The sequence below is a fragment of the Rana temporaria genome, chromosome 3 (genome assembly GCF_905171775.1).
Source record: "Rana temporaria chromosome 3, aRanTem1.1, whole genome shotgun sequence".
Classification (NCBI taxonomy): Eukaryota; Metazoa; Chordata; class Amphibia; order Anura; family Ranidae; genus Rana; species Rana temporaria.
Window position 1 is genome coordinate 314134444 of NC_053491.1, and position 72089 is coordinate 314206532.

Below are 72089 nucleotides of genomic sequence, written 5' to 3' on the forward strand. Positions count from 1 at the left end.
AGTTTTTAGCTGCATGAAATAAACCTATTTTATTTCAAGAGGTATTCTGCTGTATTTTTAAAGAACTCCCACTGACTTGAAGGAAAACATAGCTATAACTATAGTTATAGCATAAAACTACACTATATAACAGTAAATATAATGCAGCATGATACAGAAAAGGAAGTGGGTGGAAAATAATATTGGTTTATAAAAATGTATTTAAACATGTAGCTCATTCCATGGAAACTTTAAAGAATTGTACATTTTAGAGGGACATTTATTCGCCTGTTTATGGGTTGCTAACTTAATTCAAATTTTACTGCCTAGTTTAGGGAATGTAATTATTCCTCTCACCATGATGGAACTGGGCAAGGACGTATTATATGAAAAAGTATATGTACTTACAGTATTTATTATAGCAGTTCTGTTCCAGAGAAGACAAAAGTAACAATGGGCCAGATTCACAGAAGAAATACGCCGGAGTATCTACTGATACTCCGGCATATTTTCAAATTTGCCGCGTCATATCTTAATTTGTGATTCACAAACAAGATACGACGGCATTTGGCTAAGATCCGACAGGCTTACGGCTTCGTACGCCGTCGGATCTTAGGCTGCAATACTTTGGCCGCCGCTTGGTGGAGTTTGCGTCGTTTTCCAGCGTTGGGTATGCAAATTAGCTTTTACGGCGATCCACGAAGGTACTCGCGTGCGTCACTTCGTCGCAAGTAGTTTTTTCCCGTCGCAAAGTTAAGCCTGCTTTTTCAAGGCTTAACTTTACACCAGCCATGTTAAAGTATGGCCGTCGTTCCCGCGTCGAATTTAACATTTTTTTCCGGCGTAAGTACGTTACGCACGTCGCCATTCACAAACACGTCGGGCGCCGTAATTTCGCGCAAAGCACGGCGGGAAATTTCCAAACAGAGCATGCGCAGAACGTTCGGCGCGGGAACGCGCCTAATTTAAATGGTACACGCCCCATTTGAATTAGGCGGGCTTGCGCCGGACGGCTTTACGCTACGCCGCCGAAAGTTTACACGCAAGTGCTTGGTGAATCAGGCACTTGCGCTGAAAACTTGCGGCGGCGTAACGTATCGTCTTTACCTTACACCGCCGCAGTTTTTGCTAAATCTGGCCCAATATTTCTTTCACGCTGAGAACCAGCAAAGGTCTTGTGCTTAGGTACTGAAAGAATATGTAGCCTGCTGGATATTCCCTTTAATCTGTCCTTACTTATGGAACTCTGTATCTTAGGGCTATGGTCATAAATGTTCTCTCTTGGGCACATGCATAACAATGACTTTATTAGCTGAAATCACTCATCCAGGAATTAATTTCATTTTCAATTTGCATATTACATTTTCTTTAGGTAGTAATCTACCAGCTAATAAATCAAGCTTACATGTACATTAATTAACAACTCACGTTATATATGTTTCAGCTTCTCTTTAATTTTATTTATGTTAACACTATCTACATTGTGAAATTAAATAGTTTTCACTACATTTTTTACAATAACAACAGCCCTATGATTTTAATTGCTTCAATTTAAAAAAAGTTAATTGTCTCTTTTATGTACCGGTAGTTGTATTATTATAGTAGTAGTTCTCTATTATTACATTCTTACTTTTTACTTTATAAAAATGTACCTTATTGTGTACACCTTATACTATCATTTTGACTTTTGTTTTGATATTTCTTAATGTGTTTTCGTCTAAATATTGTATGTCAAGTCATGTGACGTCATGTGATTGTTAACAAATCATAAGTCAAGAAATTCACCTCCAAAAAATGAAATGTATATAATTTTTATGCAATAGGGATGAGCTTCGTATTCGAGTCGAACTCATGTTCGATCCAAACATCGTATGTTCGATCGTTCGTCGAAATACGAACAAAACGGGTCTTTCGCGCCAAATTCGAGTTATGTTTCACAGACCATAATTCACTGCGGCATCGCTGGCTGATGATTGGCCAAGCATGCACTATGACCCGCATGCTTGGCCAATCACAGCGCGCAAAAAACGGAGAGCCATAATTGGCCAAAGCCAGGGTTTAGTACACGCCCCACACTATAAAAGGCTGCCTGCAGGGCGGCCTTGTGTAGTGTGTTGCGGCAGTTAACAGAGAACAGAGAGAGTGTCATTTTTTGCAGGTAGATAGAGCAGGCAGGCAGGCAGGCTAGTCGGTTAATGTTACAGTGTGTAGAGGATATATATACATCCCAGGTGTTGTACATATATTTATACACTGTATAGTTTAGCTAGATCAGTTCTTCCTAATTTACTGGCAGGCAGGTGATTGTGCTATTTAAAGACGTTATCACAGGCATACTATAGACACCCAGCCAATTTTTTTTTTTTTTTTAAGCATCATTAAAATCACTGCACTGTGATTTTAATGATGCTTAAAACAAATATATGAAAAATTCCTTTAAATATTGTACCTGCTGGGTGTCTATAGTTTGCCTGTGAAAAGGTCTTTGAGAACCCGGGTCTTGCCCGAGGGATCCAATACACCAGCCAAAAGGGCCCGGGCCGGACGGGGGGAGGGAGACCCAGCAGAGCGACTGCCAAAGAAACACTTAATAGAGAATGTAGATATGTATTTGATGAATAGTCAAAATATATATTGAATGTTAAATTTAATCATTTGAATCACTTGTGGCACTGGGCATACACATGGTCCCTACTCTGTCACTGATAAGCAGGGGGGGGGGGATTTATCAAACGGGCAAAAAGGATATCATATATAGGGATTTGGCAGTCGTTCTGCTGGGTCTCCCTCCCTTACCCCCGCCCGGCCCGGGCCATTTTGGCTGGTGTATTGGATCCTTCCCAATTGTGTTTGTGGGTCTCTGTAGGCCGTTTTGCCTGGCACCTTGGGAGACCGTTTGGGGGTTGCCATCCTTGCGAAAAAATGTTCAACCAGGGGTCCTCCTGTGGATTTAAGTCAACTCTGGTCTAGACACAACTAAGCTTACACGCTGTGAGTGGGTAACTATATATACAAAGCCTATCATGTTCCACAGCACTCAGTGGTATTTGTTAAGATTGTCTTACTTTTATACATTCATTCTTTGTTACAGTTTGCACCTCAACTTCCTCGGAAGAAGACCCCAACACGGGTTGAAACGCGTCAGAAATTACTTGACTTGCATGTTAACCATTCATGTTAATTGATGTCATGTATTTTGGTGCATACTCCTTGTGTAAACATTTTAGTGTACACTATACCAGAGCTTATTTTATATTTTTCTACTAATTAAACTTTTTTACTTTTATACAATTTTGTATTCCGTTGAATCCTTTTACCATTTTGCTGCCTAAAAACCCCATTGGGGAGCCCTTCCATTTACAATACTTTTTAGGGGTGAGTAGCACTTTCCCTACCCCCTTTGTGTCCTTTTCCATTTAATAATTGCTCCCTAGCAATATTTTGAAACATTTACTCATTGTGGTTAAATTACTAAAGGAAAATATATGTGCACTGGAAGTCCACGAAACATGTAGGGTCTATGCGATTTCCTTTTCCAGTTGCATCCATATTTACAACTGACTGATGCTGTGTTATCCACTGAATCAAATCAACTGTCCACTTTTCTTTTAAACTATTGTATTGTATGTTTTGTATTCATAAATAAAGCATTTTTGTAATTTTCTAACAAGAATTGTGCTTTCTCATCACTATCAATTTGCTAAAGTACGCACCGCAAATTATCCCCTTCCCTTTCCCATTGGAAAAAACTTTATCTATCTAATTGGGATTAGGTGCCTTATTTTTGGGTGAATCTACACATCTTGGACCATTTTTCCAATATGTGCACTGGCTTGAGAGATTAGTAAATTAGGTAAAGTTTCACTTTGCAAAGAATGCTCAATCACATGCAGTTTTGCCTTTAGTAAATCAACCTCTATGTCTTTGCTAGACATTCAGGTCATGTATGGTGCACCAAAACACAGGAGAAGAAATCACGCTAAAAGACCCATACAGCACTCCAGGCCCCTCTTCTCTATCGGGTGCCCCCACATAAAGCCCCTTTCCCAGCTCCCATATCACAGCTTTTGATTGGCTGAAGCCACTGCACTCATGCACATTACTGGATCAGATCGGGCTCAGGTAAGAAAAAGGGGGGTTCTGGGGGCAGCACAGAAGGTTTTTCACCTTAACGCATTAAGGTGAAAAACCTTGAGACTTTACAACAACTTTAAGTATCCCAGCACCGTGAGTTTAAAAGGACACTTACTGAAGCTAGGTGACTGTAAATAAAAACAGTCACATAGGCTTGGGTATCTATGCAAACTTTGCTGGGAAGCATAAACCGTCTCCAGGTCTCCACTTATGGTCTCAAGAACACCTCATCTATGTAAGAAGGATATTCCACAATAACATGAAAAGAGAGCCAACATAGCATAAAACCTTACAAAAAATTTACAGTATTTAAAAAATACTAACAACTTACATGCTTAAAATACATAGGGGCAGATCCACGTACATCGGCGCATATATAGGCCGGCGTAGCGCATCTCATTTCCGCTACGCCGGCTCAACTTAGAGAGGCAAGTACCGTATCCTCCGAGTATTTGCGCCCGACGTTGCGCCGGCGCAATGTAAATTCCTAGGCGTAAGCCGGCGTTATTCAAAGTAGGAAGGAAGTGGGCATGTTCCATTGAAATGAGCCGTGACCCCATGCAAATGAAGGGCCGAACGAACGGCGCATGCGCCATGATGCTGACTATGTTCAGCGCCTCTCTGCGCATGCTCAGAAATAGGCCTGGCATAATCAGTGAGATACACCCAGGGCATAAATACGCCCAGACATGCGCCCGTCCAGTGCAAAAGTACATCCGCTTGTTTCCCCCCCTGAAGCAAGGTACTTTTGCTGGTTTCTTTGCAGCTGTTTGTTTTTGAGCCATGTCTGCTCCAGCAGCTCAGAAGAGGAGGAAGTTAAATTATTCCCCACAGGAGAAGGCAATGAATTATGAGGGCCATGGCCCAGTATGATATTTTTCTCCATGGGGCAGAGAGTGCCAACACCACCCAGGCCAGGAGGATGGAGATGGAGATCCTGGCGCAGATTGCCACAGATGTGAATGCTTTGGGAAGTGAGGTCAGGACCCCAAATGACATTCTTAAAAAAATCAATGACCTGCGTCGCCTGGTGAAAGGTAAGCTGGCCAGGATGAGCGCTCATGACAGGGGCACTGGAGGGGGACCAGCAACTACCCTGACCTTGACTCCTGAGGAGCAGGTGGTTGCCCAGTGCCTCCACAGGCATCAAGTGGAGGGAGTTGAGGGCTTTGACTCCGTTGAGGATGCCTTGAGGACAGGTAAGTGTGTTTTTTCTCCTATCTGGTGTGTAGCATGTGTGGGGGTGGAAGGGAACATGTGACAAGTGTGTGGATCCTCCAACATGTGAATGTTTTGTGTCATCCACAGATGTGCAGGAGAGTGCGGGGCCATCTGGCCAGTCCACACCATCCCCCGGACATCAGTCTGAGTCAGACCACCTGGCAAGCCAGGACTCATCCATGGAAGGGAGTGACCACACCTCTCCTCAGGAGGTGGTTGAGGAGGAGGAGGTGACCAGTGGGAATGAGGTCAGGCTCCATTTGGAGGAGTCCTCCCCTTTGGCTGGGACCAGTCAGCCCACCATCCGGGGTAGCCCCTCCCGCTCCTACCCCAACAGGGCTTCCCCCCCAAGGGTCTCCCCTTCTCCAAGGCCCCAAGCCACTTCTGGACCCATGAACGTGTCTAGGAAGACTAGGGGGGTGTCTGAGGTTGCTATCTATTATATAACATGTTTTTTTGTTATTACATACAGTAAATGGGAGTGTTATACCATACTCTTTAAAATATTTAAACCTCACCCGTTGGTTGGTGAGAATAACTACCGGTAATTTAATTTGGGAATTCACTGTTTATATTGGCATTTGTGGTGCCCTGATGTCTACTAATCTGGACACTGGTCTTCCTTGAGAGCCTCACCTATAACAACTTATATGATATATACTATTTGTTTCAACTTTTTATATACATACTTTTCTATTTTTTATTATTTCAATTGTTTTTCAACGAGTGGGACCCTTGCAATGGACGTTCTTTGTACTGATTGGGTAGGGTTCATGACCAGCATTAAGACTTCATGTCTGACAGGTCAAAAGATGGATGTCAAACCATTTTTTAATAAAATGTTTGGCTTGCTTAAATGTAAATCCCATCTGCACTGGCACATTGAGTAGGTCCTTTAAATTATAAATCACTGAAAACACTTGCCCTCTAGGCCTAAGAATTCAGGTATTTTCCACTATTAAAGATCCTTCCCCAGATTTAAAAAAAAAAAAAAATCCTGGGAAAGAACACTTACAGTACCACGTGAAGTGTGGATTTGTTGAGATCACTTATCACACAATATGCTAATGATATGATTATGCAGGATTGTGAAATTGATCACCTTAACACACCTTAATAGCACCCCAATTTTCTCTGCTAAATGGAAAGAAGTGAAGGACCAACTAGAACTAATGAACAAAAAAATAATTGTTAAAAAACAGGGCAAATTTATTAAAAACAAAATAGAATTTTCAGAGGGGACCCCCACAAAGGAACCATGCAAATAACCCTACTCCAGAGTATGTTGAATCTGATTCTTCTTTGTCCTCCTCTCTTTCCCAACAAACAGGTTCACGCTCCACTGGTGCACCAACCACAAATTCTTCACATAAAAGATTATGCTATGGTGGAAGCACTCCACCTATGGATTTCAATAAAAGTAAAACATCTACTAAGGAACCTAAGGTAACACGAGTAAAACATGTGCCTACCCTGGCAGGTAATAACGATTCAGGTGGTGCAATCTTCCCTCTTCCTCCACCTTACACTGTACTATTCCCAAAATTTTGGGATCTCCACTTTTAGCCAAAAAGGCCACTAAAACTAATGATGAGAAAAGAAAAAGGGGGTTCCCCTGGGTGGACTTTTAAGGCACTAATAGTATTCCAAAATATACAGGATATTGAGAGTAAAAAAATGGTTTTATTTACAATTGTACATGTTTATCAAAAAAATTAAACATTGAATTAAAATACACAATTCCAATGGTTATCACCATATAGGTAAATACAAGAAGAACCTTCTATACACCCAAACCGTTTCGGAATAACCTTCTTCAGGGGTGTGTAGAGAAGGCCAATTAGTTCATGTATTATAAGGATGATGAATATTTCATTGGATACGTTTTAAAAGAATTGAAAATATACACAACACGCTGGGTTCAAGCAATGAGGTTGCCAGTCAAAGAAGGGTATCAGGGTGTACAATTAATGCAAGTTTGATATGTTCATCCCGTTAGGGAGAAATTATTCCAAAGATCAAGATGCCGGTGGATCAGCCAGAAGGGATATACTGGGACTGGAATGGAGGTCCCTAATAATGTCCGCTGTCAAACAGTACACTGAATTATTGACATGAACAACCTCACAGCTTGCCAACCCAGCAAAGAATGCTTACATTTGCCATTCACCCTCCTCTCCTAAAACTAATGATGACACTTTTTTAGTGTTTCCCACATTAGACCTAAAAAAGCAACAAGGCAACCTAGACACGTTTGTCCTTAAGCCTCCCCTTCCCTCCCCCAATACTCCCACACTGACACCAAGTTAAACATCATTAACTTTACTCCTTCTAAATCTTCTGATGACAAGCTTTTTGCCCTGCAACCTTGCTTAGGATTTTGTCCACTAGACCTCCTCAATGTCACAGAAACGATTAAGGATCTTTACCTGTTCGCTTCACATCTTACATTTAAGTTCATCTTTGACAAGGAACTTAAACAACTCAATCTTGAGCGTGAGCTCACAGAGCGAACAAAGTTCTTCTCCATGGAGGAGTTTCGGGCCCTTCGCGACCTCATGTTGCTCTATGACGAGGGTGCTACTGATGGCAATGCTTCATTTTCATCTCACCTCGATGATTTTCAGGTGGAGGCCCAGGTCCCTATTCGATCTATTACTAAATTCAAACCAAAGTCTCTGAAGATTGAATGGTGTATTGGTGGCTCTATACTATGTACCTATTTTCTCAAGAGGCAAACTTTACCACCAAATCCTTCATAAATATATTCTGTACTTTAAAAAACATCTATTCTATTTTCAAATTTGCATATTAAGCTTCCAATATGTTATGTATATGAAGCACCTCCTTGACCCCCAGATTTAGGGCGGACCCGCATTTTATCTCAGGGTGTAGGTAGTTGGGCATTATGGGATGTGAACAGGTGTACAAAGAGTGCTGGCCCAGCATAATGTACCTTTCTTTTTAGCAGCTGCAGACTTCAATAGCAACCATACCTCACAGTATACAGTATGCAGTAATAGACTGGGTGAGTCTATTTCAGCACTTTTCCAGGTTCTCCACAGCTTCCCCCTAGGATACTGATGAAAACGGACCGATGCACCGTTTTCATCAGACGAACCGATCGTGTGTGGGCCCCATCGTTTTTTTTCCCCATAGGTGAAAACAAATAGAAACTGTTTTAAATTTTTCTTATGGTTAAAAAAACGATAGAAAAAAAAACGATTGTCTGTGGGGAAATCCATCGGTCAAAAATCCACGCATGCTTAGAATCAAGTCAACGCATGCTCCGAAACATTGAACTTCATTTTTCTCAGCACGTCGTAGTGTTTTACGTCACCGCATTGGACACAATTGGATTTTTAACCAATGGTGTGTAGGCAAGACTGATGAAAGTCAGCTTCATCGGATATCTGATGAAAAAATCCATCAGTTTAGATTCCATCAGATATCCGATCGTGTGTACAGGGCATTACTGGTTGGCTAGGAGTAGCAAAAATATTGTTCTCACCTTAGGAACCTCTTTTCACCTAAGCTGCTTACCAGGGAATCAGAACCTGGTGGACCATGCAGGAGTAAGGACCCAAGACTTCCTGGCAGATGAGCCAGTACACGATAAGCTCATTTTACCTTACCTGTTGTAAGTATTTTTAACCATTGTATTTATAAAATCCCCTGTGATACTGCTTTTAGGTGGCACTTCCCCCCTTCCTTTCTTCTTATAAATATTGATAAGCCAGTTTTACTGCAGCTCATACTAATACCAGAGGTAAAAGAGGAACTACAGCTACACTGCATTTAAAACCCCAAATGATCAAATAAACTACAAATAAGCCTGGTTACTTACCACCCAGCAAAGCTAAATTCAGTTGGTAGCCCCTGTTTAAGACATACAAGCAGAATATATATGTACAGTATGTAATGCAGATGACACTAGCTAATAACACCACAACACTTGCAGAGGAACATTAAAAATGGGCACACCACCATGGCAAGATCTGTCATATAGCGATGATTCATCCTCCCACAATCAAGGTTCCACTTCCCATCCTTAACAGGAGGAATTGCCATATTGCCATACTGCCCAGTCCAAAGCAATAGTGAGGCAGAAAAAAAAAGGTGAAATACGAATATTTGCCGAAGGAATTTATGAAATTACTGAAAAATATGCCTGCTTGGCAAAATTCATTAATCAATCATTTGCTGATCAGGTACCTGCAAAAAATGTAATATATGTTTGGCAGAAACAAACAAATCCCTAGAGTATTCTTTTGGATGCATATATACTGGGTGAATTTCCTTAAATACTAGGTCTAACTTTGGCGCCTATTGGACTGCACAGACCTGTTTTAGACATTCTGCACAGGAAAGTGGAGGTGTCTAGAACTGCAAACAGTATATTATCTTTTTCTACAGTTGAGCTTTAAGTCATGGACAAATAAACACTGGCGCCACATTTTCTATTTCTTAACATAATAGGGATTTAGGTTTCTTCATCTTGATTTTACCTTCTATCATTCCTTTTTTTGGGCATCAGGACATTAAAACTTTGCGGACATTAAGGTTAACTCATTTAAGTAAAGTCTATTACTAAAACGACTATATAATCCCAGTGTCAGTAAGACTTTTTTTTTTTTTTAGCTGTGAAACACATTAACTGGATTACATGTGCTTTACATGAGTTTACTCTTATACGATTTGTTTTAACACTGCTGTTGCTGTCTTGCAATTTGACTGTGATGTAATCTGACTGTGAAAGAAGTATTTCAAATTGATGAACAACACTGTGGGAAAGTCATCCAATTCCCATCAACCACTGATTAGTCCTGGATAATATCAACACATTTATACCTTCAAGGTTTGGCTTGTGTCTGAGATTGTATTTTTTAATTTAAGAGCAACCCTGAAAATAAAAGAAACTATAATTTGGAAATTTGTGGTAAGCATGCACCTCTGCTCAACAAACTATAACTATAACACTGTGACTGCTAGACACACGAAAATTCATAGTCATTTGGATACCAAACCAAATAAGGATATAGCTCTGGCAGCATCTATAACATTCCACTATTAGCTCTCTTAAAGGGGTTGTAAACCCTTGTTTTTTTTTAAATAACAAACATATCATACTTATCTCCACTGTGCAGTTTGTTTTGCACAGAGTGGCCCCTATCCTCCTCTACTGGGGTCCCTCAGCGGCGCTGGTGGCTCCTCGCCGCATCCCAAGTCCCGAGAGCCAATGGCTGCGCTACTATCAGTCTATCCAATCAGGACACGAGACACCAGCTAGCGCTGGTGTGCTCGTTCCTGGCCGAAAGATGACAGCTTTCAGTTAAGTAAAACGGGGGCATTGGGGGGCTGCAGCATTACAGAAGGTTTTTCACCTTAATGCATGCAATGTAGTTTACAACCCCTTTAAGCAAAATTGCTTCTAAGTTGCTATCACCGCCCTCCTAGTGGGAAGTCTATAGCATTGCACATAAGTCAAAAATTAAATATCATTTTCAGTAAACAGGATAGATACAAAAAAAAAAAAAAACCTTGTGGGTACTGTGACATGTTTTTTCAGCGAAATACTAATTTCACCATTTTTAATCTTGCTGGTAATATTGGAAAAAAATCTGCAGATTTAAAAATAATGAAAATTACCTTTGGTTTTCCTTTAACATGCTAAAGCCTAGATGAGATTTTAGTGGCTGAGTTTTATTTACATCAATGGTCAATTCTTTAAAGAATCATGTCATAACATTGATCTGGCCATTTTAAAATATAACATAATTCTAAAGTTTTCCACTGATTATGAGAATGATGATAAATATGTCTCCGAATCCAGCAATGTTCCTTTCTATTTTACTTTACACAAAAATCTGTGAAGTTCTCAATTCACATAAAGAGGGTTGGGTGCAGTCATTAGTCATTGCCTAGCAGCTTTACATTTTCCAAAATGTCTCACAGCAGCTTTTTAAATAAAAAAAGAGCTTCTTTAGGATATTCAGCCTTACTCATGTACTAAAATAGATTTCTATTCCTGGGTCTAAGGCTGATAAATTAACAGTCTTAGGCCTTGTACACACGGTCGGACAAAACCGATGAGAATGGCCCGAGGTTCAGTTTCATCGGTCCAAACCGACCGTGTGTATAGCCCATCTGTCTGTTGTCCTTCGGTCCAAAATTTTAAAACATGCTTTAAAATCGAACCGATGGACCGCTTACCGATCGGGCCAAACCGATGGTTAGTACACAAAAGCATCGGTTCAAAACCCGCGCATGCTCAGAATCAAGGCGACGCATGCTTGGAAGCATTGAACTTAATTTTTTTAACCACGTCGTGTGTTTTACGTCACCGCGTTCTGACCCGATCGGTTTTTGAACTGATGGTGTGTACACACATCAGACCATCAGGCCAATTCAGCGGTGGACCGATGAAAACGGTCCGTCGGACCATTCTCATCGGATGAACCGGTCGTGTGTACATGGCCTTAATAATAAGAGATAAAGTTATGCCGCATACACAGGATCAGTCCATCCGATGAGAGCAGACCGATGGACCGTTTTCATCGGTTAACCGATGAAGCTGACTGAGGGTCCGTCGCGCCTACACACCATCGGTTAAAAAAACGATCGTGTCAAAACGCGGTGACGTAAAACACGACGACATGCTGAAAAAAACTAAGTTCAATGCTTCCAAGCATGCGTCGACTTGATTCTGAGCATGCGTGGATTTTTAACCGATGGTTGTGCCTACTAACGATCGGCTTTGACCTATCAGTTAGGAATCCATCGGTTAAATTTAAAGCAAGTTTGCTTTTTTTTAACCGATGGCGCCCACACACGATCGGTTTTGACCGATGAAAACGGTCCATCAGACCATTCTCATCGGTTTAACCTATCGTGTGTACGTGGCATTAGGGTTCAGTGATACCATGGGTTTAAGGTGAACCATACATATTTGAGGCTTATGGTACCTGCAAATTAATGCATGAATTAAGGAGATCATAATGCATTGCCTGTTCTTTAAATTTAGATAATCTGGCTTAAAAGTGCCAATAATGTTGGCCTTGTTATGGGAGCACTACACTGTACCATAATAAACACAATCTCTTAAGCTTGCAGTGCAGTGAGCTTATACTTGTGTACCCCCCCTTTCCCAATTTCACTGTTCCCAACACAGTTCCCAAGAGTCCCAACAGGTAATTTTTTAGTGTGTGTCAGCAACTGTAGTTGCTGTTTTTAATATATATATATATTGTAAGGGGTTAGCTCGGTACCGGGGTGTGTGACCCCTTGGATGGGTTCACCACACACTGAATTTATACAGACAGGCAGTCGAAGATGGTTGAAAACAAAGATTTTGGTTTATTCTTCCATCTTGCTGGAAACAAGTGCAAGCATCCAAACAGCATAAACAAAATCAAACATAAAATAAACCCTGGCCACTTTGGGCGTCTACCTTCCACACAGGAACCTATCTATGGAGTCTGGCTCAGCCTAGTGCTGGGCAGACAGTGTTGGTCATACAGCAGAAAAACAATAGTCTTTTGATTTTTATCTGTGACAACACCCACAGATTTACCCGACTTCCTGTCACATACCCCCCCCCTCTTGTTTCAACCCTAGGGTTGGGACACAGGTTGCCAGGCAGGCATGCACTCGGGACAACCCATCTGCATTCCCCATTTTAGCACCGGGGCGATGCGTTACCACAAAACTGAATTCCTGAAGGGCCAGGAACCACCTATTTATTCTCCTATTAGTCTCTTTGATAAGAGTATCCAGTTTCTGCTCCATGCTTGATGACCATTCCTTCCATGGGATTTGTATTCGTGTCATTATCTCTTGTTTTATTAAATTGATCACAAACCGCAAATTATCATATTCAGTATTCAGGCCTAACAGCTTCACTATTGGCTTCATACCGGGCTTTCTTTTTTTGACGGCAAGCTCTGGAAGCCAGCTTGTTTTTCTCCTTACGAGATCGCGGCCTGGCAGTGACAGGAAGCTCCGATACGGGTGTTAGGTCACTGATTACTTTATTCAGTTTACGCAGTTCACCACCAATCTGCAGAAGTTTTCTTGGATTTAGAGTAACGCATCGCCTCCTGCGAGATTTCTTCACGGTGTACTTGCCGTGATGCAGACCATTCTTCTGGTACATATTACTGGGAAGCGTGTCTCTGTCCCATTCAGACGGTCTCAGCATCCCTTCCTGTTGAGAAGGCATTAATTGCTCGGTATATTCCCAGAAATACCTTCACTTTCCTCTTTTCCTCGATGACACGGCAGTTATTCCTTTCAAATCTTCAACAGAATCATTTTCATAACCTGGCTCTGAGAAGGTATCACTGATATCATCTTTGTCATCTTCATTGTCTTCTTCTTCCTCCTCCTCCTCTTCATTCTCAGAAAGTTTGTGTTCACTACCAAATCCTTCATCATGTTCTTCTTCATCTAAATCAATATCCTCTTCCTCATTGTCCTGCTGGCCAGCTGTCTTGATGGCCGATTCGGTAAGCCCCTCTGAGATGAAAAGTGAATAGTTGTGCTCCTCTTTCTTTTTTGAGGGATCAGACACAGAAGCTGAAACAGTAACAGTAGCTTCCACAACCCCAATTGTGGCCACATTCTGCGGAGGACAGAAAAGCTTTTGAGTCTCTATGAAAGGCAAAATGGCACAGCTTCTTCGGCCTATGGAGGGCTCTTCAATTGTCCTTTCCTGCTTTTTGGCTACAGCACCACAAAAACAAGTATTTTCCTTGGCTGCATCTATGGCAACCACAGTGCTTGTTGGTTGGCTTGGAAGTGCTGAGCTCATCTTAACCTTAGCCTTTTTTACATAGTCCTTGCACTCTCCATGGATATTAATTTTCTCATCACAAGAAATATTAGTCTTTGCTACCATTTGGGTACTTGCTGCTGTCTTGGCAGCTTTTTGGGAGCAGTCAAGGGATGGCACTTCGCTTACAGGGGCAGTCTTAGATGAACAAACCGGAGCAGCCACCCTTCCCGATGCCACCTCTTTTGTTCCCCACATTTCCAAACTAGTTAGCTTTGTGTCCTTGGTCAGATCCTCACAATATGTGTCCCACTGCTCCCAGTGAGATGTTAAGGGTGGACTGTTTCCAAGGATACCCGTAAATGAGTCAAATATTTTAAAGTCTTTGCACTCCTCCAACAACAGAAAATTCTCTGCTGGGCTTTGTTGGTATCCCAGTTCTCTGTCCCAAAAAGTCGGTATGTTACTGGCCTGACTCCCAGCCTCGGTCTGCTGTCTCTGAAGTTGTGTCACGATGGCCTCCATTTGCTGCTGGTAAACCTGTTGTTGAGCTGCAATGCTCCGCTGCCAAGCTGCATTCGTCTGCTGTTGATTTGCATTTGCTAAAACCAGCTGTTTCAGTATCTCCTCCATTTTGGGTTTACTTTAACTGCCCGCATTCTCCACCATGTGTAAGGTATTAGCTCGGTAGTGGGGTGTGTGACCCCTTGGATGGGTTCACCACACACTGAATTTATACAGACAGGCAGTCGAAGATGGTTGAAAACAACGATTTTGGTTTATTCTTCCATCTTGCTGGAAACAAGTGCAAGCATCCAAACAGCATAAACAAAATCAAACATAAAATAAACCCTGGCCACTTTGGGCGCCTACCTTCCACACAGGAACCTATCTATGGAGTCTAGCTCAGCCTAGTGCTGGGCAGATAGTGCTGGTCATACAGCAGAAAAACAATAGTCTTTTAATTTTTATCACACAGAAAAAACAATTTCCTCCTCACCTCCTCAGAAGACTTTCTGGCACTGCTCTCCTTACTCACAAAGACTCAGGATGCAGCAAATCAGTGGTAATCCTCTGGACTGGTCTTAATTGCCTCATTCTGAACAGTTGAAGCTTTCCAACAGCCTTTAGCCTTTTCTGGCTACATTTGCAGCAGCCAACGCCTAATAACAATTGGTGTATTGTCTAAACAAGGCAGCAATGTATGTCCTGTCTGTGACAACACCCACAGATTTACCTGACTTCCTGTCACTATATATATATATATATATATATATATATATATATATATATATATATTAATGAATTGGGGTTTAGTGTTTAATTTTTTTGAGGGGGGGCAGGGTTATAATTTTTTTTCAGGGTGTGCAGTTCTTGCTTGCACAGGCAAAGCTGTCCTTCATTCGCAGTGTGTCACAGCACTAAAGTAGTGTTTACCAATGCAACATCTTTTTATCTCCCCTAATGCAGTAGCTGCCATTAGATTTAGGCAATCCCATTTATTTAAAAACATAAACTAAAATGTAACTAATATAGTTGGGGACTACTTAGCAACCAGCAACTGCTGAGACCATAATCACTTTGGTTAGGAACACAATATAGCATAAAGACTCCATGGGGCAGGAGTATGAAACACAGAGAGCACAGAAGTCAGGATTATGTAGCTCGCACAGTGCAGGGGTCGGCAGAATGTAATGCACAGAGTGCAGGGGTTAGGGGTATGTATTGTACAGAGTGCAGGGGGCAGGCATACCAAACATGCAATGAGCAATGGTCAGCAGTATGTATTGAAAAGGCCTTGAGAACAATGGTAAACAAAGATAGAGTTCTGGGGTCAGGAGTATTTAATGTGCAAAGGGCAAGATCAAGAGTACGTAGCATACAGGGTACAGAGGTCAGGAGTGTGAACTGTAAAAAACATAGGGCCAGGAGTGCCCAAAACAGAGAGTGCTGGGGTCAGAAGTATGTAATGCACAGAGCGAAGGGGTCAGGATTGTGTAATGAACAGAGTGCAGATGTCAGGAGTAGGTCATGCACAGAGAACATGGAACAGTACAAAATGTACAAATAGCGGTGGGCATGAGTATATATTGCATAGAGTGCAAGGGTCACGAGTACAAGAGTACATAACAAAGAGTGTAAAGTTCTGGAGTCAGGAGTATGTAACATTCAAAGAGCACGGTCAGGAACACATAACACACAGAACACAGGTGCAAGGGTCAAGAGTGCTGAGTGAGGAGTATGTAAAGTGTCCATTTTGTATATGAAAGACATTGATGTATTTGAGGACACAGCAACATGGGACAAAAAACTATGTAGATTCTTCTTGCATCAAAGTGAGTAGGGTTCAGACCAAACCCATGTTCAGTCCAAGTTCAGCATTCAGTGAACAGTCAAACTAATTGTAGTGATCATATAAGACTAACCGGTTCCCGATCGACTCACGTCTTTTTACAGGGGCAGAATGGTACCCCTGCGCGAAACCCCTGTATGGGTTTCCCTTTAAGAGCCGCCAGAAGGCCGGGCATGATGCGTTTGGCCAGCGGTCGCATTTGCCACCGGTCACGCGCGATCACGTGCACAAGAGCCAGCATTGGGTTTTGTGTGTTTAAACACACAAATCCCTTTTCTGTCAAGGCAGAGGAGACATGTTGTTTGTTCCTACTAAGTAGAAACAATGATATGTCTCCTCCCCTAGTCAGTCCTATGCCCCCACAGTTATAACATGCTGAGGGAACACATATTTAACCCCTTGATCATCCCTAGTGTTAACCCCTTCCCTGCCAGTGACAGTTATACAATAATCAGTGAATATGTATAGCACTGATCACTGTATAAATGTCAATGGTCCCAAGAATGTATCAAAATGTGTCAAAAGTGTCCAATCTGTTCATCGCAAATGTCGCTAAAGTACCGCTAAAAAATCGCAGATCACCGGCATTACTTGTAAAAATAAAAAAAATACACTCTATAAATCTTTTCCATAGTTTTTAGATGCAATAAACTTTTCCGCAAACCAAACAATATAAGCTTATTGCGATTGTTCTTACCAAAAATATGAAGAATACATATTAGCCTAAACTAATAAAGATTTATTTTTATTTTTAATTGGAGATATTTATTATAACAAAAAAATGTTTTTCAAAAATTACGCTCTTTTTTTGTTTATAGCGCAAAAAAAAAAAAATGCAGCAGCGATCAAATACCACTAAAAGAAAGCTTTATTTTTGAGAAAAAAGGATGCAAATTTATTTTGGGTACAGCGTCGCATGACCGCACAATTGTCAGTTAAAGCGACGCAGTGCCAAATTGTAAAAAGTGCTCTGGTCATGAAGGGGGTAAAATCTCCTGGGGCTGAAGTGGTTAAAAAAGAGGGGAGGACATTGTGCTCATCTTCTCTTTAATTCAGGCTACATGCCCTCCACATGGAGAGGGTACTATGCCAGGGGGACACACCTTGTCCCCGTGTTGATTGCGGACATAGATCTCCCCCCCACAACTTTTGTCCGGTAACTTTGAGGGTCTGCAGGTGGGGCCACATTGGAATCTGGAAGCCCCTTTAAAAATAAGAAACAGACAGATAATTTGTAAATAAACACACAAACAAATTTTAGTAAGTCCTTTAATAAAACAAAACAAATGTGCCCCACAACGACTGGGCACCACATGTATGAGGAAATTACTCTTCACCACAAAGTTTGGTTAGAGCAACACCCAAATGAGACCATTTTGCAGAAATAAAGCGTGTACTCCTTCTTGTTCCTCAAGGTCCACATCCCCCAACAATATTCTGCTACAACCGCAGCAACATTTGTGACAAGGAGGGACGTTTCACAAGGACATTCAAAGACTTAGAATGTGCAAGATCAAGTAGGGAAATGAGTAATGGGGCCATGCTAAGAAGGGTCATCCAAAGATTTGAACCTCTAAAAAATTCCAGCTGCCATTGTTTTGGCCAGGAGGCCATTCATGCCCTCCAACAGCAAGGGGATTGTAACCTAATAGTGTAGCACCGATTATTCCTTTGTTCATTCATAACTGAAACATATGTTTACTATGCTTCTAATTGTGATTGAATAGGCACTCTCTGAACAGAGTGTGGGCCAGATTCATAAAGCACTTACACCGTTTTTTTGGTAGATGCACGGCGTAAGTGCAGATTTGCGCCGGCGGATCGCTGCGCCTTACCCAGAGAACCAGATTACGCCTCCAAATAGACTTCATCGCCTCGGTGTAACCTTTCCACGCCGGCGCGGCGTTGGTGCAGATTTACGCTGGTCCGATCTGGCGTGGCCATGGTTTTTTTGTTTTAAATATGCAAATTAGGTTTTTGGGCCGATTCATCAACTTAAGCTTGTCCGGCGCAGGCTACTCCCGGTGAGCGGAGCTGAAATTTCCGGTGCAAAGTTACCCCTCATAAAAGCAGGGGTAACTTTGCACCAAACTTGCAGAGGTCAGCTGGAGAGCAGCTAAAGCAGCAGCATTACAAACGAACTGAGCAACAACACTTGCTGGACAACACATAGAGGCGGTCCCCATGTTGGGAGAGGCCCTCAATAATTACAGCCCTCTCCTCTGGGCTGAAATTGGTCATCCGCCCACCTGAGGATTCCTCATCAGCCATAACTGCCCCACCACAATGCAAACGACCTAGCTTAGAAAAAAAAAAGCTTCAGTACATTTGCACCTGCAGGGCGGAAGTCTGGGCTGATTCATGGACTGGGCTTTGGTAGTGGGTCGGCGTAGCTCAGGGATCACGCCGGGGCGCAGTTCTGAGCATGTGCAGATTGGGGCATTTACCCCTGGATGTCACTGAGCATGTGCGGTCTAAGATGCGCCCCGGCGTGACCCCTGCGCCACGGTCGGCACTTCATTAGCATAGGGTGACTCCCAGTTGGCCTTACCCCGCCTTACGCCGTCTAAAATCCGCCCCGCTGGGGCATCGTAGACAAAAAAAGTTTCTTGAATCACCTAACTGCCTCTCCGCGCTGGACCGGTGTAGTCTAAAAATGATGCACCACGCCGGTGCAAATCTGCACCATTGTATATGAATCTGCCCCAGTGTCTATTCATTCACCTGCAGTGCAGCTGAGACTACAGGGAAAGGAAATGAGGACTCTTTGACTCAAAAAAGAGACATGACTGGTCTGTTTAGATGCCTGATATTTCACTAAAGCCCTTACAGCTTCCCACCGCCCACAAGTATAACATATAAAAAAAATTAAAAAAAACAGCGTACACCCATGCAAGGCCATGTTTACCTGGAACAGGTGTTCTATACATCCCCTTGCAGGTGGTCCTAGTGATGTAAATTGTGAAGCAGAGTGGCTGTCCCTAAAATCACACTGGGGTAGATTCAGGTAGCTTTGCCCCTTTTTTTACGGAGGCGCAGCGCACCGTTTTGCCGCTGCGCCTCCGTAAATTTCCTGCGCTACGCGCGATTCACGGAGCAGTAGCTCCGTAAATTGCGTGTGCGCTCCGGAAAACTGCCCGGCGTAAGGGCGCGTAATTTAAATGATCCCGTAGGGGGCGTGGATCATTTAAATTAGGCGCTTTCCCGCACCGAACGTAGTGCGCATTCTCCGTCGGGAAACTTTCCCGACGTGCATTGCGGCAAATGACGTCGCAAGGACGTCATTTGCTTCAAAGTGAACGTGAATGGCGTCCAGCGCCATTCACGATTCACTTACGCAAACGACGTAAAATTTAAACTTCGCGACGCAGGAACGACGGGTATACCTAACATTGGCTGCCCCTGCTATTAGCAGGAGCAGCCTTACGCGAAACCCGACGTACGCAAACGACGTAAACTGCGTACGTAGGGCTCGCGTAGGGTTGTGAATTAGCGTTAGTATGCAATTTGCATACTATACGCTGACCACAACGGGAACACCCCCTAGCGGCCAATGTAAGAATGTAAGAATGTAAGAATTTTTTTTTACACCTGAAAGGAAAAAGGCATAATGAGCTAGTATGCACCGGGTATCGCCGCTCCAGCGCTGTGATTGACTGGAGCAGCAATGACGTCACTCCCGCGAATGCGCGCGGGAGACTTCTGTCCGGCGGTTGCCGTGCCTTTAGCCGAAGATCCCCGCTGCGCATGCGCCGCTGCAATCAGCGGCGCATTGCGAGGGGAATATCTCCTAAACCGTACAGGTGTAGGAGATATTCTTTATACCTACAGGTAAGCCTTATTATAGGCTTACCTGTAGGTAAAAGTGGTAGTAAAGTGTTTACGTGTACGTGTGCGTCATTGACGTAAAGTCGTATTCAAGAACGACTTAGGAAAACGATGTACCCAATGGGAAAAGACGACGCGGACCCGACGCCATACTTAACATGGCATACGGCGGACTGGCGTAAGGTTACCCCTCATATAGCAGGGGTAACCTTACGCCTACGGAAACGACGCAAGCGACGACTACGCAACGCAAATTCGTTCGGGAATCGTCGTATCAGGCTCATTTGCATAGTCAAATGAGACCTGAACGTAAACGCCACCTAGCGGCCAGCGGCGAATTACATTTAAGATCCGACAGTGTAAGTCACTTACACCTGTCGGATCTTGGCCGTATCTATGCGAAAATGATTCTAGGAATCACTCGCATAGATACCAGGGTCAAAAAACAGAGATACAATGGTGTTTCCTGAGATACACCGTCGTAACTCTGCTGAGAATCTGGCCCTAAAACAATAGTAATAATAAGTAACTGTCCAGAGAAGGCTGTCCGATTCAAAAGTTTTAGAAGGAAAAAGAAAGCTCTGAAATATAAAAGGGAATAGAGAACATCGCCCTCTAAGTGCAGTATGTATTCATTTTAATAAAAGAAAACTTAATTGAGTACACTCACAAGATTGTGGTGCTAACAGGCATAGTGGGGTTTCATCCGCTCCGACTTCCTGGTGAGGGGAGAGCACGGCGTCACTGGTGTAGACTGGTGTCCGTGATCATGATCCAAGCCTGACTAAGGAGTACACATACACCACCCGCTGACCCGACCCGGAAGTGACGTCATCCAAAGTGTACAGCCGATTGCAGTCCTATCCATCCAAAAGCACCGTGCACCAGCAGTGTGGCCGGAGGACAGACCTGATCACGGACACCAGTGTACACCAGTGATGTTAGACTCTCCCCTCACCCGGAAGTCGGAGCGGATGAAACACCACTATGCTGTTATCACCAGAATCTTTTGAGTGTACTCAATTAAGTTTTCTTTTATTAAAATGCATACATACTGCACTTAGAGGGCGCTGTTCTCTGTTCCCTTTGATAAGCAGGGGACAGGCTGACCGTGGGGGGATTAAACTGGGGAACAGACTGACCTGGGAGGGGATTGTACTGGGGGACAGACCATTATTAAGCGTAGTGTGCTACACGCCATAGTAGTCCTTTGCTTAGTGGGCTCAAAGGTGCCACAGGTCTCTCACAATCCTAGCAAGGCCCCTGGCACAATAAAAATCATGCCCACTCTTCACTGTGGGCACACCACAATTGTTTTATCAAGCAGTCAGGCCCAACTGATGATCTTGCACAAAGCCAACAGCTGGAGTTATTGATTTCTGTAAACCACAGGCTTTTTATATCAAAGGGGTGAAAGAAAGGAGGGAAACCTAAAATGCTAGGACTCAGCTGATGGTTAGAGTACTAGACACGAACAACTAGCGCCCAGAAGCGATTCAGTTCGCATGCGCCGCGCTTTATAAGTTTTTTCATTCATTCATTCATTCATTCATTCATTCATCAGTATTTAATGATTAATAAAATATATCTATATATAAATTTGTCCTAATTTTAACAAAATAAAGGAAAATAATTATATAAAATCCCTTACATTCATTTTAGTATGAAGCAGAATTGTGCACATATTCATGGGACTTTAGAACAGTGTAGCACTTTCTAGCAGGGATCAGGAACTTCTAAGGTAGCAGGATGAAAGGGTAGGAACAGCTTTTTTTACTTTTCTGGGGTTCATTAGTTCCCTGGCTTTGGGCAACCCAAAACAACCATAAGTGAGCCGTACATATTCCATTCAGTATATTGGGCCAGATTCACGTAAAATCGCGGCGGCGTAACGTATCATAGATACGTTACACCGCCGCAATTTTTCATTGCAAGTGCCTGACTCACCAAGCACTTGCGATGAAAACCTACGCCGGCGGCCTCCGCCGCAAGGCGGGCCAATTCAAATGGGCGTGCGCCATTTAAATTAGGCGCGCTCCCGCGCCGGACCTACCGCGCATGCTCCGTTTCTGAACTCCCGCTGTGCTTTGCGCAAAGTGACGTCATTTTTTTGAACGGCGACGCGCGTAGCGTAATTCCGTATTCCCGGACGGCTAACGCAAACGACGTTATTTTTTAAATTTCGACGCGGGAACGACGGCCATACTTTACAAAGCAATACGATTGCTGTGTAAAGTTAAGGCACCAAAAGAAATGACTAACTTTGCGACGGGAAACTAGACTAGCGGCGACGTAGCGAACACGAAAAACCGTCGGGGATCGCCGTAACTCCTAATTTGCATACCCGACGCTGGTTTACGACGCAAACTCCCCCCAGCGGCGGCCGCGTTATTGCATCTTAAGATCCGACAGTGTAAAACAATTACACCTGTCGGATCTTATGGCTATCTATGCGTAACTGATTCTATGAATCAGTCGCATAGATGGAAACAGGGATACGACGGCGTATCAGGAGAAACGCCGTCATATCCCTTTTGTGAATCTGGCCCATTGTTCCTATACAATTACAATGTCCACATTTCTATCCTCCCGCATTAATGCTTGGGTATGCTTGTGCTTGATTCACAAAGCACTTGCCTGTAAACTTGCGGCGGCGTAGCGTAAAGCCTTCCGGCGCAAGCCCGCCTAATTCAAATGGGGCGTGTATCATTTAAATTAGGCGCGTTCCCACGCCGAACGTACTGTGCATGCTCCGTTTTGAAATTTCCCGCTGTGCTTTGCGCGAAATGACGTCGCACTGACGTAATTTTTTGAACGGCGACGTGCGTTACGTCCTTTCCTATTCCCGGACGTCTTACGCAAAAAAAAAAAAATTCTAATTCGACGCGGGAACGACGGCCATACTTTAACATGGATGGTGTAATTTTATACCATCTAAATAGCACTCTTAACTTTACGACGGGAAAAACCGACTAGCGACGACGTAAGAGATTGCGACAAAGGCGCGTATCTTCGTGGATCGCCGTAATCAGCTAATTTGCATACCCGACGCTGGAAAACTACGCAAACTCCACCCAGTGACTGCCGGAAAATTACACCTAAGATCCGAAGGTGTACGAAGCCGTACGCCTGTCAGATCTTAGCCAAAAGCCGTTGTATCTTTGTTTGTGAATGACAAATAAAGATACGACGCGGCAAATTTGAAAGTACGCCGGAGTATCAGCAGATACTCCGGCGTACTTTTTCTGTGAATCTGGCCCAGAGTGTTTCTCTCTGTCTGGTATGTTTCCATCTGCTTTTAAGCTCAAAATACGGCACACTAAGAAAGAATAACTTTTGCAAAATTAAAAATGTATTCTGATAATTTTAGGTGCTTTATATATGAAGTTTAATATGTTAATGTAATTTTGAAAGTTGTTTTGTTTTAAAACAGCAGTTTTCATAAAGGTGGGTAATCCTGCTATGAAGGTCCTTGTTCAAGCACTTTCTATTAAGGGATTACAATGCTCTGTTCCTGTCTCCCAATTCATCTCCTTTGTTGTCACATTTGCTTCCAGTGGAGTCTACAAGCCACTATGCATCATTTTGCAGGCGTGTTGTTACCATCAGAAATATCCACCATGAACAATGTATTAACTCCTAACAATTATCAGAATAAAATGTTTTTCACATTAGTGTTCCTTTAAGGAGAATTATCCATCTAGTCACTACAAATTGCTTCCATAGTAACTAAGTACAAGGAAACCATTTTCTAATTTATATTTTCTCTTCCTCAATGGATTCTCACTTTTTCCCATTTTAATAACCAACATCCATGCTATTTTATTTATGCAAGCAAAGTTAATGGAACTCTTCGTTTTATTTCTTTAATAAACAATACATTTGTGCAGTCACTGGCCCATTTGCTCTTGATTAAGCTTTATTTATAAAGTGAAACTATATTAATTTTAATTTAAAAACAATTTTCCATCACTGCCTCACAGATTATTAGGATAGACATGACTATTTCTCTGCCAAGCGTCATGTCTATTATGTTATGCGATTTGGTAGCTTACATTAAAGCAAGATGATAGTAGACTTTTTGCATTCATTTTAACATTTGCCTAGCAATTAACAGAAAAATCGATGTTTTGGGTAATGAAAACCTGTACACAATGTAGGTAATGTCAACTGAAATGAGCTTTAGTTGTGGAAAACTGGAAATGAACAGGCATAATTATAAACCCCAATGTGTTGTTAATCCATATTTAAAGAGGAACTGAGGTACACAAAAGACTGGGATCTCTGGCTTTACACACTGTTACACAAATGTCTAGATATTAGAAGCACAGAACTGTGCTGTTTTGCACTGTTATTAAAGGAGTCCCAGGCTGTAGTGGGATTATAAATGTGGTAGACGTGTCTTTTCATTATGTGACACATATATACCATATATATCAGACCAAATCCAAAAGAAATGGCAACAAATGTGCACTGTTATACCTGTACAAAATAGATTTATTATCTTACAAAATAGTTTAAAAAAACGTATACAAAAATGTAAGCACACATAGAATTAATTGCATTGAAGTATACAGTATACAGTACAACAAACCACTCATATAAACACCCAAGCCCACTAAAAACACCCAACATAACCCACTCTATATTTACAGTATCTTATAGATCAGTCTTCCAGTATTCCAAAAAATGTATAAAGCAAAGCCGAAAAGACTATTCCTGCCTTAGTCTTACCTGCAGAACTACCAGGGTCAGAAAGGTCCAACTTGTGAACAGGCCCTGGTGTTCTGCCACTGTGGGGGGGCGCTGCCTGAAGGCTTTTCTCTAGTTACGCTCTGGTCGGGAGATAGTACACTCACTGCCATAGTAACCGCACAGTAGACCAGCCATCCCCAACCAGCACTGCCATTGATCTAATCCACCCCATATCAGCACTGCCAATGAATCCAATTACCCCCAAGCAACCACTGATCTCACCCCTCCCCACTAGCAATGCCACTAATCCCATCCCCCCAGCACTGCCACTGATCACATTCTCAGCACTGCCACTGATCCCATCCCCCACCAGCACTGCCACTCATCCCATCCCCCACCAGCACTGCCACTCATCCCACCCACCCAGCACTGCCACTCATCTCATTACCTCACTGTGAATGGGGTTCCGAATCAATAGGTAAAAGTAATCTACAAGTCGATTGAAGTAGCACAGGAACCTTTTTTCAAGTCGGAGCGACTTCAGTAGTGTGCATTAAGATGGCTCCATTCACTTACAATGATTTCTTCATGCAGCCCGACTTGAGGCGACCTGAAGTCGGATCCCAAGTCGGACCTGTGTGAATGAGCTCTAACCCTAATATTAGTAAACATTTTTTAAACTTGGTGCGTGCCATGAACAATGTAAACACAGACTGAAAGCAATGAGAAACAAAGATCTTAGATGTTTGCAATAGCAAGTCTCTGCACTTAAGGAATGGCCTACAGGTGGTAAAAATTATGTCACGCAGTCTTTGAATTCATTCTATCTATCGATCTATCTATCTATCCCAAAAACTGGTATAGAAGTACTTACGGGTCTTTCAGAGGAGATGGGTCAAAACATTTTATTGTTGACGTTTCAATGAAGCTCAGTCCCTCTTTCTCAAGTTTCTTATATTGAAAAAGATAGACTGAACTTCACTGAAATGTTGACCAAATAACTGCTGCTGTTTTGATCTATCTCCTCTGCAAGACTCATGAGTGCCTCTATACTAGTTTTTGATTTGTATGAGTTTGTTTGTGGGTGAGCACCTGGGCATTTACCTCATACATAGAGTGCGGTGGCTACCTTTGGCACTATCTATCTATCTATCTATCTATCTATCTATCTATCTATCTATCTATCTATCTATCTATCTATCTATCTATCATTGTTAAATGAAATCACATATACCATATACCATACAAGTAGAACAGGTTTTAAATTCCAGACACATTCCTGTAAAAAAAGGAAAACCAGACTTTGGAATGCGTATAGGGAGCATACTCTACTTGCCTACAGCTTCCATTTGTCACCCAGGCTTCGCTGTAGCCAATCATTGTCTTGTTTTTGGAAATCTAGTGAAATGGCAGCCCCTTCTATTTACCTGTAATGTAGGGAAGGGAAAGGAAGATTCTTACACTATCCAGCTATATTCATACCTGCTCTAAAAGTTTCAATATGACTACTATATGGCAAACAAAAGAGAATGTTGCAAAGCCCATTTCAGAAAACCTTTTAATTCATGCTTAAGTACTTTCTGACTTAAAAGAGAAGTACAGATAAAGCTTTTTTTTTGGCCATACTTCTCATGTGGTTGACAGTGCTCTCCTCTGACCCAGAATCAGCCAACAGAGGGTTATAGCCCGTTGTTAGCTGGCATTATTGAGCCACTCCAAGCTCTGGAAGGATCCTGAAAATAATGTTGGGATCCACCCAGATACCCGATCTGCAACTAGCTCAGCCTCTCAGTGTGCAACTGGGAGCCTGAGCAAGGTTCTCCCACCCCCTCCTCAGTCCAGTGCTCCGGCAAGTGCTGGAGGGGCAGAGCAGAGAGCAGTGACTGACAATCACTGCTTTAGGCTCTGAATGGACCAAGAACGGAACAATCAGTGCTCATCTGATCACTCCGTTCTCATGCTTACAGCTGGTGGGGGACAGCTACAGCATCAGACCAATGCTGCAGTAGGAAGGTGAGTATAGATGGTTTTCTTTTCTATTCCCACATTTTTCCTTTAAAGGGTTAGTTTGCCTTTACGAAAAAATTTAAAGGTGACCTAACACCGGACACCCTCCCCACCCCTCTGGTCCCCTCTTTACTTACTTCTGGGGTAAGTACATAAATATACTGTAAATGTGTATATGTGAATGTATACACTAACAACCTGTGGAGTGAATAGCAAAATATATGCATAACATTCCAAAGAATGGTCAAAATAATTTACCCCACAGATTATTGCCAATAATTTATATATTTATGTGTAGCACTACCCCCGAAGGAGCTGCTGGTATTTGATTGGGCCTGTACTCTGCTCTAACACCCCGAATAATTTGGTCTCACTCCCCTTGACACAGCTGTGGTGTAGTGCTGGTGTGAAGCTCAATAATAAATGACAGATAAATAGACATAGATTATATTCACTTTACCTGTGTTGTCACCCGGGCATACACTGCTACACCTGCTTGGAGAATTAACAAGCCTCACAACAGATTGTGTTAAAGCAAAAGGTAGATTTACTAGAACAGGTTTTATCATTAACACAGAACCACAATTGGTATACAATAATGAGACAAGAGGTTGTAAGTGGCATTCGCCTGAGAGCTACCTGAACTGCTCCAGCAGGGGTGTCTCCAAGTGGGACTAATGCTCAGACAATAACCTCAGCACTGAGCACCTTCCCAGTTCCAGCACACCGTGTAGACACTATGAAACCCACTATGCGGCACACAGTATTTGGCAAGAATTATATATCACAGTATAATTAACTGAATATTCCCCTTACAGTCTCTAGTAGGTAGTAACAACACTGTAAGGCCTTACAGTAAGAAATATAATCTTTGGTCTTCCTTCTTCTGTCTTCTGCTAGCTATTGTGAAACAAAGATTGTAATCCAAAGGGTTCTATGATCAATAAAGCAATGTAGAACAACATAGAACAGTTGCTTCAATTGTGCAGAGTATCTGTGTATTCCTTCTCAGAAATGTACCTCCAGCGGCAGTCACTAAATAATTAAATCAGGCTTGAGGCCTATGCACAGGTAACTCTATCGAACTGAACTGTTCCGTGTGTAGCGCTACCCCCGGAGGAGCCGGTGAATAGATTTGGGATCGGCGTGTTTAAGTTACCTCTATTTGTGTCTAGGGGTGATGGTAGTGCTGAGAGCAATAACATAATGTCCAGAATGCTTTATTCTTCCTGGTCAAACACGACCAACATGTGAGCTTGAGGTAGACAGGATAGGTTGGTGAAGGTAGAGCAACTTCACAGTATCAGGCTATGGATAGTAAAGGCAGTCCTGCCCTCTGTAGTTATATTCGTCCACTTCGCCACTCCAGCCGGAGTGGGTAAAGTGCCCCTGGACAGACCTCTCTCACAGGCCTAGCAGCCAGAACGCCACTTAAAGCTTCTGGGAGGAACAAGTCTCTGCCACCGACTTGACTCTGATTAAATTAAGATGTTAAGTGTGAGACCTCTGCCACAGGCTTAGTGCTGAAATTGTGAACAACAGAGCGAATCCTCCCAGTATGTCTCTTGGGGTCACCGACTGACAGTTTAAAGACAACCTGTCAGTGTCCGGTCACCCAGATCCCCGATGGTTCGTTACAGTCCTGTTGGATCACCTGCCTCATGGTTCTCCTCAGACCGATCCCCCACCAAACAGCACCCAGCTTGGGATCTTCTCAATAGAAGTGGGGACCCAGTAAGTCACTGGGGCCCCTTTGCAGCATACGTTGCTCCGGGCTATGAGAGCCCAGAGTCAGGAACTCCGCGTAGCACGCAACCCCGGCCTACTAGGCCATAGTTGTGGGGCCTGTGACGTGCGCCCACCCTAAAGGTGGGTGCCGCACCTGGAACCAGGAACCAGGGAAGAACCCCGAGCAATGGCCTCCGCCACAGAAATACCCCTCCCCAGCATGCCCCGCTAGGGAAAACTCCTCCAATTGGCTGCTGGGAAGAAGCGGCTCTGCCTGGACCCCTCTGGCACCACCTGCCGCCCAGAGATGAGACTGCATCCCTGGAGCGCAGACTGACCCGCAGAACAATCTAGATTTGGCGATAGCCAAATTTAACAGAATCACAGAATGAGAGTAACATAACTCTCTCATTCTCCCACTAAATTTAAGCATAGCACCTGTACGAAAGTACACAGGCACTACACGTGGAACTACCGGTCCCAGCAACACTATGCAATCAGTCTAGGTGTGTGAAATGCAGTACAAAGTTCTGGACATCAACCCTCTCACCACACAAGGTCCAGACAGATGGATGCCTCCGCTCCACAGGATCTCAGTCTGTTTGCTGCGACCGCGCTGTCACGCTGTTCCGTTTCACAGATGACCGGGAGTCCACAATTACCTCCTTCAAGGGTCTCTGGTTCGACCACACTGCTGCTCCAGCATGCTGTAGTGTAAAGCAGAATCAAAGGCTGCTGTTCTGCTCCGCACGATGTAGGCCGGAGCTCTATGGGACACACACACACCCACGGAGCTTTGCTGGCAGGCCATGCGTCCCAGGAACAAGAGAGAGAAAATGGCTGCACTCTCCCTTTTATTACCTCCCCCACAAGGCTGTGCGGGGAGCAAAGCACTCTGGGATTGCACAATTGCTCTCTGGGAAACGTAGTCTGTTTCTCCCTGTACTCAATGGCCCGGATTCAAGAAGCAATTGCGCCTGTGTAACCATAGTTACACAGCGCAATTGCTTACTTGCCCCGGCATAACGAATGCTCCTGATTCAGGAACCTCGTTACGCCGACTGAAGCCTAAGATATGCGCGGCATAAGGCTCTTATGCCCGCATATCTTAGGCTGCATTCTTGCGATGGCCGATAGGTGGCGTTCCCGTTGTGCTCAGCGTATAGTATGCAAATTGCATACTAACGCCGATTCACAACGCTATTAGCAGGGGCAGCCAATGTTACGTATACCTGTCGTTTCCGCGTCAAATTTCAAATTTACGTAGTTTGCGTAAGTGATTTGTGAATGGCGCTGGACGCCATTCACGTTCACTTTGAAGCAAATGACGTCCTTGCGACGTCATTTGCCGCAATGCACGTCGGGAAAGTTTCCCGACGGAGCATGCGCTCTACGATCGGCGCGGGAATGCGCCTAATTTAAATGATTCCCGCCCCCTCCGGGATCATTTAAATTGCGCGCGCTTACGCCGGGCATTTTGCCGGCGTGCCCACGCAATTTACGGAGCTACTGCTCCGTGAATCAAGGGCAGCGCAGTAAATTTGCGGGGGGCAGGGCAAAAACGTTGCCCTGCGCCTCCGTAAAAAAAGCGCAAATCTACCTGAATCCGGGCCAATGAAAGTAAATAACAGATGGCCATAACACAACTTGACCACCGGAGGGAGCCGAGATCCTTCTTGATCAGCAGATGATAATCTTCCATTCATATCAAAGTGGCACCCCGCTACACATGTATTATTCTACAGCAATATAACAATAATGATTTTATTAATTTCTGATATAATAAAGATTTTTTGTTTTCATGGGTCCAGACTTTTGGGGTTAACATGATCTATTCATTGTTTTTAATAGATTTTTGTGTTATTTTTAGCTGGGCTGGCAATGAATCAGTCATTAGTGTGATTTGTTCCATCGCTACACACAGTATACTCAGCATTTTAGCACATTATTTTTTATTTGAATGCTGAGCTTCTCCTTTAACATACAAGCCAAGCCTTGATTTGGCTCCAGCCCAGCTTTCTGTTTGTATGTCTGTGTGTCACTATCTGTTCATGTGGCTGATGATGTATAAAAGCCTGCTCTCAGTTATCTTCTCACTCTATGATTAAGCCCTGTAGGTGGGGCAAAACATGTCAGAGGAGTATAGCCAGGAGTAGTTCAGGCTGAAACCATGGGGCAGATTCAGAAAGAGATACGACAGTGTATCTCCTGATACGCCGTTGTATCTGCCGGTCGTATCTATGCGACTGATTCAGAGAACCAGTTACGCATAGACACTTACACCTGGCGGATCTTAGGCTGCAATTCCATGCCGGCCGCTAGGTGGCGTTTTTTTTTTCCGCGACGAATATGCAAATGAGGATTTCCGACGTTTCAGAAACGAACAAACCATTTTTTTACGTCGTTTGCGTTCGGCTTTTTCCGTCGTAAAGTTACCCCTGCTATGTGCGGCGTATCCTATGTTAAGTATGGAAGTCGTTCCCGCGCCGAGTTTTGAATTTTTTACGTTGTTTGCGTAAGTCGTTCGCGAATACGGATGGACGTAATTTACGCTCACGTCGAAACCAATGACATCCTAGCAACGTCATTTAGAGCAATGCACGCTTGGAAATTTTACGGACGGCGCATGCGCAGTTCGTTCGGCGCGGGGACGCGCCTGATTAAAATTTTACACGCCCCCTACCCGCGGAATTTGAATTCCGCCGGGGGATTTACGATATGCTGCCGCAAGTTTACAGGCAAGTGCTTTCTGAATAAAGCACTTGCCTCAAAAACTTGCGGCAGCGTAACGTAAATCAGATAGGTTACGCGGATCTAAAGATCCGCTCACCTATCTGAATCTAGCCCCATATCTTTACCTCTCTATATACTGGCTGGGTTCTGGTGTATGGTTCTCTTTTTTTCCTGTTCTGTTTCAGCTAGCCTAAATAAGCATGTTTGAATGTCGGCACCTGATCTGTGCTGTGGACTGCAGGGGGAAGTTTTGCAGTGCTTTGAGCAGTGTTCCAAATGTTTGTATATGGGTAACTGGAAGTTTACACCACTGATTTGCTAGAACCCTTAATTCTAATTCCAAGTAAGATCAAGAGAATTTTTATAGAATAGTCAAGCTTCGAGTCTGCAAACACATCCAAATCATGCAGTATTGAATATGAAGTGATCGGGGGGGCGTGGCCAAGACCGGCATGTGAGAAGACGTGTGTCTCACAGCTCCTCCGTAGTACCTGGTATTGATCCTCTCCCAGCAGCGATCCGACGGATTTGAACGGCTGTTCAGCTGGCTACTCACCCGGTCACCCTCCCGGTCCACCCGCCGGCTCTCTGCACCCGCGGAATGGCCAAAAAAAAGGAAGATTGGCCGGCGCTCGAGATCCAAGATGGCGCCGCCGCGGCCCAGGCTCTCTGCACTCCACGAGGCGCTGACAGGCCCAGGGGGGAAGCAAGCAAAAAAGCAGCAAAGGCACAGGGTAAGGATTACCCGAGAGACATGACTTTCTTTACACAAAAGCTGGGGGGCCCCTCGGAGCAGGAAGGGAGGGGGGAAGCTGATCGGGCCCAGGACTCGGGGCAGGCCTTGCAGGGACAGGCAGACGGAGGGGCCTGGAGATGTGTAGAGCGGGGGAATACTGTGGAACAGCCCCCCTCCATACCCACAGATGCGGATACTGAGGCGGGGGATACAGAGCAACCGACCCTGGCTGAAATATTGAGAGCGGTTCATGTATGTACCGCTTCTGTAAACACACTCAAGGAACAGTTTGGGGGTCTCAGAGAGGATGTGTCCCTGCTGCGGCAGGACATGCAAAAGATACAGGAGCGCACGGCGGCTGTGGAGAGCAGGGTGAGTGAAGTGGAAGATAGGCTGCCCCCAGTTGCTCGAGAAGCCCATGCAGCCATGCAGCTGGCCAGAGACACTAACAACAGGGCTGACGACATTGAGAATCGTTTACGCCGCAACAATGTGCGCATAGTGGGGCTGCCGGAGAAGACGGAAGGCCGGGACCCCACCACCTTTGTCGAAGGCTGGCTGATAGAGGTATTTGGAAAAGAGGCCTTCTCTCCGTTCTTCACAGTTGAAAGAGCACACCGCACACCGGGCCGCCCACCACAGCCTGGTGCCCCCCCTAGGCCTATTCTGGCCAGATTGCTCCACTATAGGGACAGGGAGGCGGTGCTGAGACATGCTAGAGAGAAGGCCAACGTCCAGGTTAATGGGGTCCGGGTGTCCTTCTACCCGGACTTTTCTGCGGAGGTGCAACGCTGCCGGGCGAAATGTTTGGATGTGAAAAGGCATCTTCGCGCACTACAACTGCCATATGCTATGCTCTACCCTGCCAAGCTGAGAGTTACCGCCAATCGGCAAGCCCAATTCTTCGAATCAGCCCAAGATGCTGCAATGTGGCTTGATCGCAACGAGCAGGCCCTGCGTCACCGCGAGAGAGAGGAGGAAGGAGACTGACCCCACAGAAACAGGAGCAGGTTATTATGTTTTAAGTTCTGTTTTTTGGTGCAATGCCTGCACTCTTTGAAACGGAGGGTTTGATTCTGGTCCCCTCTTCCCCCTTCCCCGGACTGCGGAAGATGGTCTGCTGTCTTTACGCATTGAACTTTGCACAAAAGACCCCTTTTGTTTTTGTTTCACTTCCTTTACCTGGGTGACTAAGTTTTTTTTTTTCACCATGTTCTGCTGGGAGACGTTATATTAGGATGTGAACTCTGAGTCATCTTGTAAAGTTGCAAGGAAAATGCGATTGATCCACAATATACGTGGAACAAAAGTGCCTTATTATGGTTCGCTCCCTGTTGGAGCCAAGGGGTCAGCTCTGTTGGCGGCCTGGACCTGTTCTTTTTCTTTTTTCACACTGCAGTACTGTTTTCGGAGCACAGGCCATGAATACGGGTTCGGTATGTTGACGGCCCAGGCCTGTTATTGTTTTTTGCACCTTTACCACCTACATCGAGAACTTTGCGAGCTTATGGCTACACCGAGATACCATGTCTGTTCTGTCCTGACCACACCCGGGACTCTAGGTACCAACTGGAGGCTGATGTTTTTATTTATAATGCCTTTACCCTTTCATTTATGCATGCTATACCCCAATGGCTGAGCTACCGGTGGTATCGTGGAATGTGAGGGGCCTCGGCTCCCCACTGAAACGTATGATGGTATCTACCTGTCTGAAAAAGTATCATCCTATGATTTTATGCATGCAGGAAACGCACTTAACCATTGAAACGCAATGCTGTCTTAAATATGCCTGGGTGGGTAAGGCCTACCATTCCACTCACACCTCGTACTCTAGGGGTGTGAGCGTAATGATACACGCTGCTATTGATTTTCAGGAAATGGATGTGTGTATTGATGCGGAGGGGCGGTTTATTTTTCTGCATTGTCGGGTGGGCAAATTGAACTGTATATTGGCATGTGTTTATATACCCCCGCCGTTCACAGTGGCAGTGCTCCGGTCGCTGCTAGCCTATTTGGAGGGCAGGCCGGACCTCCCGCTGCTGATAGTGGGGGACTTTAATTGCTGGCTGAGTCCCTTGATGGACCGACACCCCGCTTCCGGGGTTTCGTCCCCTCTGAGGGACTCTCCATTGCTAAGATTGCTCACCGAGGTAGGATGGATAGACGTATGGAGGTCTAGGAACCCAATGGAGAGGCAGTTTTCCTGCTTTTCCAAGACCCACGGGACATTATATAGGATAGACCTGGTAGTATGTAACCCTGCCATGCTCCCATCCATCTCAGAGGTGACGTATAAGCCCCGTAGTGTCTCAGATCACTCACATTTGGTGACTAACTTAATTGCTTCTCCACCCTCTACACTTCCTAGATCCCCATGGAAATTTAACGCCTTTTGGCTGGAACTCTTCCTGTCGCACGAGGAGGTGGAGCGGAGCATGCGGGAGTTTTTGGATAGAGGGAGCTTTGCTGAATCCCCGTCGGAGCAGTGGGATGCCTTTAAAGCCTATGTGAGGGGGTTACTTATCCGGGAAATTACCAGGGTGAAGAGGGATTCTTCGGGGCTAAAAGAGGACCTTGAAAAACAGGTAACGGCCCTGGAGGAGGCCTTCATGCAAACCCCAACGGAGGCTGCTAAGGAGGCATGGCAGTCAGCTCAATCAGCTTATGAGCGACTGCTGACCTCTAAGGCAGAAAAAAAGTTATTTTTCTCTAGGCTGGCTTTCTTTGAGGAGGGTGAAAGCACAGGGCGTATGCTTGCCAGGATAGCTAACTCCCAGCAGAGGTCTCCCAGTATTGGAGCAATCAGAAATAGAGAGGGCAAGATAGTGAATTCCCCGGACGTGGTCTTGGCAGAACTAGCTAAATTTTATGAGACACTGTACCTCCCGACGGAGCTATTTACCCGGACAGAACTGTTGACCTACTTGCAGGACATTGACTTCCCCCGACTGAGTCAGGTGCAGCGGAGGGCCTTGGATGCCCCTTTCACCTTAGAAGAGCTGCAGACAGCGCTGGCTGCGTTCCCTAACTGTAAGGCACCGGGGGCAGACGGATTGCCCATTGAAGTGTACAAGCACTATGCGGGTATTCTCCTACCGAAACTCCTGGCGGTGTTTAATGCGGCCAGGGAACAACGGACTTTGCCTACTTCCATGACCACTGCTAACATTGTACTGGTTCTAAAACCTGGCAAGGATCTGTTGGATCCGGGCTCCTACAGGCCGATATCGCTGCTCCAGAGCGACATTAAGCTGCTGGCCAAAATGCTAGCGATCAGGTTGAACGGGGTCATTACTAGCTTGGTCCATCCAGACCAAGCAGGATTTATGCCTGACAAGTCGACGGCTGTCAACTTGCGTAGGTTATACCTTAATATGCAATCCTCAGCAGACAATGTGGGAAAAAGGGCCTTGCTCTCACTGGACGCTATGAAGGCTTTCGATAGCGTTGAGTGGGAATATCTATGGGAGGTTCTTGAGAGGTTTGGTTTTGGGGAATCCTTCGTTTCCTGGGTACGGCTACTATACTATGACCCGAAAGCGGCCATTCGGTCCTCAGGGGCGGTTTCACACACTTTTACTTTGGGGAGAGGCACGCGACAGGGGTGCCCACTGTCACCTCTGTTGTTCGCCTTGGCGATAGAGCCCCTTGCAATTAAAATCAGAGCCAGCCCGGAGGTAGTGGGGTTCAGGTACGGAGACAGACAGGAAAAAATAATGATGTATGCAGACGACACCATGATCTTGTTAGGGGATGTTGAGAGTTCACTGACGGGGGCCATGACTGTAATACGGGAGTTTGGTAAGTTTTCAGGACTGCAGATAAACTGGACCAAGTCCTCACTGATGCTTATTGACGAAGGGGGGGCTCCCCCAACGTCATCTACGGTGCCCCTGACTGCCTCATTTAGATATCTGGGAATCCAGGTGACACCCAAGATATGTGAGTATGGAAGACTGAATGTATTCCCGTTGCTGCAAAAATTTCGGGACCGTATTAAAACATGGAATTCTCTATCCCTATCAGTGGCCGGTAGGGTGAACTTGATCAAAATGATCCTGATGCCCCAGTTGCTTTATGTACTTCATAATGCCCCCACAGTAGTGACCCTGAAGATATTTAGAATTGTTAACTCTCTGTTCCGCTCACTCAAATGGAAAAACCGTACCCCCAGGATTAAATTAGAGCAACTCCAGTGCCCGAAGGATGAGGGGGGGCTCGCCCTCCCTAATCCCTGGTTATACTATATAGCAGCTCAGCTGCAACAGCTGGTAGGGGTGGTTAGCACTGGGGAGAGGAGAGAGGGGGAGGGAGGGAGTTCCTCTGAGATGGTGATGCTCCATACAGTTGGGAGGGAGTCGGTAGCACCTGCCCTTGAGGCGCTCGCCTTTGGGAAGCCAAACAAGCAATACCCCACCTATAACCTTGTGCAAAAAGTATGGAACAAAGCTAGGTATCTGCAGGGGGTGACAGGATACACGGACTATAGCCCCATCTGGTCAAATGACTCATACCCTGAACTGGCCAAGTTACAGCATGGGGCACTTTGGAGGAGATATGGGGTAGTGCACCTGAGACAGATATTTCGCAATGGGAAACTCCTCTCGTTTGAGGCTCTGCGGGATCTTTTCAAGTTACCACAGTCCATGCAGTTTTATTATATGCAACTCAGTCATGCAGTGAAGGCCCAGGGTGACGCTTCAGATTGGCTTCCCTCCCCCACCCCTTTGTTTAATTTGATTGCTGGAGCAACCTCTACCAAGGGGTTCATATCGCAATGTTATAATATGCTGCTACACAGCTTCATGTCCAAACACCCGTTGAGAGTGAGGGCCAAGTGGGAGGGGGATGTGGGCCCAATAGACGGCGAACAGTGGGATGAAGCCTTACAGGCGGTACCACTTTGCTCCCTGAATGTGTCTCAGAAGGTGTCGCAATTATACCTATTGCTGAGGGTGTATTACACCCCTCATAGGCTGTTTGCTATGGGGCTAAGGCCCACCCCGCTATGTACCAGGTGTAAGAGGGATAATGGCGACCTGATCCACCTACTGTGGAGATGCCCGAAACTCCACCCCTATTGGGCGGGAGTAGTGGACACCATTAATAGGGTGTTCCAAGTCTTGCTGCCTACTGACCCTAAACGATGCTTACTCCTTATATTAGATGAGCTGGAGTGGGAGGAAGGTACTAAGGTGGCGGTTATTAGATCCCTATTCCAGGCTCGCAAACTCATAATGTCTCACTGGATAGCGGAGGAGCCTCCCAGCCTGAAGGAGTGGATCAATATAATGGGGGAGATGCTCCGAAAGGAAAAGGTGATATACCAACACAGAGGGTGCTCCCAGAAATTTGAGAAGCTGTGGGGCAGGTGGCTAGATGTACCGGGCTTGACCCCGGTGGACCTGGTCACGGGTAGGTTACTCGGTCTGAGCAATCCAACTTGATCTTTGAAATGTAACTGAGAATGGTCTGGGGGATGTGGAAAAACCTTTTTTTAATTGAGTAGGGGGGTCGGGGTGGGGTCGGGGACGGATCGGATTTTGACATGTATGTGGATGGTGGGGTGATGCGGTGCACCATCGTTGGAAATCGTAACGGAATGTAGTCTAATGCCTTATACCAGAATGTAATCTCGATGTATGTAATATTATATGAGTGCTTCAATAAACTTTTTTTTCTGGATAAAAAAAAAAAGAATATGAAGTGATCATTCTAAACAAGAAGATTCAACTTATTTATGGTAATTGAAACCTTTGTGCACTGTGTACCTGTTAGATAATGTTGTATACCCTGCTGTCCATTGTGTTGAAGGATAAATCATACCTGTGTCAATACTGGTCAAGAAGATATATAGCCTAAGCAATGTGTTAATCTTTGGTTTATGTTGGTACATATAAGTAAAATCATGAAGTGTATATAGGAGAATGTATCCTTTATTAAATGAAAGTAATACGGATTAATGACAATAATATTACAGTTCAAAAACTATGTGAAATGTATTTATTCTTTTTCAGAATGTATATTTTTTTACCATATGTGTCATCGTACATCCATCTGATTGAGGACCCGAGGACTGCAGTGCAATGAATTTGCTCTTTGGATATTATTCATATTTAACCACTTAAGGACCACCTAATGCCGATATACGTCGGCAGAATGGCACGGCTGGGCACATTCACGTACCTGTACGTGATTGTTAAAAGCCCAGCCGTGGGTCGCGGGTGCGCGCCTGTGGCACGATCGGTCCCCGGAACTGAAGAACAGGGAGAGGTGTGTGTAAACACACCTTTCCTGTTCTTTGTTGTGGCGCTGTCATTGATCGTCTGTTCCCTGATATAGGGAAAGGCGATCAATGACGTCACACGTCCAGCCCCGCCCCCTACAGTTAGAAACACATATGAGGTCACTCTTAACCCCTTCAGCGCCCCCTAGTGGTTAACTCCCAAACTGCAATTGTAATTTTCACAGTAAACAATGCATTTTTATAGCATTTTTTGCTGTGAAAATGACAATGGTCCCAAAAATGTGTCAAAATTGCTGATGTGTCCGCCATAAAGTCGCAGTCATGAAAAAAATCGCTGATCGCCGCCATTAGTAGTAAAAAAAAAAATATTAATAAAAATGCAATAAAACTATCCCCTATTTTGTAAACGCTATAAATTTTGCGCAAACCAATCGATTAGCGCTTATTGTGATTTTTTTTACCAAAAATAGGTAGAAGAATACGTATCAGCCTAAACTGAGGAAAAAAACGTTTTTTTATATATTTTTGGGAAATATTTATTATAGCAAAAAGTAAAAAATATTTATACATTTTTTCAAAATATTCCATTCCACCAACCCACGACATGCTTATGCGACACTCCGACAATCCAGCAGACACGATCCATTAGAATTCCAGAGAAAGGACGAGACACACACAGCTCTGTCTCTGGTTCAAAAACGAATGAATGCTCTAATGATAACTCAGCCTTGTTATATACAGTTACAAGCATGCTACAGTAATCACAGGGACAATAAAATTCTCCACCCAAAACATCACACAATGGGTGCTTAACGAGTTCCCCCTCAATCATCATCCCAGACAGACATTCTGGCACCGAATCTAGAGGAGTTAATTACTACAGCTGACAAGTCACATTCCACATCTATTATCAATAGTATTTTCACACAAAACAGTGTCATTAGCATACACAATGAAATATCTTAGGAGCAGACCTAATTAGCACAATGGACAACAGAATGCAATCACAGCAAGCCCCATCACCACAGCCAGGTTGACTTAATTAACATCTCAACCGTCTATGTTACACTTGAATGAGACACTCTTATTGACCTGTTGGGGTCAGAATAAACCACTTGTAATTTTTCAAGATCTCCTGCAATACATGAATTATCATTAATCTCCCATCTCATGTAATCCGAGATATCAGTTCTCAGTCGTCCTATGCCCAAAAGGGACATAGGATGACCCTAGACCTAAGAGTCATTAGTGAAGCTGGCACAGGATACACATGTTCTGGGTATCACGGGCCATTCCGTTACAACCCCCATCCTACAGAAGTGCTGACCCAACCAAATGCACATCTTGCATTATGTATATGTTCCTTGAATGAACATCCAGGGGGGGAATGTGCTTCCATTGAGGAGAAATTTTAGAGTTAGGACTGCAGTACACAGGGAGCCTTGACGGGGCCTGCAGCTTACGCATGTATTTGCAAATGCGTGCAACTAAACCCCTGTTTTTAACACACTGTTAGACAGGTGAATTAGGTTGGTTGCTGATTGGTTGGTGAGTTGAGCTCGGTTATTCTGTGTGTTTTTTGAAATGCGTCTGCCCTTCCAATGCTCCTTGCTGTGAAGACCAATCATAGGTAGGGGCAGTGACAGTTTGACCCTACCCATCAAGTGCTGGCTAGGGCCAGCATAGAGGAGGGTGGTAATATGGAGGTGCAGAAGCCAGAGGTAAGTAGTTGGGTTACAGTTAGAAGGGGGGGGGTAGAGAGAAACATTTTAGAGAAGCTAGTCCAGAGATGAAACTTTACATCCCCAAAAATATGCCCAGTGGTGTAATGTTGGGGATATCAGCTCAAGAGTGACATTGCTGGAGCATATTAGCTGCCAGGGGAATGATTACCCCAGTAAGGATGGGGGCACGATTACAGGAAAACATAGACAGAAACTGGTGGTAAGGGACTCAGCCATTATAAAGACAGGTAGGGCAATCTGGCACAAAGACAGTGATTGCCAAACAGTTAAACAGTATGTATTTTTCAGGGCTCTCGGGTTTGACAGATTGCAGATTGGATGCAAAGACTCTTGGGTGGGGCTGGGGAGGAGGCAGATGCAATGGTACACACTGGTACAAAGTCAGAAGAAGATGGAACATCCTTAAAAAAAATAATTCAGGGACTTATGTGCTATATGAAAGAAAAGAACCTCCAAAGTAGTATTCTCAGAAATACCACAAACCATAAGCCCCATCAGAGAAGCAGCATGAGCTAAGAGAGCTAAACAAATGTCTGAGCGTAAGATGGGTGGTTTTGTGGTTGGTTACCGGCTCTACAGCAGAGACATACTGCACTTAAATGGTTAGGGTGCAACTCTGATGGGAGACAATAAGGTTGGAGGGACTTTTAAACTAGGATATGTGTGTGTGTGTGTGTGGGGGGGGGGGGGGGGGGGGGGGGGGGTCAGAGGAAGGTATACAGTGGAAGAGGACATCAATTGATAGTGAATATCAGGGATGGCATTGCTAATGTGGCTGGTGAGGAGGTGGAGTCTTTGTGGCTGGAGCTTCACACAGATAAAAAAAAAAGATCAATTACCATAATTATCATAATTGTGGGTGTATACCATAGGCCCCCTAACAGAAGGGCAGGACAAGAACACAACATTTTAAAAGAACCAACTTTAATGAGCTGCTCTCCAAACTACATAACACTAAATGGGATCACATGTTTGCAACAAAAAACACTGAAGAGAAGTGGGATTACTGTACGGACAAATTAAACAATAGCATTTGTCAATCCATTCCACTGAGAAACATATAAAAAAAACAAAAATGTTAAACCTGGATGGCTAAATAATATTGTAAAAATGCATATTTATGAGGGAAAAAAAACAACCCTGTAATAAAAATTAGCCAGAGGGATCATCATCAGCATTCCAAAAGTACAAAGAGTGCAATAAGAAATGCAAGAGTGGAATCAGGTCAGCTAAAATACGTTACAAGACAAACATTGCTATAATCTTTGCAAATACTGTAAAATAAAAGTGAAAAGGTGAGGTCAGAACATACTGGCCTCCATAAAAGGTGATATGGGGAAGTTGGTGACAGGTAGGGATGAGCTGAACACCCCCCTGTCCGGTTCGCACCAGAACCTGTGAACACACCAAACGTTTGTGTGAACTTTAGAACCCCATTAAAGTCTATGGGACTCGAACGTTTGAAATCTAAAGTGCTAATTTTAAAGGCTAATATGCAAGTTATTGTCCTAAAAAGTGTTTGGGGACCCGGGTCCTGCACCAGGGGACATGTATCAATGCAAAAAAAAGTTTTAAAAACTGCTGTTTTTTCGTGAGCAGTGATTTTAATAATGCTTAAAGTGAAACAATAAAAGAGAAATATTCCTTTAACCACTTCCATACCAGGCACTTACGCACCTTCCCACCCAAGCCAATTTTCAGCTTTCAGCTCTGTCGCACTTTGAATGGCAATTGTGCGGTAATGCTACACTGTACCCAAACAAAATTGGCGTCCTTTTTTCCCCACAAATAGAGCTTTCTTTTGGTGGTATTTGATCACCTCTGTGATTTTTTTTGCGCAACAACTAAAAAAAGACTGAAAATTTTGAAAAAAAAATCTTTTTTATTTTTTTCTGTTATTTTTTTTGTAAATAAGTAAGTTTTCTCTTTCAATTATGGGCACTGATATGGCGGCACTGATGGGCACCGATGAGATGACACTTATGGGCATCAATGAGGTAGTACTGATGGGCACCGATGAGGTGGCACTGATGGGCACTGATTGGCGGCACTGGTATGCGGCACTGATGGGCACTCATAGGCAGCACTGATGGGCACTCATAGGCGGCACAGATGGGCACTCATGGGCGGCACTTATGGGTGGCACTGATGGGTACTTATGGGTGGTACAGATGGGCACTGATTTTTTTTCTGCCCTTTTTATTTTTATTTTTTACTGACTTTTTTTTTATTTTTATTGCCCCTTTTTTTTTGCCCTTCCCTGGTGGTCCAGTGTGGGCTTCCCTGGTGGCCCAGTGTGGCAATCCGAGGGGGGCTGCGCTGATAAACAATCAGCGCGATCCCCCCCTGTCAGGAGAGCCGCCGATCGGCTCTCCTCTATTCGCGTCTGTCAGATGGCTTTTCCTGTTTACATCGTGATCAGCCGTGATTGGACACAGCTGATCACATGGTAAAGAGCCTCCGCCAAAGGCTCTTTACCGAGATCGGAGATGCAGGGTCTCAGATGTCCATAGACGTCCAGTCAGTATTTCAGAACCACTTCCCAGACGTCAATCTCCTATTGACCGGGCGGGAAGTGGTTCAATTTCGTACCTAGGGGGGTGTAAAGTAAGCATGTGAAATAACGCATGTTTCCCGTACTTAGAACTGTCCCTGCACAAAGTGTCATTTCTGAAAGAAAATAAGTCATTTGAAACTGACTTGCGGCTATAATGAATTGTCGGCTCCCTGCAATTCAGAGAGAATTCATTCATAAAAAAAAAGCGTGGGGTCCCCCCAAATTCAATTACCAGGCCCTTCAGGTCTGGTATGGATATTAAGGGGAACCCCGCCGTCAATTTAAAAAAAATGACGTGGGGTTCCCCCCAGATATCCATTCCAGACCCTTCAGGTCTGATATGGATTTTAAGGGGAACTCCACCCCAATTTTTTTTAAAAATGGCGTAGAATTCCCCCAAAAATCCACACCAGACCCCTTATCCGAACACGTAACCTGGCCGAAGAGGGGGGACAGAGGGGGGGACAGAGAGCGCCCCCCCTCCTGAACCGTACCCGGCCACATGCCCTCAACATGGAGAGGATGTCCCCATGTTGATGGAGACAAGGGCCTCATCCCCACAACCCTTGCCTGATCCCATCCCCATCCCCACATGACGCCATTGTGGGAAGGGATTTCCCAAAATTCGGGGAACTCTGGGACTGCCCAGATTCCCCAGTAGGTGGTTCTTCTGAGTCTGAACCATCTATTCCAGAAACCTATAACTGTGAGGATTCCATTCTCAGTATTAGCAGGGGAAACACCAGTCCCTAGGGAGGAGCCTGCTACCTCAGAAGAGGAACAGCGGCCGATAGGGTTTGATGACCTCGAGGTGCACCGAGAAAATGTTGTCACTGAGCAATTGAGGGACCCCACATTGCTAAGAGCCTGGGAGAATGTAGTAAAGATAGATGGGGAGTAAGTTAACCATGACGAGAGGGTTGCCCTCCCTTACTTCATTATTGAAAGGGACCTGTTATATCAAGTCTCACAGAGGATAGAGGACACCATTGAGCAACTGGTAGTGCCTAAACCGTACCGCAAGATGGTTTTGGAACTGGCCCATGGGCACATTCTTGGGGTACATTTGGGAGCAGAAAAAACCCGGGAGAGGATCACCCAGAGGTTTTATTGGCCTGGGATCACTAAAGAAGTGGAATTGTACTGCTCCAGTGTGTCAGCTTACTGCACCCATGCCACATTTCTGCAGTCCGTTGGTACCCCTGCCCATTATCGAGGTCCCTTTTGAGAGGATCGCCATGGACTTGGATGGCCCCTTACTGAAGTCCACTAGAGGGCACCAGCACATCTTGGAAATAATGGCCTATGCCACCCGGTACCCAGAAGCGATTCCTCTCCGAAACACCTCTGCTAAAACCATTGCCAAAGAGTTGTTTCAGGTTTTCAGCCGTGTGGGTCTTCCTAAGGAAGTCCTAACTGACCAGGGCACGCCGTTTATGTCTAGGGTGACCAAAGAACTGTGTAAACTCCTGAAAGTGACCCAATTACGTACATCAGTATATCACCCTCAGACAGACGGGTTAGTGGAAAGGTTTAATAAAAAGAAGGTGGTGGATAAAGACAGAAAGAATTGGGATTATCTGCTCCCTTATCTGATGTTTGCAATAAGAGAGGTTCCCCAATCGTCCACAGGATTCTCTCCGTTTGAGCTACTGTATGGGAGGCACCCCCGGGGCCTACTGGACATTGCCAGGAAAACATGGGAGAGTGAGTGTTCCCCTCATCGAAGTGTGATTGAACATGTGGCCCAAATGCAAGAGAGAATTGCCCAAGTGATGCCGATTGTGAAGGAACATTTAGCCCAAGCCCAATTGGCTCAACAAAGGATTTACAATCGTGTGGCCCAGGTCCGTTCCTTTGCACCTGGTGATAGGGTGTTGGTGTTGGTTCCCACGGTCGAAAGTAAATTCCTGGCCAAATGGCAGGGTCCATATGAAGTGTTGGAAAAAATGGGAGTGGTGAATTATAAAATTAGCCAACCGGGAAGACGAAAACCTGAGCAGCTATATCACGTGAACTTGCTGAAACCATGGAAGGATAGAGAGTCCTTGGTCGCTAAGACTACCCAATTTTCTGCTCCCTTTAACCTGGCTGTCCCTGAAGTTGGGATAGCGGAGACTCTATCCAAAACTCAGAAACAGGAGGTTAAAGGATTTGTGCTCCGTAATAAGGAGAAGAATTCAGACCTGCCAGGTTGGGTCTTCGGAGTTGAACATGACATTATCACCACACCAGGGGATAAGATCAAGTTGAAGCCTTATAGAATTCCAGAAGCCCGGCGAGAGGCAATTCGCCAGGAAGTAAAACAAATGCTTGAGCTGGGGGTGATAGAAGAGTCAAATAGTGATTGGTCAAGTACCATTGTCTAAGTGCCCAAACCAGATGGAAGTTGGCGGTTTTGTAATGACTTTCGCCGCCTGAATCAAATCACTAAGTTTGACACCTATCCCATGCCCCACATAGATGAACTGATTGATCGCCTAGGCACTGCCCGGTACATGACAACGTTAGACCTGACCAAGGGTTATTGGCAAATTCCTCTCTCGGAGTCGGCCAGGGAAAAAAAAGCGTTTGTAACTCCAGGCGGATCTTTCCAATATCGGAGGATGCCTTTTGGGTTACAAAATGCTCCCGCCACATTCCAACGCACCATGGATAAGACCCTTCGGCCTCATCGAGCCTATGCTGCTGCATACCTCGATGACGTTGTCATCCACAGTGAGGATTGGGAATCACACTTGCCAAAAGTTCAGGCTGTGTTGGATTCCATCTGGAAAGCGGGGTTTACAGCCAATCCAAAAAAATGTACCCTTGGGCTAGAAGAGGCGAAGTATCTGGGGTATACCATTGGAAGAGGTCTAATCAAGCCCCAAATAAACAAAGTTGAGGCTATTCAGGATTGGCCACGTCCCACCAACAAGAAACAGGTTTGTGCATATTTGGGGATCGCGGGCTACTATCGCCGCTTTATCCCCCATTTTGCCTCACAGGCTGTTCCCCTGACCAATTTGACCAAAGGGAAGGAGTCTGTAATGACCAAATAGACTCCCGAAGCAGAAACAGCTTTTCAGGCTTTAAAACAGGCCTTATGTAGTCAGCCAGTTTTAAATTCGCCAGATTTTTCACGGGACTTTGTGGTTCAGACAGATGCGTCAAATGTGGGCTTAGGCGCTGTACTGTCTCAGATTATCAAGGGGGAGGAACACCCTGTTATGTACCTCAGCCGAAAGTTGAAGGCCCATGAAGAGAATTATGCCACCATTGAGAAAGAATGTTTGGCGGTGAAATGGGCTTTGGATTCTCTCCGGTACTACCTCGTGGGTAGACAGTTTGAACTGGTGACGGATCATGCATTGAAGTGGATGGCACAGAACAAAGACACCAATAGGAGAATAAATAGGTGGTTCCTGGCCCTCCAGGAATTTCGTTTTGTGGTAACGCATCGCCCTGGTGCTAAAATGGGGAATGCAGATGGGTTGTCCCGAGTGCATGCCTGCCTGGCAACCTGTGTCCCAACCCTAGGGTTGAAACAAGAGGGGGGGTATGTGACAGGAAGTCAGGTAAATCTGTGGGTGTTGTCACAGACGGGACATACATCTCTGCCTTGTTTAGACAATACACCAATTGTTATTAGGCAAACGTAGCCAGAAAATGCTAAAGGCCGTGGAAAAACTTCAGCTGTTCAGCTGTTCAGAATGAGGCAATTAAGGCCTCTATAAGTAATCCAGATGATTACCACTAATTTGCTGCATCCTGAGTCTTTGTAAGTAGAGCAGTGCCAGAAAGTCTGCTGAGGAGGTGAGGAGAGGATTGATTTTTCTGTGTGATAAAAATCAAAAGACTATTGTTTTTCTGCTGTATGACCAGCACTGTTTGCCCAGCACTAGGCTGAGCCAGACTCCATAGATAGGTTCCTGTGTGGAAGGTAGACGTCCAAAGTGGCCAGGGTTTATTTTATGTTTGATTTTGTTTATGCTGTTTGGATGCTTGCACTTGTTTCCAGCAAGATGAAAGAATAAACCCAAAATCGTTGTTTTCAACAGTCTTCGACTGCCTGTCAATAGGGACACGGATCGGTCACCTCCCCCAGTCACTCCCCTCTCCCTACAGTTAGGACACTCCAAGGCTACACATTTAACCCCTTCCCCGCCCCCTAGTGGTTAACCCCTTCCCTACCAGTCACATGTATACAGTAATCAATGCATATTTATAGCACTATTCACTGTATAAATGTGAAAAAAGTGTCCGATGTGTCCACTATAATGTCGCAGTGCCGAAAAAAAACCCCAAACCCATTCCTAGTAAAAAAAAAATGAAAAAAAAAATCATAATTATGTCCCCTATTTTGTAGGCAATATAACTTTTGCGCAAACCAGTCACTATACGGTTATTGCGTTTTTTTTTTTTTTACCAAAAATATGTAGAAGAATGGGTATCGGCCTAAACTGAGATAAAATATATATATTTTTTTAAATGGGATATTTATTATAGCAAAAAGCAAAAAATATTGTGTTTTTTTTCAAAATTTACGCTCCTACCACCAAAAGAAAGCTCTATTTGTGGGAAAAAAAGGACGTCAATTTTGTTTGGGAGCCACGTCGCATGACCGCGCAATTGTCAGTTAAATCGACGCAGTGCCGGAAGCTAAAATTTCGTCTGGGCAGGAGGGGGGTGTAGGTGCACAGTAGGCAAGTGGTTAAATACATTCTTCTCCTCATTTGGTATATGGTAAATAAGACAGTAATGTTAAAGCGGAACTTTACCCATAACTAAGAACCGGGACGGCCGCACTCCAAAAATAGCCCTTTTCCCTGATTTTTTGCTGTGACATCCATGTTGTGACCAGTTTTTATTAAAAGGAACACATTTTTATTTTTGGAGTGCGGCCGTCCCGGTATAAATTTTTGCATACTATTGCAGTGCCTGCACCCAAGTGTTTGGACTCCACTTAGCAATTCTCTGGGACCTCTGAGCAGTAAACTTTCTTTCTTTACCCATAACTACTTGATAAAAAATAATATTCTTTAGCAAGGAACATTAATTATGCTACTAAAATTAGTGTGTGCTATCAATTGCCTCCAACTTTGGTCCTGTTTCTTCTGCCATTTTGCTGAAGCCCAGAGCTCCCTCAGCAGCAATAAATCTGTAGGCTGTCAGAAGAACGGCCTACACATTTTTGGCATAGAACCAAAAATACAGAACAACTGAACATGTGCAGAGCAGGGTGAGGCAATGTATTACCGGATTTTAAACAATATATACATTTATTTTTAATGTTTTACATGGCTACACCTGCAAAAAGGGTCAGCATGAAGGGAACTAGCAGAATTTAATTTACTGACTAAACATCCAGCTATAGGTGATGGCATCTGGCCATATACCACAGCTATATTTTTTACTGGCAACCTTTTGTGCCTATTTAATACTGATGGTTGGCAACACTGCAACCACCCACTCATCCCTCAGCCCAAAAAGGACTGATGCCACAGCTAGATTGTTGAGTCTGCAAGGAAAATAGCTAAAGATCAGTTAAGCACAGAAGCCAAATCTCATTTTGTAACCCCCTCCAGGGAATCCACTATATTATTTTGCCCCCAAACAGGAATTAAAGTGATTGCAAAGATAAAATTGATAAGATTAATAAAAAACCTTCTGTGTGCAGCAGCCCCCCTCAGCTCCTCTAATAATTACCTGAGGTCCATTTGGATCTAACGATGTTGCAGGAGAGTCTCTGCTGCCCGGGACTCCCCTCCTCATTGGCTGAGACAGCAGAGTGGCGCCATTGGTTCCCACTGCTGTCAATCAAAGTCAGTCAGCCAATGAGGAGAGAAAGGGGGAGCTTTGTGTCTGAATGAACACACAAGCTGCTTGCTGTGGGGGCACCCAATAGGAGGGAGGGGCCGGGAGCACCGAAGAGGGACCGGAGAAGAGGATCTGGGCTGCTCTGTGCAAAACCATTACACAGAGCAGGCAAGTATAACATGCTTGTTATTTTTTACCAAAAAAAAAGCAGTCTTTAGTATATATATATTGTATATGTTTTCACCTATCCATCATGAAGTTAAATAAATAAATAAATAAAACAGAGCGTTCAAACCATATCTGCTTCTTCTACTGTATAATATTTTCTTCAGCTACACAGGTGCACTTTAAGTCACCTATAACATTGAACAAGTGTCATAAAAGCCATACATATAAATTTACGTGCTAGGACATTATTCTCATAACTCATGTTATCGGTTGTTCATGAATCACTGTGTTAATCATTATGAAAAACAACTCAGCCACCAGCACAAAAGTGCATCTGGGTTTTTCAATGACAACTAATATATCTTTTTGTTTATTTGAAGCAAAAGTTCAGTGACAATGTCACTGAGAACTTGGATTATTATTCAGAAAGCACTGAAAAAACATAACAAATATACTGTGGCACATTGGCTGTTTAAAATGTTGCCAGGTCGTAAATCTTTAAATACCAAGGACATCTGAAAAATAACACTTGGTATGCAAACTTACATGTACTGCATCGTTTATATGAAAAACAATACTGAGCACACTGAACCTTAATAATGATAATGATAATAATTGTGTTAACGTCATAGTTCCTTTCTCATCAAGGCACTTGCATGCTTCTTGCATTTTAGGTTCACATTTGCTGGAATGTGTTGGAAAAGAAATGTAATGTTTTGGAACTTAAATGGATGTTTCATCCTTGAGAAGAAGGTGGAAAATGAATTCTCTAAATTATGTACGGGTCAAGGGCTTTTGCATTCAGAATTTGTCAATCTTTTTCAGTATGGAATAAACACAGCACATCTCTGGCAATGAAGAACCATTGGCAGAGCCATATCCATGGGCGTCCGCTGAACTTTTTCCAGGGGGGGGGGGGGGGGGCATAATTTTGTGGTCACCTATGCTCTGCTTTTTTGACAATGTCATGAAGGGGAGGGGCTTAGTCATTATCCCATAAAGCGCAGGCATGTGCCCATGATATGCAGCCTCACTGTGCTGATGAAATGTACAATACAGAGGGTGTACAGTATATTTATATAGAAGGGGTGGATGGTATTGGTATATAGAGGAAGGAATGTGGGTATATACAGCTCTATATACAGGACAGATGATGTATATCTGCAGTCAGTGATGATGGAGGAATACAGGAAGGAAGATGGGTATATATAGCTGTATACAGGACAGGACAGATGATATGATCTTTCCTATATCTGGCACCCCCCCTTCACTGATCATACCTGTATGCACTCAGCTGCCCCCCTCATCTGTATATATGTCAGCCCCCCCCCCTGTACACAAACAGCCTCCTCCCTTCACTTGTACTCACAGCCCCCACTTGGAAGGTCACGGTGGTCTTCCTTTCCCAAGTCCTGTCTCCACATGTCCATTTTAAAATACATTACAGGCATCAAAGCAAACACGAGGGCGCACATACAGGAAGCGGCCAGAGGTGGCAGTAAAGAGCTCTGTAAGCTCCGTGACACTGATCTTGCAATAGCTGTGGAGCCGACTCACACAAACACAGAGAGAGTCAGCACAACTACAGATGCGAGCATGGCAGACCCTTGTGGATTCCAGGGGGGGTCACTCGCCCCCCTTAACCCTATGAGCGGACACCCATGGCCATATTAGCCTTCTCCAAAATTCTGTATATAGCCCTTCAGAACATACAGACAGTGCACAGTCCACATGGGCTTTGCTTCTTGACTGGAAACAGGAAAAGAACAACATTTTCAGGGAGAAGACATAGAGTATAGCCATAGATATAGCTAAAAAAAACTATAAACAGTGCCATCTACTTGTTGATGTAGTTGTGGCACGAAATACATGAGCAATGTATTCCAACACCCCCACTCAACAACTACTCCTTATATTAATCCCATTTTGTATCACAATTCTATAAATCTGTTTCTAGTAGGAGGTTTTGTCAAATACTTTTGTGTTTTAATTGTCTGTGTTAACTTCTATTTTTGTATCACTTTGTTGCTTATCTTCATGTGACACTGATGTGGAATGTCCGTCAGTTTGAAGTGTTTATTTTAGTTCATGACATTTTGAACACACTGAAGTTTCATTGACAATTAAACTTCTACTGATGTGTGTGTCTTGGTGTAGAATTCTGTATCTCTTTTGAGATTCACTGTACCCCACAAGTACACATCCCATTTTGTAAGTTTTTCTTTTTGAATATGCACATAGGCTTTGCTTTCAATTTTTTTACATGGTCCAAATTAGGGGCCCTTCCGTTCCACAGTTTAAATGGAGCTTTCTCTGTTTCTTTCTTAATTATATCAGTACTTCTGTGCCCAAGTCATCTCTGCCATGTGTGAATGCAATTTAAATGGAAACCAGGGTGCGTAACCCCATGCACCAAAGCCACTGGTATTAAAATGTAACCTTTATTCAAATGATATAAAATTTGTTGACTGTGTGCATGTATTTACTTCAAGGGAGGATTCGTGTTTGAATGGTAAAAGGCATAAGGCAATGACTATTATTGTAGACGGGGCCACCAGAAGAAATGAACAATAATTCCTCCTTTACTAAATATTTATAGTTTTAAAGACTACCAGCCTCAATAGCTAGGGATTCTGGCTAGTCTGTCTGTCTGCTGAAGGTATTAAGTCAGTCTGACCCTAAACCAAACCAGGCTATCCACTGAAAATTGATATTGGTCTTGACTAGTATTTTTTTTATTTTTATAATAACAATTTTTATGGATTTTTTTCACTTGTATAAATAAAATGTAAAAAGATACATGCACTGTACTTGAGTTAAACAGTTCACAAACTTAGCAAACCATAAAAGAGCATAACATTTTTTGAATAGACATCAATAAAACAAGAGCGAAGGCCTAGACCTTGACTAGTTTTTACTGCAACTCCTGTGATTGGAACACTTCCTGAATATAAACTCGGTTATATCATCCCCAGGACTGGTAAATACATTTACACAGTCAACACATTTTATATAATTTGAATAAAGTTAAGTTTTAATACCAGTGGCTTTGGTGCATGAGGTTACACACCCTTGTTCAGTTTAAAAGCATTTGATTGCCAGTATAGGAATTATTTCTTGTTACTCAAGGCATTAGTAAGTATAAATGTGTGAATGCAGTTTGAATGTTTTTCCTCCTTGTCCGTATTAACCACCTCATTGCAGTTCAGCTAATACAGTTTGTTTTTACATTATAGCTTTCCAAATTCTGAAATCTGCTTCAAAATTACCTTGTTTCTTGCACACAAAACATCCACATGTTTCTTGTTGCATGTTACTGTTTTATTACAATTCTACTTCTTTAAAGCAAACTCTGTGACAGAAGCACCATCATTCTTCATGCTTTATGTTTTTATTTTACTTTCTGATAAGCTGCTTAGTAATAGTGCTGCGACATGAAAATCTTCTATTTCTTCTCCTATACCTCTCAGGCATTCAACCATTTCCAAGGTGTGCCTTATGTAATTCTGCATATCCTGGCCTTTCATCAGCTTGGTTTGGTGTAGCTTTCTAATCAAATACCGTTTTTTTCTGAGATTAGCTCTTTCATGCACCTATTGTAATACTTCCCACATTTCTTTAGCAGTTTGACACTTGCATATATTGTATGTATGATTTGATCATCTTCTATGCTAAGGGAGATTGTGCTCCGAGCTTTTTGGTCTTTCTCTATCCACTCATCTGAAGAGTGTTCTGGCCTGACTTCATTTATACATTTTCATGTACCTTCTCTCTATAACAGCATTTTCATCTTGAATTTCCAAGATTGGCAGTTCTGGTTTGTCAGATTTGCAAATGAACGCTTTGTTGCAGCTGTCTGCTGGCCATTTCCCATATTCTTTTGCAGTCTTCATTCTGTTGCTGTATCTTGCACGTGTTTGCTGTAGCTGGCTATGACTAGACTATGACTGGGTGTCTGGGCTATGCTTGGGCCCATAACCTGTTAAAAATGTTGTATATTGCCCTACAGAACAGACAGCGCAAGTCCACATGGGCTTTGCTGCTTAACTAAACAGAAAAAGGAAACTTCAGGAAGAAGACCTAGATGAGTATAGTCATAGATGCACCTAAAAACGTATAAACACTGTCATCTACTGGTTGATGTAGATATTGCACAAAATACATGACCAGTGCATTCCAAAAGAAAGCCAGGAGAGATTTATAAGAACTTATAAGAACTGTAGAAAAAAGTAAGAAGACCTTGGTGCCCTGAGAGCATGAGATAGAAGTGTTGGTTTTCACCAAGCAAGAAACATAACTTTAAGGGGTTCATTTACTAAAGGCAAATAGACTGATCAATTTGCAAGGGAGGTTGCACTTTGCAAGGACCATTTTTGGCAGAACTTAGTGAATAAGATGAAGTTCTGTTGACTTCCATTATCCAATAATGTGCAAGTAAAAATGTATTGTTTTTTTATTTTCTTAGCATGGGATTAGGTATTCTTTGCAAAGTAAAATTGTACCACATTCACTAAGCTCTGGGGAGAAGTGCAAAGTGAAATATGCAGGACAAGAAACAAGTATACAGGTGTCATTGGAACAGGAAGACGCAGGGGCATGTTTTACCTTCCATTGACACCACCAACACAGGGCCATTTTTCTTTCAGTCACACCAAAGACACAAGGACATCTTTCATTCACGTGACACCACCAATGCAGGAATATTTTTTCTTCCAGTGAAACCACTGTGTCTGTGACTGTTTCCCCAACCTCCATCTCTGAAGCTGCAAAAAATGAATGAACAGAAAGAGCTCTGCTGTTGTCAATCAAATCCAATGACACGGGCACTGGGGAGCGGGGCCAAGTCCCACATTCGGCGTCTATGGACGCAGAATTCTAGACTCGGGAACCCGCCAGCAAGGTAACCTTCCGGGAGAATGCTTCTCCTAGGGGGTTATACAATGTGGGGAGGAGCTGTGAGAGTCGCCGGGAGACCACAGAAGTTGAGGATCGGGGCCACTCTGTACAAAACGAACTGCACAGTGGTGGTAAGGCATTTAAAAATAAATAAAAATGAAAGCTTACAAGCCAGCCTGAACTGTGGTTTTTAGGACTTGCCAGCCCACTTTTATATAAACAGAAGTCAAAACAAAGTTTTTCACAACAGGTTTGAAAACAGGGGTTTCTGTTTCGCATAGTGAAACAGGTAGCAGAATAAGCCAAGCCATCTGGCTCCCTCTTCAGCAGCACCACTGCTTTTGTGTCTCAGAACATCCGACCCAGATTTTCCTGTATCACTGGGCTTTTCCTGGCTTACTCAGCCTGTAGTTGCAGCTCCCTGTACAGGCTCCTTCCTGGCTTTTCAATGGGGGTTCTCCTAGGCTCTCTCACTACTCTTAAAGTTCCAGATTTCTTCAGTCCAGTACTCTCCTATCCTCAGCTCTCCCAGTCTCTCTTAGCTATTCAGACTCTTTCAACTGTCCCAACTCTCTCAGCCTGATGGACAGGGAATCCCTCCAATATGAAGTGCTGTTTCTTGAGGTGTGCGCCTCTGTCTCCAGAGAGGAACACACATTGGTCCTCAAATTGGAACTCTCCTGACTGGAACCCTGAACTATTATAAGGTCTGTGTGCACCTGTACTCCTAGCCTTCCGGTTTCCCGCAAGACCTGGACACTCGGTCTTCCCTTTCAAGACAATTCAAACTCTCCAAACTATGGAGCCCAATCTGGGAATACCAAAATCTGAAAAAAGCTGTAAAAACTGTTTTCTCTGGTCATAATAGATACTCCAAATCCTCACACTGCATACAGGCCTAACTAGCGATCTTAGTGAATTGATATCAATATCATTGTAGCTGCCCACTATTCTATAACATCTCATGTTTACTGTTCTCTAAAGAAGGCATCCAGTTTAGATTAAAATAATAACAATTAAATTGGCCACTTTGTTTAAAAATAAAAATGAGGTGCTCTCAATGCAATACTCATCTGCTTTATTTTGCTATTTCATGCAAAATATTCTCTTTGAGGTCTACTGACTTTGTCTTCTGGGTTGAAAGACCCTGAACATAATTCATCCTACTTCTTGTGAACCCAGGCTAGCATGGATCCACACCTCAAATGGCACATCAACAAGCTGGCCTGCACTTTAAAATAGTGGATTTCACATTATTATGGTACTGGTCTCTGCAGCATTCTGGACCTGCCCACTGCTACAGGAAGGAGACCAGAGCTGCAAACAGAAGTGAAGTTCCACTTTAAGGAATATATATTAATATCAAAAGGATCAGCTTCTTACAAAGTGTTGCATTGTATTTATTGCATTATACAAATGTAAATATTGTCATAAAATATACTTTAATAATTATAATAATAATAATAATAATAATAATAATAATAATAATAAATATTAATAAGCATTGTGATCATAACATACAGATACAGTCATCACTTGGAAGAACATGAAAACTATTTAATTAGTTTCAGTTTTATTATATTTACTTTCCCTTACTACCAAATCTGCATAGATTTATTTTATTCAAAATGTCTGGGGTCTCCGAAAAAAAAGCATTTATGGTAATAAAAAACTGGTATTTTTATTAATCTCTTAGTACTTTACTGCCACCTGCTGTTAGAAAGTAGTAGTGATTTTTTTTTGTACTTCTTACAATACTTAAGAGCCATTACTTGTTTAAACTATAATTAACAATATGTGTAAATGTTCTTACCAACCATACTGCAATTTAAATGTCAGTTACTGCAATATTTTCTAGACAATCCCATGCAGAACAGGGAGCATATACTAGGTTCACTTTTATTTTTATTGTTCAGTGAGCTATAGTGTAAATACCACATGGATTTTGTTGACAGTATTTAACCTTTGTAATATTTTAAATTAATAAAGAAATTACACATTTGTCAAATTAATTTGATAAAAAAAACCTCAGTAGCTTTGCTTGTCTTTCTGATGTCTTTAAAGCATAAACAGTCTCCCATTAGGTAAAAATTTCCATTATTTGCTGCTTAGCTAAAGTATAAACATTTATAGTGCTGTGAAAAAGTATTTGCTTCCTTATTTTTAAATTTTTTTGCATATTTCTCACACTTAAATGAATTATTCACAAATGGAGATAACTTGGAACAGTGGTGAACCTTCCCAGGAGTGGCCGGCCTACAATAAAAAATGTCATTTAAAACGATCGTGTGTGGGCTTCAGAGCATTTTCTGTTTTTTTTTTTTTTTCAAACATGCTCTATTTTTTCACAACGTTTTAAACAATGTCATTTTTCGGGTTGTAAAAAATGATCGTGTGTGGGCTTTACCGACGTGAAAAACCTGCGCATGCTCAGAAGCAAGTTATCAGACGGGAGCGCTCGTTCTGGTAAAACTACCGTTCGTAATGGAGTAAGCACATTCATCACGCTGTAACAGACAGAAAAGCGCGAATCGTCTTTTACCAACACAAATCAAATAAAGCAGCCCAAAGGGTGGCGTCATCCGAATGGAACTTCCCCTTTATAGTGCCGTTGTACGTCACCGCGATTTGCTAGAGCATTTTTTTTTCAAGATCGTGTGTGGGCAACGCCGTTTTAATGATGAAGTTGAAAAATACTTTGTTTTTTCTAGAGCCTGAAAAACGTTGTTTTTTACAACCCGAAAAATGATCGTGTGTACGCGGCATAAGGCTCATCTCACATTTACCAAAAAAAAAAACATCTTGATTATGCCCAAGACTTTTAGGCAAATATTCTGTGGACTGATGAGACACAATTTTTACTTTTTTGGAAGGTGTGCATCTCGTTACATCTGGCATAAAACGAATACAGTATTTCATAATAAGAACATCATACCAACAGTCAGACATGATGGTGGTAGCGTGATGGTCTGGGGCTGCTTTGCAGCTTCAGGACCTGGGCGACTTACCATAATTGATGGAACCATTAATTCTGATCTCTACTAGAAATTCCTAAACGAGAATATCTGGCCATCAATTTGTGACCTCAAGCTCAAGTGCACTAGTGTTATGCAGCAGGACAATGATCCGAAACACAACAGAAAGTCCAACTCCAAATGGTTCAAACAAAACAAATTTTAGGTTTTGTAATGGCCTACTAAATGCCTGGACATAAATCCAATTGAGATGCTATATCATGACCAAACACAGGCCGTTCATGCTGGAAAACCCTCCAATGTGGCTAAATTAAAACAATTCTGCAAGAAGAGTGGGCCAAAATATTTCCACAGCAATGTGGAAGTCTCATTGCCAGTTATCGCAAACGCTTGATTGCAGTTGTTGCTGCAAAGGGTGGCACAACCAGTTTAGGGAGCAATTACTTTTTCACATAAAGCCAGACAGGTTTGGACAGCTTTTTGCCTTAATAAATGAAACCATCATTTAAAAACTGCATTTTGTATACAGGTTATCTTTGTATAATAATACAATTTGTTTGATGAGACAAGTGTGAGAATTAAAAATAAAACAAAAAATCAGAAAGTGGGCAAATAGTTTTCACAGCATTGTATATTTGTCACTAATGCTATTTTAATGAGGGAAGGATCGATATAAAATTCAATACATTTTCCCATTAATAAGCATTGACTTCATGTAAGGAGACAGTCAGCTAGCAAGTATATCTGAGTTGTTATGACAAAAATGACCACAAGATGTCTCTATTTACACATGAATCCAGAAAAGTCAGAAAAATACTTATATGTAGTCTCTATTTTTTATTATGTTTATTAAATATTGAGAAACAGGAAACTTATATCTTAAGATAAACTTGAAGGCTGCCTTTGCTTATCCCTCCTGTTGGAAATGCTAGTTCTCTGGCTGTCATGCTGATCCTCATGTTTCAATACTATCTCAGTTACTAACTCAGTACAGGCATGCAAGTGAAAATCCATGCCTTTATTCTGATTTACGTTCTATTAATACCGTTGTTCTGTTCAGTGACTCCCCAGTTACAAAAACTTAGAGGTTTTACTCAAATGATTATTGTTCTGAACAGTATGCTTTATTGCGCAAATGGTGTTTAAATTTTTTAATATTGGGATTTAGTACATAATTAATATTTGAATTTCTTTTTAAATATTTAGTTATTTTTTTAGTTTACAGCCACAACAACGACAACCCACCCTACCCTGAAATCCCAAAAAACGAATGATACATACATTTTACACACACACGCACACTTCATGCCTTTTTTTCCTGACACAGCATGACAGTATATACGTATGGGAAGGCTCTGCCTCCCTGCCTAATTCAGGACCGGTTATACTATAAAAGTAGGTCTCCCTTCTTCCTGCAGTATTCTTTTTTTTTTCCTCACTGCTACAGCCGGTTATGCTACTGATAAGAAGCAGGATTTTTTTTCCTCAACTTGCCGGACATTTCTGGCCAAGCCGCACAGGTTCAAGCCTGTGACGAAGCTCCCCACTGTACAGGCAGACATGAACGCCTATATGGGGGAGACCTCACCCCAGCAGAATTCAAGAAGAAGGGGTTCAGGTATCTGGTCTAGGAAGAGCCATCCCTTCAAAACCCGAACAAACAAACCTACTAAGGGCTGCCCACTTGCAAGATGGTGGCAGCACGGTTTCCGGGTACAGCAAGATGATGGAGATATGACTTCCGGTGGCATCAAGCCTACAGATGGACTTCTGGGTGAAGCAAGATGGCGGCTCGAGGAACTTCCGGTCACGTGGGACGCAGTGAGCGTCTCAGGAAGTAAGGGCTCACAAGATAAATAACCAAAGCAACCTGTGTTACAGTGCGCAACTTAAGGATAGTGCACTGGCAAGAAATGTCAGGCGCTACAGCACTCAAACCTGGACTAAGGTAGGAAACATCATTTAAAAAATGCATTTTGTATACAGGTTATCTTTGTTTAATAATAAAATTTGTTTGATGAGACAAGTGTGAGAATAAAAAAAAAAGGAAAGGGGGCAAATAGTTTTCACAGCATTGTATATTTGTCACTAATGCTATTTTAATGAGGGAAGGATTGATATAAAATTCAATACATTTTACCATTAATAAGCATTGACTTCATGTAAGGAGACAGTCAGCCAACAAGTATATCTGAGTTGTTATGACAAAAATGACCACAAGATGTCTCTATTTACACATGAATCCAGAAAAGTCAGAAAAATACGTATGTTTAGTTTGTATTTTTTTATTATGTTTATTAAATATTGAGAAACAGGAAACTTATATCTTAAGATAAACTTGAAGGCTGCCTTTGCTTATCCCTCCTGTTGGAAATGCTAGTTCTCTGGCTGAAAGTTTCAAGTAGCAGTGTTATCACAAATGAACTAAACTAGGATTCTGTAAATTTACAGAATCATGAGCTCTCCTAGAGACCAGTCACGTATTTTAAGGTGAGAGCCGGTAGGTATGTGTGTCTGTATGACATTTTTTTTAAAAGTGTGCGCATACTGATTGGCTGTAAATCTGTTTTCAGCCTGCAAATTACCACATTACTCCTCCAAGAGCAAGGAGACACAACACAGACATGGCTCAAGTTCTGATAGGTCAGCAACACACTCTAAGGCCTGCGATCAAAGCCGGCACAGAGAAGAATTTACACAGCAGGGAGACAAATCCAGAGATGATCTCTGTGTAGCATGTGGACGAGTTGCCCTTACAGGAAAGGTTATATGTAAAGCCTGTCTGTGAGAGGCAACAACGGATGAAGGCTGAAATGATCCGGATAATTAAACAAACGGTCAAAGAATCTATACATGATTCAAAACCAACAACTAATAAAAAATAAAGGGGCCAGCGAGGTCAAGATGCGACCCAAAGAGCAAGAGACCCATCCTCAGGGTCCGGTTCCGGGGAAGAGTCTCAACAGGAAGACATAAAACAAAGCTTCAGATACTCTGCAGTACAGCCTTTAGTAAAAGGTGTGAGAGAGACACTTCAGTGGGAGGAAGAAGTAGCTCAACCCACTAAAACAAGAAAATATTATCCTCAGTAAAAGAAGACAACGCTGTCAAGATCAAGCAGTGTGGGAAAAGGTGGACAGGAAGGTGTCCCCATTCAATAGATTTACTCGTATGTATCCCTTTAAGACAGAAGATATGCATAATCTGGAAACACCTCCTCTGGTAGATGCAGCAATCATGAGATTTGCTCATCACGTAACTCTTACCATGGACGACGCAGTGTCATTTAAGGACCCTCTAGACCAGGCATGTCCAAAGTCTGGCCCGCGGGCCAATTGCGGCCCCCCTGGTGATTTGAAAAAATGAGACCAAGTGAGTATAGGGTAAAGGCTGCTTGAGACTTATTTCCCATCAATAGTCACAGGTCAAAAGGTGTTGGCTAGGATTTTCAAGGCACTGATAACATGACCATAGAATAATATAAAAGAATATTTATTAACATAAAACAATATACAGTTTTTAAAAACATTAGGGACAGGCCCCACAGATCAGAAAGGTAATGTAATAAAACAAGACCATCAAGTATCTAATGAATAGAGCCAGCCAGCGACCTCGACCGATTTTGCGGTAATACCGCTTCTTGAGGAGGGTCTATAGAATACATAAAAATTATACAATAGAAACAAGCATATTAAATACAATATGTCCAGATAGAATAACAAAAAGGCAGTCTATTGTCAAAGATAGTTGAATTCGCTCACCTAAACTGGTTCATCGATCAGGCATGGGCTCAAAAACCTTCCATGGCGCACGAGGGGGAATAATGTGACAGGCTCTAATGAAAATAAATGAAAGCTTTAATGATTTGGTTAATGATGGGAATGTGACAAGGGAAAGGACCACCGAGTGAAAGAGTGGAGTGCTGGATGTGGGAATGGAATGGTGATATGGAGGTGGTAAGGGAACACTAAGAGAAGGGAGAGGAAAAGAAAAGGAAGAAGAAAGAGGGGGAGGAGAAAAGGGAGGGAGAATTAGGAGAGGGGGGGAAAGGGAGGGGGGGAGAAAACACAAGAGCAGGAGGGAAAGAAAAGGGAAACAGAAGGAGAGAGAATTTAGAAAAGGGATGGGGGAAGGGAGGGGGAGGGGGGGAGAAAGGGAAGGGAAAAAGGAAGGTAAGGAAAGGGGGTGGAGACGCAAGAAGGTAGGGAAGGAAAAAGGATAAGGAATACGGGGCAAGGGGGAGGAGACAAGAAAATGGGGAGGGGGAAGGGGAAAAAAGAGAGAGACTGGGGGGGAGAGGGAGGGGTTTAATTGGGAGGGGAAAAGGGGGAGAGGAGGGACCAAAGAGGTTATTTATCTGATGTTTTGCAAATGTCGAGCCTTTTACATCGGCAAAACCATCAGAGAGTTTCGACAGCACATGGGCGACCACTTATATTATTCTGGGAATGGCAAACTCACCACCATTGGGCGTCACATTGGTCTGTACCATCGTTATGACCTTTCTGTGGTTCGATTCCTGATCTTGGAGGTAATTCCACCAAACCCACGGGGCGGCGATTGGGATAGGTCTGTCCTACAGAGGGAGACCCTTTGGATAGAGCATCTCAATGCCACAATACCCCCTGGGTTGAATGAGATTAATTCATACAAACCATTCTTGTAAATCTTGTCATCCCTTTCCCATTCTCTCTCCCCCTTCCCCCCTCCCCAGTGTAATTCAAATTTTTTAATTATTTTTTTTTATTTATGATTTCTATTTTTTTCTTCAATTATTTCTATCTTTGCTGATAGAATACTATTCTTCTTATTTTGTGTCCCTTTCCCTCCTGTCTTCTTGGCCATGATCTGTACTTACCACCATATGGATATGCCGCAGTTCCACCATTTCCTCAATTGTGTATGTTCCCCCTTGTATTATTATTTATATGGATCTCATTTGTGATGATGTTATAGGAGTGAATCTCCTGTATTTATCTGTCAATTACCTTTAAATACATGTGTTTGTAATCTTAATTGTTCTTTATTGTATCTGTAATCTCTGGCAGTCTATTTGTGAGAGCTGTCTTTGCTCTTCTGGTCACGTGATCGCGGTCTGGGATAGGCTTCCCCGTATTGGTGCACAAGTGTCCGTCCGGGGGTGGGAGCTCCAATCCTAGCTCCCTCCTTGCGGTTGTTGACCTGACCTTGTGCCAATAGGATCGCTTGCCGCACACCTGCGCACTAGTTCTTGGTGCACTCGTTGTGGACAGCTGGCCCCGCCAGCGTCGCGGTCACGTGACGTCTGACGCGGTTGGGGATCTCATATTTAAACAGCTTTTTTCAGCTGTGGATGTGAGATGTGACACTCGCTCTCCCTGGGGATACTGTGCGGGATGCTGTCAAAGGTAAGATCTCTGCTTATGCAGCCCTGCTTTACTAGCCACCTATGTTAGACACCCTAAAGGAACTCTTCTTTTTTGAGTGATTTTCTTAGCCACAGTTGGAGCATGTCTGTACTGCTCTTGTGTATGACCGTTGCCTATACCTTCTCAGCTAACATACCCGCTTTTGGTCTGTCCCAGTTCTAGTAGTCCTTAACAGGCTTCTGTGGTAAGAAGCTCCATTGTATAAGACGCTTTCTATTGGTTGGCATTATGGGGTTTGGTTGCACCTTCCCTTTCTCTTTTAGTCTTCACCCCCTGCTGGTTCTTACCCCCATATTCACTCTTCCCCTTCTCCACCCAGGTCCCTCCCCCCCCCCTTTTTCCCTCCCAATTAAACCCCTCCCTCTCCCCCCCAGTCTCTCTCTTTTTTCCCCTCCCCCTCCCCATTTTCTTGCCCCCTCCCCTTGCCCCTTATTACTTATCTTTTTTCCTTCCCTACCTTCTTGCGTCTCTACCCCCTTTCCTTACCTTCCTTTTTCCCTTCCCCCATCCCTTTCCTAAATTCTCTCTCCTTCTGTTTACCTTTTCTTTCTCTTGTGTTTTCTCCCCCCCCTCTCCTAATTTCCCCTCCCTTTTCTCCTCCCCCTCTTTCCTCTTCCTTTTCTTTTCCTCTCCCTTCTCTTAGTGTTCCCTTACCACCTCAATATCACCATTCCATTCCCACATCCAGCACTCCACTCTTTCACTCTGTGGTCCTTTCCCTTGTCACATTCCCATTATTAAACAAATCATTAAAAGCTTTTATTTATTTTCATTAGAGCCTGTCACATTATTCCCCCTCGTGCGCCACGGGTTTTTTTTGAGCCCATGCCTGATCAATGAACCAGTTTAGGTGAACGAATTCAACTATCTTTGACAATAGACTGCCTTTTTTTTATTCTATCTGGACATGTTGTATTTAATATGCTTGTTTCTATTGTATAATTTTTATGTATTCTATAGACCCTCCTGAAGAAGCGGTATTACCGCGAAACCGGTCGAGGTCGCTGACTGGCTCTACTCATCAGGTACTTGATGGTCTTGTTTCATTACATTACCTTTCTGATCTGTGGGGCCTGTCCCTAATGTTTTTAAAACTGTATATTGTTTTATGTTAATAAATATTCTTTTATATTATTCTATGTTCATGTTATCAGTGCCTTGAAAATCCTAGCCAACACCTTTTGACCTGTGACTATTGATGGGAAATAGGTCTCAAGCAGCCTTTACCCTATACTCACTTGGTCTCATTTTTTCAATAGTATATTCTGGATGATGGCACATTGATATATTACTAATAATATATTACCTAATTGAGCTATACTCTCCCTTTTTGCTCCCCCTGGTGATTTAATACGGCCCCCCTGGGGATTTGGATATATATATGTAGCGCTACCCCCGCAGGAGCCGCTGGTTTGTTGTTGGGATCGGCATATTAAGTTACCTCAGCGTTGTCTAGGGGTGTAACTGATGAATAAAGTAGTGAGCGAATGTCCAGTACATGAAAGAAGGTTTTCAAATGCTTTATTTCAGGCTGTGCGTGTTATTCGCCAATAAATACGGTATATCCAAATAACACACCCAAGCTCACCCTTAGTCCTGAGCAGCGCTCTGGGATTCATTGGGGCCACAAAAGAGATATATACAGTGTATCCATATAACACACCCAAGCTCATCTCTTCACACACAGCCACAAAGGCAAGATAATTCTTGTTGGGCAGTGTATTAGTGCTCGGACTAACACACGTAGACCGAATTTTAATGGTTCAAAGAATGTCAGGCAAAATGGTCGGCCCTCACGCATGTTCACTTCATCAAATCTGGCCCTCTTTGAAAAAAGTTTGAACACCCCCGCTCTAGACAGAAGGATGGACGCAGACATGAAGTGAGCCTACTTAGCTGCAGGCAATGCATGCAGACTAGGGATGAGCCGAACACCCCCCTGTTCGGTTCGCACCAGAACTTGCGAACACACCAAACGTTCGTGTGAACTTTAGAACCCTGTTAAAGTCTATGGGACTCGAACGTTTGAAATCTAAAGTGCTAATTTTAAAGGCTAATATGCAAGTTATTGTCCTAAAAAGTGTTTGGGGACCTGGGTCCTGCCCCAGGGGACATGTATCAATGCAAAAAAAGTTTTAAAAAACTACAGTTTTCTTGGGAGCAGTAAATTTAATAATGCAAAAAGTGAAACGATAAAAGTGAAATATTCCTTTAAATTTCGTACCTAGTGTAAAGTTAGCATGTGAAATAGTGCATGTTTCCCGTAATTAGAACTGTCCCTGCACAAAGTGTAATTTCTGAAAGAAAAAAAGTCATTTAAAACCGGACTTGTGGCTATAATGAATTGTCGGATCCCGGCAATTCAGAGAGGATTCATTCATACAAAAAAAAATAGTGTGGGGGTCCCCCCAAATTCAATTACCAGGCCCTTCAGGTCTGGTATGGATATTAAGGGGAACCCTGTCGTTAATTTTAAAAAAAATTACATGTGGTTCCCCCCAAATATCAATTCCAGACCCTTCAGGTCTGGTGTGGATTTTAAGGGGAACACCACCCCAATTTTTTTTTTAAAAAATGGCGTGGAGTTCCCCCAAAAATCCACACCAGACCCCTTATCCGAGCACGTTAACCTGGCCGGCCGCAGAAAAGAGGGGGTACAGAGTGCGGCCCCCCTCTCCTGAACCATACCAGGCCACATGCCCTCAACGTGGGGAGGATCCTGCCCCCCCTATGTGAGTTGGTAATGGGGTACATTGTACCCCTACTATTTCACGAAGGAAGTGTAAATAATTGTAAAAAGCACACACATACACCGTAGAAAAAAGTCCTTAATTAATAAAAAAAAGAGAAAAAATCCAGAGATGGTAATTCACTCGGTCCCTGCTCCCTGCTCCAACGTTGTCTGTATCCAGCGACGGGTGGTCTCCTCTCCAGTCTAGCGATGAGAAGATCTTCCAGAGCGCAGCATTGCCCGCCTCCTCTCTCTGCTGGACACAGCCCGGCGGCTGAAGCTGTGACATTTCTTTTATTGGTGAGGCGGGGCCACCCGTCACGTGACCCCGTCCCCCTCTGACGCACCCTCTGCTACGTCACTGGGAAAGCCTGGCTTCCCCCTTGCGTCAGAGGGGGCGGGGTCATGTGACGGGTGGCCCCGCCTCACCAATAAAAGAAATGTCACAGCTTCACCCACGTCATTCGCCGGTCTGTGTCCGGCAGAGAGAGGAGGCAGGCGATGCTGCGCTGTGGATCCTGGATGATCTTCTCATCGCTGGACCGGAGAGGAGATCACCCGTTGCTGGATACAGACAACGTTGGAGCAGGGAGCCGGGACCAAGTGGATTACCACCGCTGGATTTATTTTTTATTATTAAAGGACTTTTTTTCTATGGTGTGTGTGTGTTTTTTACAACTATTTACACTTCCTTCGTGAAATAGTAGGGGTACAATTCACATAGGGGGGCAGGATCTGGGGGTCCCCTTTGTTTAAGGGGTCTTCCAGATTCTGATAAGCCCTGCGCCCGCAGACCCCCACAACCACCGGGCAAGGGTTGTGGGGATGAGGCCCTTGTACCCATCAACATGGATGGATGGATGGATGGAGTAGGAGGAGTAGAGGAGGTGGCAGCAGACCTGCCTGCAAGTCGTGGCGGTGTCACCAACTCCCCTGCAGAGCCACGCATTACATGCTTGGCAGCCATCAACAGGTTTACCCAATGCGCAGTGTAGGTGATATACCTGCCCTGACCGTGCTTTGCAGACCACGTATCAGTGGTCAGATGGACCCTTGCCCCAACACTGTGTGCCAGGGATGCCATGACTTCCTTTTGCACAATAGAGTACAGGTTGGGGATTGCCTTTTGTGAAAAGAAATTTCGGCCGGGTACCTTCCACTGCGGTGTCCCAATAGCTACAAATTTTTTGAAGGCCTCAGACTCCACCAGCTTGTATGGTAAAAGCTGGCGGGCTAAGAGTTCCGACAAGCCAGCTGTCAGACGCCGGGCAAGGGGGTGACTCTGTGACATTGGCTTCTTATGCTCAAACATGTCCTTGACAGACACCTGACTGTGGGCAGATGAGCAGGAACTGCTCAAGGTGAGAGACGCAGTGGCGGATGGTTGAGAGAGGGCAAGGAGGACAACAGTGGTTGACGTGACTGAAGATGCTGCACCAGGAGGAGGATGGTGGCTTTAGGCTTGTGTGCTGCTTGTACTCGTCATCATGTGTTGATCCCATAGGCGTTTGTGATGTGCGATCATGTGCCTTCGCAAAGCAGTTGTGGGTGTTGGATTTCCCACGACTCAGTTTCTTTTGGCACAGGTTGCAAATGGCATCACTGTTATCAGAGGCAGACACACAAAAAAATGCCACACTGCTGAGCTTTGCAATGATGGCATTCTGGTGGTGGCAACAGCATGCGTTGAATGGCGTGCTGTCTGGCTGACCCCGGGTCTGACTGTGCCACTAGCTCCTTGCGACGACCTCCCCCTGCTTCCAACTCGTCTCCTCCTCCTCTCTGTCTCCCCATCTAAACTTTCCCCCTGTTCTTCTTCTCTTCGAGCGGGCACCCACGTGAAATCCCCGGACACATCGTCATCATCAACCGCTTCACTTGTATCTGACAACTCAGCAAAGGAAGCAGCAGCAGGTACATCATCATCACACCATACGTCCATGTGTGTAATGCTGCCTGACTGAGTCATATCCCTTTTATCTACAACCTCTGGCAATGATGGTTGCGCATCACTCATTTCTTCCAACGCATGTGTAAATAACTCCTCTGACAGATCAAGTGAAGCAGCTGTGATGCTAGTGTTGGTGGTGGTGGCAGGCGGGGCGAGTGGTAACTTGAGAGGTGCCCGAAGCTGAGTGGGAGGAGGATGGTGCGTCAAGGTTTCGAGCGGAAGCTGTAGAAGATTGGGTGTCCTGTGTTAGCCAGTCAACTATGTTCTCAGAACTTTTCGAGTTCAGGGTACGTGGCCTCTGAACACTGGGCATTATTCTAGGGCCAAAGGGAATCACAGCACCACGACCACGACGGCCCCTGCGGGGTGGCCTGCCTCTGCCTGTCATTTTTTTTAGATTAGTTTAGTTGTACTATGCGTGCAAGCTACTGTGCCAACACAATATAGATGAGAGGTGGCACTGGCAGGCAGGTGGGCAGAGTTTACCCTGTGAGGCAAATACACCCTGGCAGACAAAAGACTACTATTTAGTATTGCAGTGAATTTTGTTTTTATATCTTATCAACTGTGCCAACACAATATAGATGAGATGTGGCACTGGCAGGCAGGTGGGCAGAGTTTACCCTGTGAGCCTGGGCCCCTTACATTACACAGCACCCTGGGACCCCTTTACATTACACAGCACTGCACCACTGGACCCCTTTACATTACACAGCACTGCACCACTGGACCCCTTTATATTACACAGCACCCTGCACCTCTGGGCCCCTTACATTACACAGCCCCTTGCACCTCTGGACCCCTTTACATTGAACAGTACCCTGCACCTCTGGACCCCTTTACATTACACAGCACTGCACCTCTGGACCCATTTACATTACTCAGCACTGCACCACTGGACCCCTTTACATTACACAGCACTGCACCACTGGACCCCTTTATATTACACAGCACCCTGCACCTCTGGGCCCCTTACATTACACAGCCCCTTGCACATCTGGACCCCTTTACATTGAACAGTACCCTGCACCTCTGGACCCCTTTACATTACACAGCACTGCACCTCTGGACCCCTTTACATTACACAGCACCCCACAGCTCTGGGCCCCTTTACATAGCACCCTGCACCACTGGACCCCTTTATATTAGACAGCACCCTGCACCTCTAATCTAACTAAACTATACAGTGTATAAATATATGTACAACTCCTGGTGATGTGTATTTATATCCTCTACACACTGTAACATTAACTGACTAGCCTGCCTGCTCTATCCAACTCCAAAAAATTACACTCTCTCTCTCTCTCTCTCTCTCTGTCTCTCTCTGTAAACCACGCAGCACAGATTACAGAGAAAAAAAACAATTAAGACTGATTGATTAGCCCTAACAAGGGCTGTTTGGGGTGCTGTTCTAACAGCAGAGATCAGATGAGTCTTTCAGGACTGGAGTACAATGCCCTAGCTAACGCTTTCCCTATGAAATCTGCAGCAGCAACACTGTCCCTCCTCTCACTAAGAATGCAAGTTCAGAATGAATCTAAAATGGATGCTGCCCGAGAGGTGGGAGGGTCAGGGAGGGAGGGTATGCTGCTGATTGGCTGGAATGTGTCTGCTGACTGTGAGGTAGAGGGTCAAAGTTTACTCAATGTTAATTAATAGGAGGCGGATCGAACATCGCATATGTTCGCCCGCACAAGCGAAAATCGCTGTAAACTATTCGCCGGCGAACCGTTCTGTACATCTCTAGTCATAAGGAGAGCTTATGCGGCAAAAGATCTAGAACCTCCAGCAGGGCTCACTCCACGCATGCAATGGCAGCATCGTGGGTGAACTCATCTGTAGGACCGCAACTTGGGCGACCTTCAATACGTTCCTAAACCACTATAAAGTGGATCCTGCGGCTTTAACGATTATTATTATTTATTACGATTGTACAGTTTGGGCGTGCGATATTACAGGGAGTGACATGAAGCAATGTCAGATATAAAAATAAACACATAGAAGTATATGTATACAATAAATAATACAGCATTACCCACCTGTCTTGTCTGGTGATTTGGTACATCCCATACGTATATGCTGTCATGCTGTGTCAGGAAAAGGGAAAATGTTATACTTACTCGACGGTAATTGTCCTTTCCTGATGCAAGCATGACAGCATATAGGTCCCCTCCCAAAAAAATAAATAAAAAAAATCACGAAAATATAATAAACGGCCTTCGCAGTGATACTATGTTACGAGAATACCGCAGGAAGGGAGGAGACCTACTTTTATAGTATAACCGGTCCTGAATTAGGCAGGGAGGCAGAGCCTTCCCATAAGTATATGCTGTCATGCTTGCATCAGGAAAGGAAAATTACCGTCAGGTAAGTATAAAATGTTCCCTTTTTATTTCCCTTCAATTTTACTTGCAAACCACACTATGCAGGAAAAGTAACAGAGACAGAGTTTTTCTGACCCCATTGGGAAGGATTTCCCCCACTTCCTGTCCCTGTGATGCCCAAGGGATGCCCCAAGAAATACGGTGTATGGTTAATTATATTAAAGCAGTAGTAAAGCACACCTTATATTATGAAATACTTACCTTAGAACAAAGCCCTCATCTGCGGAAGGAAGCATGAAGTGCTCCAAAATCTCCTGGTAGACGGCTGCGTCTACCAGGAGAAGCACAGTGGACCAAAACCAGATGACATGGCTCCCCAAATCAACACAGATTGTGGAAACACTGGACTTCAAGCATCTTGCAGTTTGTGCCTCTCTATTCTTCCTCCATACCATTTCCAAATGAAAAGCAAAATTTGTTCTCATCAGAAAAGAGGACTTTGGACCACTGAGCAACAAACCATGTCTGTTTTTCTTTAGCCCAGGTAAGACGCTTCTGACGTTGTTTGTTGTTTAGGAGTGGCTTGACAAGAGGAATAGGACATTTGAAGCTATATCCGGTCTCCGTCTGTGTGTGGTGGCTCTTGATGCACTGACTCCAGCCTCAGTCCATTCCTTGTGAAGGTCCCCAACACTTTTGAATGGCCTTTTCCTGACAATCCTCTGCAGGCTGCGATTATCCCAGCTGCTTGTGCACCTTTTTCTTCCACACTTTTCCCTTCCACATAACTTTCTATTAATGTGCTTTGATACAGCACTTTGGGAACATCCAACTTCTTTTGCAATTACCTTTTGGGGCTTTCCTTCCTTATGGAGGGTGTCAATGATGGTTTGTCAGGTCAGCAGTCTTTCCCATGATTGTGATTCCTACTGAACCAGACTAAGAGACCATTCAAAAGCTCAGGAACTCTTTTTCAGGTGTTATGGCTTAATTAGCTGATTAGAGTGGGACACTTTGAGCCTAGAATATTACACCTTTTCACAATATTATAATCTTCTGAGATTATGGATTTGGGGTTTTCATGAGCTGTAAGGCCATAATCATCACAATTATGACAAATCACGGCTTGAACTATCTTGCTTTGCATGTAATGAGTCTATCTCATTTATTAGTTTCACCTTTTAGATTGCATTTGTGAAATACCGTATTTATTGGGGTATATCGCGCTCCCGCGTATAGCACGCACCCCTAAAGTTGCCCAAAATTCCTGTGGAAAAAAGTTTTTCGTACTTACAGTTTTGGTGTCTTGTGCGGCGGCCTCGTCGGGTCCAGCGTCCGTCTGCGGCTTCGGGTGTCCTCTTCCTCGGGTCCGGCGTCCTTCTGCGGCTTCGGGTGACCTCTTCGTCGGGTCCGGCGTCCTTCTGCGGCTTCGGGTGTCCTCTTCGTCGGGTCCGGCGTCCTTCTGCGGCGTCCTCGCATCCTCCCTGCTCGTTTCCCGTGCCGAGTTTAAATACTGCGCCGATATATACAGAGCGCAGTACACTCGTGTATGGTCGGGCAGGCTCGGCTACTCTCGCGCTGACGTCCTGTACGTCCAGGACGTCAGCGCGAGAGGAGCCGAGACTGGACGACTATACACGAGTGTACTGCGCTCGGTATATGTTGGCGCAGTATTCAAACTCGGCGCGGGAAAGCGGGTATCGGTGTATATCGCGCACCCACGATTTTGCCCTGATTTTCAGGGCAAAAAAGTGCGCGGTATACGCCGATAAATACGGTAAATGAACTTTTGCACGATATTCAAATTTCAAGTATCACCTGTATAAAGACATTCTTAAATAAACAGTATCAAACATTCTTATATACCATCTAAAACAATCAAATGCGTATGTGCCCACAGAAAAAAAATCACAGTGGATCGTGCTCCAAAACAAGTAAGCAAAGTCTGCTATGTGAATAACATATTGTACCAATAATTTGGTGTATCATCAACATACTGTAAATGCTCAAAAAAGTATAAAACAAAATACGGTCCTTAAACAAATTTCTTCAATCCAATTTATGGTCCCTATTTCCCCTTTACATGCAATAGTACTCAAGTGAGTCGTACCTCCTTCCACACTCTGGGCCAGATTCACAAAAGGGATACAACAGCGTTTCTCCTGATACGCCGTTGTATCCCTGTTTCTATCTATGCGACTGATTCATAGAATCAGTTACGCATAGATATCCCTAAGATCCGACAGGTGTAATAGTTTTACACTGTCGGATCTTAGGATGCAGTACCGCGGCCGCCGCTGGGGGGAGTTTGCGTCGTAAACCAGCGTCGGGTATGCAAATTAGTTACGAGTAATTAATTATGAGTTACGGCCATCCACAAAGCTTTTTCCCGTCGTTACGTCGCCGCGAGTGCTAGTTTTCCGTCGCAAAGATAGGGCACCTTTTACAAAGTGGAAAATTACTCCACCATGTAAAAGTATACCCGTCTTTCCCGCGTCGCTTTTGAATTTATTTTAAAAAAAATATTTTTCCCGACGCAAGTCTTTTTTTCACGTCGCGATTCACAAAACGTTGGCGCGTCGTAATTTCGCACAAAGCACGTCGGGAAATTTGCATCGGGAGCATGCGCAGTACGTCCGGCGTGGGAGCGCGCCTAATTTAAATGGTACCCACCCCATTTGAATTGGCCCGCCTTGCGCCGGACGGATTTACGATACACCGCCGCAAATTTCCAGGTAAGTGCTTTGTGGATCGGGCACTTAGACAGAAAATTTGCGGCGGTGTAACGTAAAACGGTTACGTTACGCTGCGCCCGGGCTACGTGAATCTGGCCCTCTGTGTTCACCTCCACTAGTTGACTTATTGTGTAAAAATAGGTCACCATATGCCTTCCCCTTTAAATGGGGGTTTCATACACCTCTTCCAGATGTTTGAGGTTCCTCCAATTTGTTCACATCTTCACAAATTACACTTTCTCTCACAATATTCAAAATATTTTCTCCACTGGCCCCTTCGTTCAACAGAGAAGAACTAACATAGTGTAATGCCCCGTACACACGATTGTTTTTTCCGTCGGAATTAACTTCCGACTGGTTTTT

General features: G+C 43.8%; 1 pseudogene; it reads right to left on the reverse strand.

The window, feature by feature from the left end:
• Positions 1 to 9530: 9530 nt before the first annotated feature.
• On the reverse strand, positions 9531 to 25178 carry LOC120930479 (annotated as a pseudogene).
• Positions 25179 to 72089: the final 46911 nt, after the last annotated feature.